Genomic DNA, 62,444 nt, shown 5'->3' with positions numbered 1-62,444 from the left:
TCCTCTGTCATCCAATCATTTCTGCAAGCTTCCACAGTCAGTTTTAAGTAGAATATTCTGAGTCATTTTGTATCAACAGCAAATTGTCACCTATTTACCTCCTTTTCCAGACCACATTTGTTACGCAGTTCACGCCTTGTAATTGTCCTCCACATGAAAACATACAATCCTGCCCTTCAGTTCTTCTTTTTTTTAAGATAAGTTACCAATGCATAAAAGGCCCTCTCTTTAATCCAATGCTTAGTCTATTTCATAAAAGCTTTTTACAATTTTTAGGAAGCTTTTTGGAAAATCTGCGTGCAATATGTAAATTGTGTCACCCACATCAACATACTTGTTAACTTCTCCAAGGAACTATGATTCTCCGGGTACTGTTTATCTTCATAAAAGTTACAGTGATAACTCTCCAACATATGTTTATCCAGTGCTCTGACTACTTCATTTTTTTCTTATGCTGTACTAGTAAGTCAGACTTACTTGTCTTTGCATTCAGCTACACACTGAAACACTAAAAAGGCTGCTGTAATAGTTACTCCCTGCTATTCCTTCTGCACTGAGGCAGATTTAAGTGGTATACCACAGCAGCAGTTTGGTAATTTCACATTTTAATTCCCTTAGCAGTATTGGGTGAAGACCATCTGGGCTTTGTGAAGTGTTACTGCTGAAGTTATTGATCTGTTTCAGAACCTGAGAATTGCTAAAGAGAACAAAGCTGTGTTACAAAGGTCAATTCAGTTCAACAAACCCTACAGAAAACTCACATTTTGCAGTATCATTTACCTAGAAAAACTCAACTACAGATGTGGCGCCTGTTTTGTTACATGACATAGCTTGTTTGCCATCTTTCTGGATGGGTTAAGTGAGGTAGATATCGTAAGGGAATCTGACCAAAGTCATAATACTAAAGCTGCTGTATCTTCCACAATCTTGCTACAAATCATTTGCCTTTATTACGCCATTTACACTGCTTTTACACACATGCTCTGAAAACATAAGAACATAAGGTTAAGCATCTATAAATACCTTGCCGCTCTTGCAATATGCAATCTTTCCACTTTAAATGTAATTCCCCTACAAAAAAATATGAAACTGTCCTTAGTTTCACAGCCATAAACACACACTGTATGTATCCATACAATTAAACCTATCCTGTCTTTCGCTCCACCATTCCTTTCCCTACTCCCCTCCTCTTCTGAAAAATAACCTGGAACCCAAGCTGATTTTAGTAGGGCTTTGTCTACTGGATGCAACATTTTTAATAACCCAGAATAAGTAAATCATTCTCATTTAATGGAAACATACTCATCTTCCAAAGTTAGAACTGGTACAGAATCATGTTGTGAGCGTCTTGTGGAAGCTTTTAGTTCCTGACTATCATACCCACAAAAGAATAGCAATCGATTATTTTAGTTTCCTGACCTGAGATCTATACAAAGTGTTTAGAAGGTACTAGTGACATCCCTGCTGAGGGCTGCCTACCAAAGAGGAACACTGAAGAACAAAACAAAGGCTGGAGCGAGAGAGCCTGCTGAGGAACAGAGACCAAGGCACTGCCTAACAGTAGGGAATCAAGAAAAAAAATCAGGAAACCTTCCTCTGACTGCAGCAAGGGTTGAGGTGGAGAGGGTGGTCAGGTAGGGGAAGAGGCCTGAATACGTCAGTCCTGGAGATCAGAAATTTCTACAGCAAGTGCCCAAACCGGAAAACTCACCATTAAAGAGGAACTCTGCTGGGCAATCAGCCACTTCTTTTTCTTGCCTCTTCGTCTCTTCCGTCCATTTGAACGAGCCTGAACATTACAAGCTACAACAGGAAGGAAAAGAAGAGATTAAGGACAAGATGCAAAGTTTGAGGAACGAGCAGTAGATGACTCCTATAATAGGAGATAAAGGCAATGGAGAAGGAATTGTGAATGTTTACACAAGAACGGTTTCTTTGTGTTACCTTGCAATATATTGCATCTTGATTAGCACTACTGGAACGAAAGGGGCCAAGCGCAGTTGGAGAACATGAAAAGAAAGCACAGAAGAATGTGGGAGGAAACTGGGCTAGATGTCTAATGGTGTTCAACACTCACAAGACTTTGCATAGAAGATTTTAGAAACAGGCAGTTTATTCAGAAACCTAGATAAAACTTTGGCTATTTACTGCCAAAGAGGATTACTGAATAAGTCACTTCTAATAAAAAAATACTTTCGCTAAACAAAACAAATAAAAACAGCTACAACACTCCTCAGTTATCTTTTATACACCACGAACCTAAGAATGGAACAGCTGCCACATTTGGCTGACAATTTGGTTGACATTTTGACACATCATTCAAATTCAGAGCATTTTTCTTCTCTCTGAAGCAAACAGATTTTGTTTTAAATAGCCCATTTCATGCAGTGATACTTGCAGGCACAAATCCTTAGTTGTCATTCATGAAAAAATGTTGAACTGATTTTTAAGTTGAGTGACTTTTAAAAGCACAGAGACATTTTCACATTATAAGACAGCAGAATTTGAGTCAAAATGAAGAGTCAAATACAGCATAGATACCACCAAAAGAAGGAGACATTATGCTCTGTTTTGAAATTAAGAATAAATAGCAATAGCACACATCAGGATATTTAGCACTTTTCAGCACGCTTTTCTTCAAGAACCAGTTGAATTCCTGGATGCAGTCACTGACATGTAGGACTCCACGAGTGAAGTGGGCGCCAACCACACAACTTGTGCTCTGCAACATGAGCTACAATGCTGTAGCGAGAGCCCGCAGAAAACCTGAAAACATTCAAGCTCTGTCAGTGAAGGATCACTTCTGTCCAACTTAGTGTCACTGTACAGAAAACAAATGCTGCCACTAACATACATACTCTGCTCTGTTATGCTATTTCTTTCAGAAAAAATTCTAAAAGTGTTTCAGGTTATTCCATTTGATTTCTTAAGTTTGTGCCTATATCCATATTTAACTTCTCATTTTGACTCAATTCCTTTGTCCAATACCATGAAAATTTTACTGTGCTTTTGAAAGTCACTCAAAATTGACAAATCAAACATTTTCACATGAAATAAAGTTCATGACTAGCCTCACAAGGCTTAGCTCCCTTCCTTTTCTTATTTACTTTCATATAGAGACATTTTAAGAGATTATAAAACATTTTAAAGAGGCCTTGTTAACTTAAGGCCTGTTAACCTTTGTGGAAACAGACTTTCAGGACACAGCCACGCACCAAACCAGCGTGGGCAACGATGGTGGTAGTAGAACTGAGGTCTCCCAAGAGAAGAGCAACAAATCTGCTCATCTCTTTTGGCTTTTCAAAGATCATTAAGATATCTTTTTTGGAGGAAGAATGCGAAGGACTTGCTATTTGGGCTTCAGAGGTTTTCCAGTGGAGCTCTTCCCAGTAGCTTTCTCCTGGACAGGACTTCTGGCCCTAGTCATCTTCCTTCGCTATATGAGCTGTGATTCAACATTACTGCACTTAGTTGTTTTCTCGCTTTCCAGAATGCACAGCAGAAAGCAGTAACAGAGTCTTAACATCAAGCAGGAAAAACACTGCATTACTCTGACAGTGATTTTCCTACGCCTTGGCAGACTGCTTAACATTGTTAATACTTTGGAGTGGCCCATAACTTTTGCTATGTGTTTTAAATTGATTAGCTTCCCAGGCTGCTTTGGCTTCCGAGACAAGTTTTATTTTGACAACATGCTGAGAGTACAGCTGTCTCGGCAAGTTATCTGCAACTAATAAAACTCTACAGTTATTTCTTTTTCTAATATTTGACTAAATGAAAAGAAAGCTTTTGTTCAGCAGTAAGCATTCTATTTTGTTTAAAAAATTGTCAGGAAAGAAACCTCATGATTCCTCAGCTGCCTTGTTAAATGTAGCTGCCATACAATGTAGTCATGAAAAATGCCCTGCAGACAGATCAAAGTCCTTTCAGTGAAAATCAAAACCTTCACTGTTGTGAAACAGTTCATGTAGCGTGATTTTCTAAGCATGCACAACAATCCCTCCACACTGTGCCATAAAGCCACAGTCCTAGTACTGCTACGCAGTTCTCATTTCTGCAGCTTTACATTGTAGGAACAATCTAAATACAAGAGACATTAACGTAGAAGTTGAAGATCCCAACTTTTAAAGTTTCAGTATAAAATGCTGCAGGGAAGTGGAAGGAAAATGGTTTCCTTTAAGATTATTGGTATATTCAAGTGTTATACACATAAGTTATATAAGCAAACTCATAAACTTTCCTGGAATTACACTGCCAAATATATTCAGGTAGAAAAATTAATATGTGAAATATTCTCTAGAAAGCTATTTTGACTTTCAGAACAGAGTCATCTCAGGCAGCATAAGAAATGTTACTTGGTGATGCTTATCTAAGGCAGTGAAGCAAGTTTTAATTTGTACTACAGAATGGAATTGCATACAAATATAAAACACTGTCTTTGGAAGTGTTGTAAGTTATAAATGTCTGTTAAATTATGAAAAGATACTTCATGTTCCCAGTGCAATACAAAAAAAATAAAGAGTAGTCATGACATTTTTGTATTGGGTTTTGATGAAGTGAACAGCATCACAAACTAAACTCCTCAGAACAGTAAGCTCCTTATTGTTTTAAGTGATTTGTAAAACACCAGGATGATTTCCAGTACCCTTTAAATACAAATTCTATTGTTAATTTCAAAAATTCTCTGTGAAAATAGTTTCTTGCCAACACGGCCTAAAAACTTCCTAGTAAAATTAAAGTTGACTCCGCAGAAATATTGTTCATAACTATGAATATTATTTAACATTACTGCTAGTTACGCTATCTTATCTTTGGCGTGACCTATAATGTCACAGTTGAATCAGTTCTTAAACCTTCAGCCTACTTCAGAATTCCATGATCTAACCAGTTCTTTAACAAACAGCAGAAAATGTCTGCAGTTGCTTCAATACCTGTGTTAAAAATGTAAACCAGCAAAAATATTCCATATAAAATAGGTTGCTGCATCTGGCCGTGCTGCATTTCCTCCAAACAGTGCAAATTCTAATCTACTTAATGTAGCAACGTCTCTCCATACTGGCTATGAAGCCCTCCAGCTTGAAAACTGAAAAATGTAATCAGCTTGCTTACTCTCTACATTGAAATTGAAGTTTAGTGCTCTACTCCATCAAAATGGATTCCTCTCCCCCCCCTTCCCATTCCAAACCCATACAAGTCATGGAATTTCAAAGCATTCAACACAGCAAGTAGTTTGAAAGGGAAAACAGAGCCACATGAACAGCATTTAAAGTTGCTCATGTCCCGTTCTAGTTTTCCCACTCTTGACTACATCACAAGGAGGAAAGACTAATGTACAACCAAGCTCGTCCTGCATGGGAAATATTAGTCTACCTACAACCACACTGAAGATTTTATTTCCTTCCACATTAATCCTGCAAGCACTGCAAATAAGCACAAGAAATTTAGACAGCAGAATATCAGAACTCTTTGACTGTCGCTCTTAGCATCTTCTATGACAATATCCACCAGTGATGAAATTTTGCACGCCTGGGGAATCATTTCAGAAGTCTTATCATAGCTTTACATTAGAAAGATCAACAGAGTTTTGTAAAAATTGGGTAATTTAAAAGGTTTTAATAGGTAGCTTACAGAGAAAGTCAAGTCAGTCACCAGATCACACTGGGCACAGAATGTTCCCTGTACTAGAACACTTTTTTTGGAAAATTATTTCCTTAGCTCTGTATTTCTCAGGAATTTTATTAGGCTGAACCCTGTCTCCTACACTTGAGAAAGTTCATAGCAGTTGAAAGACTTTGGAAATTATCTCTATGAGCTCTTCTCTTAACGAACAGTACTGGTGCTGCTCTTGACACCCTAGCCCCCTCTTCCCAAGCAATCATGTATGTTACGTTGACTGACTAGGATGAAAGTAGATGAAGTCCAGCACGCAGTAGCTAGTGCAAGCAATGGAGTCCATTTCAGTGACAGAGAAAGACACTGCATTCTGCAGTACGCTTTATAAAATGGATTCCAAAGTCATTTAAACAGTGAAAGCAAAAATGTGACTAAGAACATTACGTGCTTTTTCACTGGCAAGACTCCCACAGACTTTATTAAGTACAGATAGGCTGTCCCTGGATGTTCTTATGACCATTCAAAATTAAGCCATTTGCAGAATCTGTGCTGAAAGAGAGGCCAGGATATTCTCTTCTTTTTACCAACGGTAGTAAAAAGAATCAGAGTCCTTATCTCTGCTCCTGTTTTGACCTTCTCCAAAAAAACACACAAGAAAACCAACTTTCCATCTTTTAAATGGACACAAGCTCTCAAAGTCACCTTTAAAAATGCAAAAATTAGAAGGTAAGAAAAAACGGAGGGGTGGGCAGGAGAGGAAAGCTTGTATCTATAACTGTAGCTTGTTCTATTCTAAACACTGTTGTCATAATTCTGTTTTCTCACTCTTTTCTGGCCTGCTTCCAAGGTCCAACTTTTCTGAAGCACAGGCCATCTCACCTACAAAGAATGCTGGACAGCAGAATGATGCTTTAACCTTGATTGGTATGATTTAGTACTGTTTGCACAGATGAACTAACAATCAGGGAGGGGGAAAAGAAAAGAAAAAAGATGTTAAAACATCTTAGCCAAGAGTGAAATAATCTGTGAAAGCTTAATGATTGGAATTAAAGGGGACAGATGATCCGGTACCTCTTTGCCTCAAGTGTTTTTGGGATTTTTAAAAAAGCTTTGTTCTTTCTGTTACGTAGCTGCTGTTCTGTGATTGTAAAAGCTATTTTTACAAGTTTCACAGCGAAATGCAAATAATGTCAAGAGCAGTAGCTGTGTTTCAAGCAACACATGATGGCTTTAATTGATAATTTAATAGTAATTCTAAAGTAATATAGTAAATATGAAAACAAAATGCAGTAGTGGAGAACGTATATGTGTATTTGGCAAGCAACAGTAGCCAGACAGAAATGATACAACTGAGCATTACTTTTTCAGGGCTATATATTCATAGTACATTAAGAAAAGCATTCACACTTTTCAAACTGAGCCACATTCAATTTACTTTTCTTCAGGTTTCCCCATAGAAATTATTCCACTGCAGAAACAGTACTGGTAGAAAGAGTTTGTGTGCACCACATCTTGGCTCACTATATTTATAAAAATATTAGAGACTATCATAGATACCACAGATGAGCGCCCTGAGCCTGAACAGTGAATCTGAACGATCTCCAGGCCACGGTGATGCAGGCAGACAAAGGCTCAGGGACTATTTCCTTCTAAGCACTGTGGTTTTGGCCTCTGTCACAATGGAAGGAGTCTCTCGTGCTCCTCAGACATATCTGCTCAGACAAGTTCCCTTACAATTTCACCTGGCTGTGGGAAGTGTGAGCACAGAGCTATCGGGAGCACATGCACAAAGCAAGGAAATACAGTTTCTGCAGAGAAATCCATCAGCACACAGAACAAAGAGGTTTAGACTCAAAGAACCATTTAAGGACTACAAATACCTCTCCCCCAACAGATACTTGGGCCTGATTCTGTTCAACTCCTTTAGCAAAGGTTGTCCTTCAGCTTCTATTTCTCATTCTTTCAGTTTCCAAACCAGACAGGCATCCTCCTTGGAAACAGAGTCATTGCTAGTTGCCTAGTCAGCTGAGAAACAGAAGTTGTCCCAGCAACACAACTGGAGAAATGCATTACCTTACCTTCTTCTTTCTCCCCTCAAAATAGATATCTAGTAGAAAATCTGTGCAAAGTGGAAAGCTATGCTGGCATGCATTCCACGGTTCAGTGGAGGAATACAAATGTCATTCCTCTCAGTCATTTCTTGATTGCATCAGGTTCCTCCTACAGAGGGGATTGCCCAGTTTACAGCCATTTATTGGTTATAAACAGAATCTTAAGTAGATCCAAGCGTAATTCCCAGTTCACAAGGATCACCTCTACATCTTTATGTCACTGCTTATTTCAAAGTTCCTGCATCCACTGCCACTGGTTTATGGTACAGAAAAACTTACTACAGCAGAAAATCATGGAAGGTCTCTCCCAAGGCAGTAAGGAGTTCCTTTAGCCAGGAATTTTCAACCTTGTGTAGACATATCTATAGCAAATGTAACATATGGAAGACTCATGCCACACAAAGGAAAATAAAATAAATTTATGGAGTTTTACTATTTCTTCTTCCAAAATAATTTTTTAAAAACATTAGATGTACCATAAGTGAAACACTATTAAAAAAAAAGTTTGTATTCTTCAACATATTAATACTCGATAATTTCTGTTGCATTAGGTTGAGACAAATATTTCACGTACACATTGGGCCAAATCCTGAAGTACTACTTGGTGTGGACAGTCATGAAGAATTTGCTGAGGGTTAGGGTTTTTTTCAGAATTTTTATTTAAACTAGTATACAGAATCTATTTCTCACCTACCAAGGTTTCACACCTGCCACCCTGCAAACTTTGCCTTCCTTATTAGCTACTACTCGGAATTGAACCTGAAATGACCTATTGACACAGACTCCAAAAACGGACTTCTGCTTCTCAAAGAGCTTGTGCAAGTGCCATTCCTGAATGAAGTAAACCAAAAACACTGGAACAGATATTCTGCTGAATATTTGTTCCTTAACATCTCTGTTCTGCTTCCTTTGGAAATCAGTATTCCAAATCCCCCAGTTTTACAGAAATCAAGGACAGCTCTTTTTGAAATACACCCTCAATATGTGGAAAATTAGCTTTGATTTTTTGAGGCTTCCATTTCTTGTGCTTGCTACTGATCTGCAATACTAATACAAAGTAGATAATCATGTTTCCCTCCCTTACAAAAAGAATAAGCATATTCAAAAACCTAATTAATCCTAATTAAACAGAAAGTCATGGAACACTTCTCTCCACAAAAATAATTTTGAAATGCCCTTGTGTTGATGGCTTGCAATTTGCTGAATTCATTTTTCAAATGAGAAAGACAGATGTATTTTTCCCTGATCAAAAGGGTCTGGATAAATTAAAACTAATTGGTTTTATGTGTTTCTGATAATTGAATGAGATGCACGTAAGCCCTATTATGATGGAGGAAAGAACAACCCTTAATTTTTATAAATGAGATGCAGCAAATGACAGCATCTTAAAGTCTATTAAAGGTTAGAATCAAACAGTAAACCAGAGCTCTGCTCTGTTAGAGGAAGAATCTTAAGAGTATGTACCAGAGACCTTTACACTGCCAGCACAAGTAGAGTCACGAACAATGTTTTCAATGTAATTCATTCCTTGCCAGAGCTAGTTGAAGTGAAACATGAACAGGAAAATCTCAATTCTCACTTTCCAATCTTGACACATTCTTGTATGTACAGCCAACTAAATTAGCAGTAGATGGCACTTCACGTGTTCTGTAGCTTGACTACTTGGATGAGTGCCCCTTCTATATAAAAGAAGTAACAAAGTTTGACATTATCAGGCAGCCAGCCAAATGGCAGCCAATTAAAGTATTTCAGGGACTCCCAGGTAAGTGCTTTGGAAATAAGCATTCAACTGAAGTTCACAGCTGTTGAGGTTGTCTGCATTTTGAGAACAAGGCATATTCATTTTACACTGTACATTTGCTCATTAATGGTCATGGAAACATGGCTGTTTCCTATTAAGCAATTACACACACACGTCAAACTGGCATAATAGCACAGCAGCCTGGATGGAGAGGGCCAGTCCGACGCTATGTTACCAGCAATTCTGTGGCCTTCCCTGAAATGCACGAAGATATCTAGACGAAAACAAGAAGAGAAGTCCTGTAACTATAGCACTTGGGAATATCACAAATTTCACATGATTCCTTTATCATTATGCTGGATAGTTCTCTTCTGGCAAGCTGGAGGAAGAACTGAAAAATATTTGGCAACTTGCTTCCAGGTAGATTTAACTCTAAAAGTCATACACTGGTGCCAGGCAATCTGGTAGGTACATAGGGAAAGGTAATTTCAAGAGAACAGTATCAGCTCCACTCTATGCACAATCAGTCTGCAGTATAAGAAAAAATAAATACTGACTGGTAGGAAAGAATTCTGTAATGAACTGGGGCTAATAAAGCTTACAATCTTAATACACAGGTAGTTTCCCCATCAGAGATGGGCAGAAGATCTCTGTGAAACACCACGGTTCCTCCAAGCACCTAGAAACATCCAATTATTGCCATATTCTAACCCACATTGCTTAGATCAGCAACACTCTGACACGTAAACTGCACACGTATGCTGCTCTTGGTAGAGGACATACAGCTTGACAACAGACAGAAGATACTTACTAGGTTCTCATTCTTCCAAAATTACTCCATTCTCTGGTACTAAATACGTTTGCAACAATTTTTGAAGCAAAAGAGTGGTGGAGTCAGATTTTTCCTTGGTCTCACACCAAGCTCTTAAGAAACAAAGCATGGGGAAAACAAGCTGAGAGTGTCGGAATACTAGCATTTAAAAACCATACACAAAAATCACGCCTCATGTATTTTCTTTAGTTGAAAGGACAGAAAGGAAATATTTGGTCGCAAGATAACAAAGGAGACCTCAAAATCTCTCCAGTAATCCAACCCGTGCCAGGTTCACCCATTCCTGCACTGCATAACCAGCAAAAACAGTAAGCTCACCCGCCCGCCAAGCAGTCTTCTACATCAATGTATATTATACTGAGAGTTGCTGGAAAGCAGAAAATGGCCACATTCCAAAAGGCAAAAAAAGAGACAGATCTGTCCAGTCTCCCAGACTACTGAAAAGTAGGTGTGTCCACATGAACCCTAGAATACTCCAATACATAATGAACGCAATATCCTCTCTCAGAATCCGAACTGATTGTCAAGTCAATTCATAGCATTTATGTTTTGTAAAATCAGGTTACCAAAAGTTAATGTACACAAAAAGACATGTAAACTCACCTTAGAAGCGTAAAAAAAATAAACTAGTCTTTCACTTATTTCCCCCTTCTTTTCTCTTTCTCTAAATGGACAGAAAAGACAATTTTTCTGTGCAAATCCCTTGACACTTTAGTTTAGCTCTATAGCTCTAGCCATCCCTGCAACATGCACAGAAGGGGGAAAAAAATGGGGGGACAAAAAAAAAAAACCAAAAACGAACTTCACCATTTGCACATTGTATTTGTATCATGGCAAAAATGCAAAGCAGTACATTAAACCACATCCATAACCATAAGCAGCAAGCTTTCAACACTAGATTTGTTCTTTACACAACAGAACAACGAGGAATAAGTGTCACAGAACCACATCAGTTCAGATGCTCTTTTTGGTCTTCTAGTTAGGATATCAGTTCCACCACTACGTCTTGAAGAGAGGAAAAAAAAAAAAAAAGAATTCCACACCAGACAGACATCTTCAGGAGTGTTAGAAGTAGGAATACAAAACTGAGATGCATTTAAATCATCACAAACCAAAAAGATTACTAATAGATTGAAGGAAGCTTATTTTTAGTCCAAGATATTTGTTAGATACTATCAGAAGCATTTTTATATTTCAAGAAAAAGGGATGGGAAGGGAAAACTGTTAAAATCAGATGGTGAAAACAGTCAGTGACTTTCTAGTTATCTCCGACAAACACAAAGGATTAACCTGACTGTCGAGGGCTCCAGGCACGCACTACAGTAGCGCCTGCTTCATCAGTTTTCTAGTTAAAAAGGGCTGGGAACAGCACGGAAACAGTGAGCCTATGTGTGCAAGGGAAATGAATGTAATAGGAATATTTGGAGAACTAACTCAAAGAGAAAGAAAGGTTTTACTCATGAAAGAAAAGCACTGGTCTTAACCTACTATGTAACACACCTGCTTTCTGATTTTACTCTTAGAATTTCTGGCAAAGAACTACTGTAATAAAACATCAATATATGGTAAACTCTATAAAGAAAACTGAAGTGGAAAATATGCCCTCACCTTAAAGACAAGAAATGAGGCAGGAAATCAAATCAATGGCCTGTTCAGCCCAACAGCTCTGTTTTTTATGAGTTACAGTTACTGAAGTACTTTTTCCTGTAAAATAAACTGTTGAAAAGATTACTGTGTATGTTGTCTAATATTAGCGCGTAAGTGATGGGGAGGACAGACAACAACATTAAAGCTCTGTGGCATGGGGAGAAGACAAAAAAGTATGTGTTCAATTGTCAGAACCTAAATAATATATTGGAATGTTTCCACTGACACCTTAATGAAGGTCACGTGCCACCTCTGAACACAGAGCCACAAGGTTTTCAAGATGAGCACTTCATGACATCTTTAAACATTTGAGGCTATAAACAAAATTAATTTCTTAAAACTATTTACATTTCCTAATTAACCAGTTTAGTGATGGCAATCATGACCTTTAACAAAAGGCATCTGACATGAAGTTTCACAACTTACTGATCACTGTTGCTGTGGTGAAAAACAACTGAAGTAGACACATAACCCTTTCATTAAACATAAAATGGCTAACAACATGGTCAAAAGTATGTACAGCGCTGCTCTCTAAATGAGGAGTTTGTAGAAGATGAAATTCAAAGCAGTTATGACAGAAATGTGGAACACAGACAGAAGATGTAAAGCAGGATATAAAGCTTCTCTTTCTATATAAAAGTTTCTGTGAACAACAATCACCTTTAATTTTGGAGTCCTGTCAGGTGATTTACCTGTAAATGGGTAAGAACAATTGTCAGACAAAAGCTTTTAATTAATCTCACTTTCAAAATCTCCCAACACGAGACAAAAATCTTTTAAGGTACTTTGAAAAGCATCTTAAACACCACAGTGGAGAAAACTAATGAACGAAGGAAAAAAGTGTAACACGTGAAAGTTGACAGCATGTAACAACCAAGTGACCTTTTACTGAAGTTGTACTAACTGCATTTAACCTTACATGAACCGGGAAGGGAAGGAGGAAGAAGAAGAAACCTTTTTATACAACACAGATACAGGATGTTCAAACATAGAGTTGAGGCCTTGTCATGATCAGATCTCATTAAAATGGTTTGGTGAAATCAAAAACACCCAAGATCATTTAACTGTATTTCCCCTTTGTTCTCTTAAAAGGTCGGTAAGATAGCAACCTACAGTACAGCTGAATCCGGTACACCGAACACAGATCACTCTGAACTGGCATACTGGAACAACGAAAGTAGTACAGTGTAGAAAGAGAACTGACTACCCATCCATGCTGAGAAGAGGGAGGCAAGTTTACTGCTAGCATATGCTACCTGCTGAAATTCAGAAGAAAGGAGAAGTAAAATATACTAAGTAAATCCGTTATTTTCTATTCTGCAAGGCAAAAGTCCTTTAGTGGTCAAAAGTATGTTAAGGAATAAAGTATACTCGACCTATTACACTTTCTACTATGCGCTCACCATATAATACTTGGCCATATTGATACCCCAATTTAAGAACACTGCATGAATAGCCTCTTGTACATTACCTCTCAGCTTGGCAATGTAAAACTGCACTTGGAGACATAAAATTCATCCTAGGGGCAAGGAAATTTATGTTGAATAAAAATTAAAGAATATAAAATCCTAAAAAATAATACACAAGACCAGTTTTATTTTATTCTGTTACCTCTTCATACTAATAAAAAAGACAAACCCAAGGGAATTTTAAGAATTTTTATTGACAGTTTTACAAAATAATCCTTAATAAATAATATATGAGCAGCACTCAAGACACCTCTTCATCTGCTTCTTGGTTTTATATGATACGCAAAGACAGAAACTGCATTAAGTTCTTTGCATGTTCACTGTAATGCAAGAACTTGTTGCTTATCCTCCAGAATTTCTTCCTCATCATCCACCTGGCTTTCAGCCCAGTCCCTTAAAAGAAACATACCACAGTGATTTTCAACAGCTCAAATTCCTCAAGCTACTCTGCTTTAAGCCTTCATGACGTATGTTCACATATGTAGAAAAGGCATGAAAATAGCTTTTACTATATATTTTGCAAGTATGCATACATTACAAGCTACTATATTCATTTTTTCACCTCAGTTTTTGTCACATACATTTTCACCTCTTAAACAAGTAGGAGGTAAATAACGTCACTAGTGTGCCTAAATAGAGAAATCGCACTTCCTAGAACAGTTATGCTAGGAAAGTGGGTCTCACTTACACCACCTGCAACTATTTGCAAATATTGTTTAGTTTTCTAGCGACCCGCAATTTCAATATTAAGAAGATTTAAAAAAAACCCCACCACACAAATCTCTGAATCAGCTGTATTCACAGAGCATGTCGTTAACCTCACAGTGTCTCACTTGCCCTTACTCGTTACAAGATCATACTACGAAACCAACGACAAACAGAACTTTGGGGAACTTCCCCGTTTCCAGTCATCTCCTTAGTCTCCAAGGCAATATAACAGACATCTCAGAGACCACAGTGAGTTAAATGTTCACCTGCTCACAACTGCTCTTTTTAAAGGTATCTTTCAACCAAAGAACTTAGGTGATTTGTAATAGATATACTTTATAAATCTCAGTGCTGTACGTTAACAAAAGCTAATGCATAAAAAAGAAACATGAGTGCAAAATTTACAATTTGGAGCCCCAACAACAAAATACATCACTTAGTTCTTAAACTGACCTGCCTTAGAGCACTGTCTTAGATACAAATAGGTCATGCTGACATTTGTAACCAGTAAAGTACAATTAGAAAGTCAAGACTGTTTTTATTTCAGTTCTGGCAGGATGTTTGGCGTATTGAGCATTTACAATATCATAAAAATATATTCAGCACATTTAACTTACCTGAGAATATCAGTTCCACTGTGGTCTTTCAGCTCCAGGTTTTTATGGAAATCTGTAGTACTTCCACATATCTTCTCTGAGTGTCTGCTGGAGGAGGTTACATCTTCAGAAGTTAAGCTGTAACTTGTTGCAGGATCTGAAATATTTTAGGTCATTTCAGGAACAAATATAAACAAAAAAATGCAGAATGCACACTATCAATTTTAAAGAATTTCATGGTATCAACAAAAACTTGCCACTAAAGGTCTCAAAACAACTCTAGCTTATGAAGGAGGTCACTATAAGCCCTTAAAAAACCACAATTTTGTATTATATGGTTCCTGTGTCATTAGAAGTAATGGAGCGTGTTTGCTTCTACAATGTTTATGCCAGTACAGTTTGAATCTTTATATATAGGGCCCCCTAATACCTATGCAATCTCAAAATACAGTGGCATATGCAGAACTTGTAGCTGACTAACGGTAGTACATATTCCACGTGGAGTAACAGGATTTATCCCACATCCACCAATCAGAAGATGATAACTGGGGTCACAGACTATGCTGCTTATATAGCACACATTCAAATATGTTACTGCTTTCCCAGCTAGCCTTAAGTCTCTGCTATGAACTTATTTATAAGTGAAAACTATTCCAAGAAAGTGGAATTAGAAGGGAGAGAAAGAATTGGACGGTTTAACAATAACTTCCCTCCCTATTCTTCGCTGAGCATATTCATCATGCATGTTCATTCTTCAAACATTAACAGGAGAAACTCTACCAAAAACACATGGGTTCTGATGAGTACGTATCAAAAAAGGAAGGACAGATGTCCTAAAATGTAGTATTTGGAAGCCTCAGAAGAGCTGTGTGAACAAATACAGCAAAACCTAAGGTAAAAACATTTTAAAAGACAGAACACTCTGGAATCCAGACATGTTTGTTTACCAAAGATGCATCATGGCCAGGACCTGCCAATACAAAACCGCCGTAGCAACTCAGAAGGGAGGGACCATGTTACAGCCTAAAAGATGCAGCCCATCACAGCTGATCATGGCATAAAGTGTCTTAGGTACTCAACCCATCTCCTCACCGAGCTGGAACAGAAGCATCCCAAACACTTTTTTCCTTTATTCAAAGAACAATACCAGAACTCATTCTGTTCAACCATAACCAACTGACCTTGCCGACCTGTCCATCCCCCACCCTTGAAAAAAAAGGAGACGGGTTTAAAAAGACAGAGGAATGGGGGTTGAGTCAAACCCAAAATGAGAGGTAATACCATCTCTATTGTGCCTTACTAGTGGCAGTTCTCATCAGGATATTTTTATAAAATTTCCTGTCCATCTCTTCCCCTTCTTGCGACCCTTGCATTAAATCATATCTACCTTCTAACACCACCTGGGGTGTTCATTATTAATATCCAAGGAAAGGATATCTATTTCAAAGAAATTTATGACCTGAAGTAATGCCTAGCACATCCCTCAGATTTCTACAACAAAATGCAAGGGATGAAAAACTTAAGTGAAACAGTTTGCTTCTACTAAATCAAGGGCAGGCTAAAATATGATCAAATGCAAACAAACCAGTGTTTAACCACAAAAGATCCTTGCATCATCAAATGATTTAGTACATTTTTGCAACAAAATCAGTTACATGTGAAAAGGCAAATGAAACAGCTGCTTGTTTTCATTGTTACTTGTAAGCATAAATAAAAGAAAAAAAAAAAATCAGTATTGCCACTTACCTGTACAACTTTGTAATTCTTTTTCCAGCATAAGCAGGGCTTCTTGGTCAGCAATATATTCCCAGAGATACCCTTCTTGTTTAGCTACATCAAGGCACTTGTGCTTTGATACCTCAGTATCAACTCCAAAAATATGCACAGGTGAACTCTTTGGTCTTGGCTGTGTGTTTGTTGGACGACTTCCAGCCAGTTTACAGTGTAGCATACTTGCCAACCTAGGTCTTCTAGAATCATTCCCTGAAATAACAGAAAAGGTCATTAACTTCTAATAATTCAAGATTTCACACATAAAGAAAATTTTATCTCAGGTTATTGATGGCATTAATTGTAGTTAAAACTATGAATTGATCTGAACAAATTATTCATTTTGTTTAAGACTGTGAATTAATGAACAGGTTACAGTTATACTGGGAAGTAGCACCTCATATTTCAGGAGTATCTTTCAGAAAAAAAAAATTCCTTTAAATACACACAATGGCACAAATCTGGGGGGAGGGGAGAGACTGAGAATGTGTGTATAAAGCTTAAACTTTGGTTCTGTCTTTCTTTAGTTTAAGGCAACATGAATAAAATATGAAACACTTTCAAATATTTTTCCAGGATTCAAAATTGACAGTTTCAATTTCCACACATAGCATTTTTAAAATTAAAATGCCAAACTGTTTGCTTAAGATGAGAGAAATAACATAAACTGCATTCCTTGAGATGGAGACAGTTGAAATTGACAAAAGTAACTAAAAAGTGCAGATGCAGTTACGCATTACTTGTTTCCTTGTTTCTTATAGTTCCCATAGTAAGACTTTTATTTCAGTAGCATGAAGAAATCTTTTATTAGATCAAAACCGTATTGTACTAGACACTGCAAAACACACAGTAATACATAACCTTGTTCTAGAAAGTTTATTATCTAAACATTCAAGCTAAGAGGAGAGTAATAGGGTAGAGGCAGGAGCAGAAACCAAGCACAATGAAAAGAATTACTACAGCGACAACTGCAAAGTTTTTAACTCAAAAGGCCATTCTTATGAAAACAATGCTATGCATATAATCCATTTTATCCAAAATACAAATATGAAGATATAAAAATTATCTAAATACAACAATGATCATATGCAGCACTTATACTTTTTACATAAAAAAAAATTTACCTGTTAAAGTAGGACCTCAAAGCTGCTGCTGTCCTTACCTGTGTATAACCTCGATGCTGCCATCAGGGGAGAAATTCTCTTTTGAGTCTCCAAACCACTTGAAGGTCTACTCAAGTGACTTGCTAGGACACCTTGAACTAGAGAGTCATCAGTGTATTCGCCTAAGCTCCTTTCAGTAACCCACTTTCCATCTGCTGAAATTAAGAAGTATTAGAGGAAATTATTTGCAGGTTTTGTGTTAATATGCATTTACTATTACTGTATTTGCTGCATTTAATGTGTGATTTAAAGAAATGATGCAACAAGTTTTCTACACATAATGTAAAAAAAAAATCATATATAACACACTAACAAGCTTAAATTCAAGTGATACACTTGATCAAATTAATATCCATGTTCATCAATCATTTCACATGTTGTTTCATATACATTAATAAAAGCAATAGGATTACAACTTTTTTTTTTTTTTGGTGATCACAGAATCATAGAACAGTTTAGGTTGGACGGGACCTTTAAAGGCCATCTCATCCTATCCCCCCTGCAATGAGCAGGGACATCTCCAACTCAGCCAGATTGCTCATAGCTCTGTCCAACGTGACCTTGAATGTTTCCAGGGATGGGGCATCAACCACCCCTCTGGGCAACCTGTGCCAGGGTTTCACCACCCTCACTGTAAAAAATTTCTTCCTTATGTCCAGTCCAAATACACCCTCTGATGTATATTATGCACAAAGAAAAGCAGAAATTCCTACTGGAACCAAATTCTCAGCAGACGTAAAGAAGCATATAAGTCTATAGCACTACACTGATGTAACTGACCTCAGGGTACTGAGTTTAATTTATCCTTCCACAGCACCAGTTGCCTGTGTTGGCATGACTGTTACCCAGAACTGACTTCTAAAAGTACACTAGGTCCAAGTCACAGTAAGAGAAGGCTGTCTTACAGCAACAGCATATTGTATATTGTAACGTATATTGTTTGAGGATTTTATTCGTACGCCATTACCTGGAAACGGGATACTACTGTCCACAGAGCTAGAGTCAGCACACATTGAAGAACATGCTTCAAGCATTACTTGTTTAGGGTTTGCACCTACAACAAAGAAACCTTCAAGTCCCCAATACCGTGTAGAAACAGATTTCTGTCTTTTGGCTACATCCTGTAACTTCAATAAAACACAAAGATATTAGAAACAGGAAAAGAAACATGAAACTTCATAAGTTGTCCTTGCAAGTCTATACTAATAAAATGCTCATTTCACAAAACTTGGAACGATTCTGATAGCCTGTTCTAATAGATATTCATAAGGACGATTGTTTTGTATTATATATGCTTTAAAGTCCTAGAAACTTCCATTGCTAACGTTGTGAGAGTTTGATTTTATTCTTCCACTGATTGAATATGGACACGAAAAGCAGTTTTTCTGTTTTCACTTATATTTGTGCACCTCAGCTAAAGTAATACTGTTTCACAATGACTCCAAATCCAATGTCCCAACTTTGTCCATGCTTTTTTGCTTTCATTTTCAGCAAAAGAACATTTGAATAATTGAGGTTAGATAAGAGTATCTACAATTTTTTGCATTCAACCAAGAAGTGACCTTGATACTAACATGGGAAGAGCTGCCCTCGCTCCCACCAAGACACCTTTATTTTTTTGTCCGAGACCAGTCTGTTCTTTCTTCTGCTTTTTTAAACATCAACACAAGACTAATACAAAGTGGAAAGCACAGAGGCCTTCATCCCCTACATATGAACTATGGTAGGCAGTGCCAACCCTCTGATTAAAATTGTACTCTTGATTGCTTTGGGGTGGGGTTTCTGGAAGAGAATGGGGGAAAGTGGTAGAGTATTTCATGGTAACCATACAACTATCACTATCTCTCAGCTGATTCAGGAACATGCTATGTTGCCTCATGCTAAACTGGGAAAGTAGATAAGCATCACAGTTTATCTATTTAGCAAAGATATGATATTTTACCACTGAAGACTTTGCAATTACAGGCAAAACCAAACTCTGACTATTGCAGACACTGTCCAGTTCTGGTGAATCCCTATTTGTTTTCTGCAGTTGTGTCTCAAGGAGCCATCTGTCACTCATTAGTTCAGTAGGGTTAGAGATCTTCTCAGGTAGTTTACAGGAGCTAGGTGGTCTTGTCATGGTCTTTAGTTTAATAGTCTCCTTTTGCATCACATTTCTTTCAAGATGACCGCAGACAACCACCTTTTCTACAAGAGTACAACAAAATCATGAAAATAGGAAAAAATTTTTATGGAAATGAATATGAATTATAACTTTCAAGTCTACATTTTCTTCATGAACTTAAAACATGAAACCTCCACTGAAGTTAGCCCTAAGCCATAAAATCACAAATAAGAACAGTTAACTTACAGAAGCTTCCTGCCAGATATTCAGAAATGCCAACATACACAGACTAGACTTACCAGGTAGTAGTGCCAATTCTGTATCTAATGCATATGTTCCTGCACATCATTGTCTACGAAAACAGTAGATCTTGATGATAATCTGAACACATTTCCAACTACTACTTCATGCTGATGTAATTTTTTACATTTACAGTGCTAGAATCTAACCAGAGCCAATTATAATAACTGCAATAGTAGCAATTTCATAAAGTTTCTTGAAAAGTAGCATAATGATTTTTAATATATGCTATCAGGCTCTGAATGATTCTGTAAGATGTTTTCTTTGTTTATACAAGACATAGCCATTTTAATTTTTATCCTGTGTGCAAAAAAGCACATAAATCATATCTCATTATCAGCTCGTTTGCCCTTTCACATTTGAAGACTTAAATAAGCAGTTGCTTTAACTAAGCACAAAGAGAACAGGTCCTGAAATGCTAGAGCAATTGTTCAGTACTTGCAAGAATAAGAAATGAAGTACTCAGATTCCAACTTCTTTCCTAATACTAAAAAAGTGACAATATATTTTACATAGTTTTAGAACACAGAGGAAGATCATCGGGACCCCTCAAAAAGTGCCACAAAATAAAGCTGTCAAACTTCCACGGTGATTTCACTGACACACAACAGGCATTGGAATACTTATACCCAGATGATGATCTTTCATGCAGAACAGGTAATCATTTATACGGTTTCTCAACCTATCATTCTAAAAGCATTTTTCTAAACAAATAAAGGCACATGCCATACATTACATCTAATACAGTACAGATAAACTGAGAGATTTGTAAGATCACTTCATTCGCTTTATAAAGGGTCTGTTTTCGGTATACATCTCATATTGGGGCAGTCTCTCCCTCAAACATGAGATCACAGCTGTGGGATTACTGTCACAGTGGATGGCTATCATTTCAAAATAGCTCGCACAGCCCATCAAATTGTGGTCAAGGGACCTGCATGGTTCAGGGAATGGTTCATAATCTAACAGCCTTTAATTCTTTAATTTTTATTTTTTGGACAACCATCATAGTTGACCACCACTTGCTACATGAGAATGATAAAACTGTATACGCTTACGTATATTGTACAAACAACTTTAAAAATTTACCTCGAGAAATTTCTTTAGAAGAAACAGGATTTCTGTCAAGAGGAAAAGGTTAAAAATATTGAGTGTCAGCTGTGGAATTTAAATAACAAGACAACTTTCTCATTATGCCTATAGTTTCTCTAGGCACAATGTCTGGTACTGTGTCGTTCTGATCTGCAACTGCTGAATCACTTGGAGACAGAGGAAGGAGGAAAGACCAGAAGAATACAATATAACAAAACAGATCACATCTAATCATAAATAAATTCTGGGAGATCAGAAGAACTGCATATGTATCACTAACTTTTAGGACTCTTAGTAATTTTGCCTGGAATTGCAAGACTAGTTGAGTGAGAGCATCTTAAAAGTACACAACACTGACCAATTACAGACTTGTCTGTATGCTAGTCCCTGCTCCTACCAAGTTAAGAGCATACAAAAGAGAAATTCTATAATGTCTGTAATTCAGGATATACACATACCAAAAAATACATCTTACATGATTTAACATTGGAGTGATTCAGCAAACAAAATAAAGAAATTGCAAAGTGATGTCCCTCTCGTTACAGGCAATTAATATAGCTTGGTGGCTCACTGACAAATTCGAAGACACAACCTTACTATTCACTAACTTTAATGGTAAACATGTCATATGCCTGTTAACTGCCAAACTGTTCTTAGAATGTCTAACAAAATTAATCATCAAATCATTAGGTCATTCAAACGAAAACTTTCAAGCACAAAACCAGCAATCACAGACAGGATCTTGGACAAAACGTAAAGGAAGGAAAAGCAGTAACTAAGTGTCATGACACTGGCACAGTCTATGTCTTGCACCAAGAATGAGAAGATCCATATCTTAGCCACCCCTTAAAACAATTTACAAGTTACAATCAAGAATTCTCCCCATTCATACAAAGTACAACTGTCTGCAAATAAAAGTGCCTGTTATTTAGGAACGTAACTAAATCAGAAGATACGATTATTCGCTTCTCCAAATACTCTCTGCATTTCTGATACCTTCCAAACTGCTCCAGTGATACAGCTTTTCCTTGCTTATTCATTCCCATAGCCCCAGCTTCCATTACCAATGAGCTAGATGATTCTTCCAAGTCCTTGCCATAAGACTAATTAAAGACAAAACAAAAACAAACACATTCAACAATAGATTAGAACTTCAAAAAACATTAACTCAAGTGATTAAGAGCCTGCTGATTTTATTTTTGTATAGTTTCTGTATAGTAAGGGTCACTGGACACAATATAAAAAAATTAGAGGGAAACTTTGGAAAGCTAAATTTCCCACACTTGTATGGAAAAGAGAAAAAATGCACCATTATTTAATTCAAAGTTATTTAGCTGTTGCTACTTTAAATATTTAACTGATCAACAATTAAACAAACCACTCAGGATCACTGTGAAGACTCATGAAGTCCTTTACTACATACTCACATCATCAAGGAACTCGATTTTCAAAGAGGACTCTGCACTCTCAGAAACAGTCTTGGGTAAGGCCTCTTGGAAAATGGATCTCCAATATCTCTTCACCTCTTCAACTGTGAAACATAGTTAATTTGATACATTTCAATTTTTCCTGTTCAAGATTCACTTATAAAAATGCAAATTTTTATTTTATTATGGAATACCATGAATTTCTCCTTCCATTATTGTTACTTTCTTTACATAGAAACTGTTTAAGTATGTAACTGTTCAGCAATAATAGCAAAAAAAAAATTCCCCAAAAAGTATTTAATAATTAGATTCGATAAACAGAAATCTATTTTACCTGTTAAGTCATCGACATCATCATCATCATCATCTCCACCTCTCCCTTCTCCATTCACAGCCTGAGGTACACTCAGTGTCTGCACAGGCCTTAAATCTTTAACGCAACTATGAGAAATTTGATCAACAGGAGTTCTAAATAAGGAAAACAAACCAATCTTAAAGAGTCATCAATTTTTTTTTATATACAATATCACAGTCATTAAAAAAACTCAAAATACTACACTTTTTACTACAGTGATATTAACTACTGCTGAAAAGCAGCAACCCTTCCTAATTTCATTGAAATGACTTCACACCTCAGGGACTAACAAAACAATTCTGTAATATTTATAAAAGTATCCGGAAGAGCGTACTTCTTTTTCTCTATAAAAGTCTTGTAGTAAATACCCCAAAACTAAGCAGCTGAGTATCATTACCAATCTTCAAATACACTGACAGCAAAAGGAATCCCTCCAAACACTCCCTCTGCAGTAATTTTAAACAATTAAGTTATCAAGTCTGTTTATAATGGTTATTTTACTAAAATAGAGCACCCTGCATACAGTCACCTTACCTCTTGACAATATATCTAATATTATAAAGGTTTCAACAGAATTTTTGTTAATGCTATTAAGTAGCTCTGACTTCTTTCATTAGTACCAGCAACTTCAACAATACCTTCTGTATTTCTTAAGCAAGAGTTTCTCCATGTAGTTCAGGCCATCCTTCTGGAATTCAATTTGGATAGGTTTCTTCATAACAGTAAGACTGGTCTGTACTTCACAAATTCCTACAGATTCTATTAGAATTATTTAAAATAAACTTATACAGCTATCCAGATTTATAAACTTCCTATTAATTACATTATTTCTGAATGAATCTCACATTAGTAGTCTATGCCTAGCTAAGTTTTCACATAATTCCAATATTTAAATGGCCAGCAGTATTATATTCACACAACACAGTCAGCAATGGGAGTAGCCAGTAAAACCTCATTTACTATAGCTCTTTACATAAAGGAAGATAACCACGTTGGTGGGGTGGAGGTGAGGGTTAATCCATGACTCCACAAATGAAAATCCCACCATTTCACAGAAAGGAAGAAAAAACTAAAATAAAAAAGGAAATCAGTATAATATTTTTTGTACAAAAATACACAAAGAATGAACACCATCCATGGACTAGAGGAAAGAGACTAGTTTGCACAAATCCAATCAGACAAGAAGGTATTTTTCATATTTTTCCATGCATACTTCAACTGATCGCATCCTTTCACTGGGACAAAGAAATATTAAGAGCCTGTCGAAGGCAAGCAGAAATTGCGCTTTGACACCACATAGGAAATCCTGAGCCATGCACGTTCCTTGTCTCAGTTAAAAGCTGTGACTTTATGCTTTGGCATTACAGTTCATATTAAAGTCTCAGGTGACAAACAATGCCATAGAAAAGTACAGCGATGCAACCTAAACAATCTGGCCAAGATCACAGTTCATTACAAGAATTAGGATAAAACAACAATCTGCAGGTTATTGAAAAAGACTCCAGAGGGTTTTGTTAATTTATAAAGGAATGCAGAAAGAAAAACTTAAGAAGAAACATTTACTATTCTAATAGAACATCTATCTACCTTCATTAATCACAAATCTGCTAACTCACCAAAATGACTCCTGATGTTTCTAAAACGCAATTAAAACAGAAAAATTCATACCTGGTAGGACCTCACTGGCACACAGTTCTTCTCTGTGATCACAATTACCTCTTCTCCATTGAATCAAAGCTTCCTGAAAAGACTTTGCTGATTCCTCCTCATTAAATACACCATTTAGTAACAATCCCTTGTCCTGATTTTCAAGGCCCGTAGAGATTGATTCTGAGGACGGTTCCTAAATCAGTTCCACAACATGATTAAAACAGCTCTTCTGGTGATAATCCTCTCTTCACTTACACACAATAGCAACGTTTTTAGTATCAGCTATGGAAATACAGCACCCTGTTTTCTGGGCTTAGTCTAACTCTCCTGGAAATCAAGATCGCTCAATTTTTATGTGGTCTTGCTCACAACTAAATTGCAGTGTTCTAGCTAGAGGAAAAATAGAAAAGATTTTGTATAAGCACGCAAAAAAAACCATTTAACTTCAACGCTTTTAGTAGGCAGAAAGCAGTAGCCATGGATAGCCCACATCTTCTGCACAGGATAGGTGTCATATCAACAGACACAAACAGGGGTCAACAGGCCGTGCAAGTCTGGTAGCCTGACCCCTCACTTGGCACACTGTGGAAAAACCTAAGACTACTCTGTCTAATACGTCATAAACAATTTTTTTTTTTTTTTTTTCAAAATGTACATTACCTCAGCACTGCCTACTGACGCTAGCAGAGATGAAAACGTGTCTGATGTGACCTGATGCTTCCTGTTTACTTTCTTCTGCTCATTATTAATTTTTGATTCATTCACATTTACTTCCCTGATGAAGTGATCAACAACTTCCACTTTTCCAGCACGTATATCAGCTTCTGCCTGTTAATGAAACATTATGAAACCATTAATTTATTATAAACATACCCAAACACTCCACCGAACAGCATATTAAAAGTAGGTAGGTGACCACACACTGAAAACAAAGCGATGGTGACATAAGCACATAATACTTTCAATAATCAATACTGTGCAAATGTGCGAGCAAAAATTCAGCAAGTTGAATATTCCATTAGGCACGTCACAGGACAGACTAAGCAAGACATTTTATGTAGCACCTGATGTCATTTAAACTAATTTATAAGCTACATACTTTATTAATGAAGTTCTGCTTACTGAAGCTTTTCAGTAGAAAGAACCACATCTTTAGAGGTCAACCAGAGAAGCATGTCCATTTAAGGAACTAACTGGAATACCAGTTCACACATGAAAAATAGCCCAGGAAAGTCCAAACTATGAAGAACTAGATCAGCTGGACTGAAAATAGCTATGGAAGGAGAGTAACAGTTTTACTCACACTGGGACTTTACTGATTTGCAACCTTCACTAGAACAAAGAAAATTACTGCAAAAAATGTAATATGCAGGTTTTGATTGCCAACTCTTGAATGCTTAACAAGCAAAAACAAACAATATTTTATGTTCATCCTTTCCCTACGCACAGAGACCAGAAGGAAAGATTGTCTATAAAATCCTCCAGAAAGGAACACATTCTTAGCACGAAAACACAAGAAATGTAATGGTACAGGCAGAAAGTGTAAGCAGAGTCAAAGATGTCAAGCAGCCATTGCAAAAGCAGAACGTACTCACATCTCCTCCTTTCCACCTACTCTACACTACAATCGCCCAGCAACTTCGCAGTTGCTGGTTACACATTAAACGGTACTTGTGACATGCCAGTGAGCACGCGTGGAGACTGCCTGCTTCAAACAGCGGGGACTTCCTCTCTTTTGTAGTCCTCCTCTGATTCTTACACCACAATGTAGGATGAATAAGGTTCAAAGTTTACAGTAGGAACATGTGTGCTTTGTCTTTTTCCTCGATCCTAATAGTCCATAATCATCCATAATTGATAGCTATTCTTTCTTCCCCAACGTCACCAGCATGTTGCTAACACAGACGGAGACCACAGAAACATACACTTCAAGAGACAGAGGGAAATTTCTCTCTGTAATTGCCCTTCTCCTTGGCTCAGTCTGTTTCCCATGGCACATGCATTCAAAAGTACACATCTAAAGATTGTGTTGATTTCTTTTTCACCACATTAAGAAAACAATCCTACCACTACAGTAGAATTCAGTATTAGTCACATTCCTTTGAAGGAGATGATTTTATTGATGTAGCTTCATACACCTATGAATGCAAGCACAGCTGCATTATGTATGGTTCTTTTTGGTACTCTGGCACATCATATATAATAGCAGATCAATATTTGAAACGCTCATCCTGCTGTGTTATTTCTATAAACAGCATGAACATCTTCATTGAGATTTTGCTCAATTGCCTCAAAATACATAAGCAAGAACTGCAAAACTGATGCTAGAGAATACTTGCAAAGCTTATTGGTTTTGGCCTCACACTAGACTTCCCAGCAGCTGAACTCAGATGCTAATTTTCTCCTACTTCGATGCCTAACCAACACAGGCATATCTCTGCACCCTTTTGTTAGCTCCCTTTATTAACAGAGGAAGTTTCTAATCAGTTTCAGAGTAGGACTGGAGAGAACAGGGAAGAAGAGAAGTAAAAAGGGAGGGAGAATCAAGACAACTTAAGGTAGAATTCTCCAGATGCAGATGGAATGATCACAGCACTCCATGATTCTGTTTAAACCCTTGTATTCTTCCAGTGAACTGCTCTGTGGCTTTTAATCCCCACAACACACTTTCAACATCTCAATTCAGTTTGTTTACCACCAAAAATGAGAAGTGGCTTATCCCTTTAAAAACAAACAAACAAAATCTAAAAGAGAACACTTTACAAATGCCAAGACTTATCATTCTTGTCTCACTATTGCTACCACCTAGTTTTCAGTTCTAGGTTTAAAAGAGCTACAGTCTACTGAAAAATGAAAACCCTAAACACTTCTGCATTTAGATGTGTGTGGTGAAATATTTTTATGTCCATGCAAAACAGCTCACGGAAAATCTCTTATATCCACTGCATAGCTCAGGATAACACATCATCCCAAAAAGATGATTTATTGCTAGCTTTTCGTTACTCACAGGATGGTGTATCCTCCTGTAACTGCTTTAAATTCTCACCTGAAGTTTTTCCATCAAATGATATAATCTTTCTACTAACATACTATAAGGAATGATCATTTCGACAAAGATGTGTTTATCAGACCAATAGCTTTGACAATTTACTGCAGCACTAAAAGGATCATATTTCTGGGAAGAAAGAATGAGATAATCAAATAAATTTTAGCAGGGTAACAGAATGACATACCCAGTGACATCATGGAAAAGTGGCCGGTGCCTGGGCTCACCGGCGCAGCCGTGCCAGCACGGCACCCAGACGCAGCGGGGCCGGTGCCTCAGACGCGGAGGGAGAGGCCGGCGGGGTCCCAGCGCCGCCTGGCGGCCCGCCCCGCGCCAGCAGCCGCCGGCCCGGCTGCGGAGAGGCGGGGCGGGGCGATGCCGGCGGAGGCGGCCCGGGGAGAGCCCGCGGGCGCCTCTCCCGAGCAGAGCAGAGCCCCGGGGGACAGCGGGCGCTGCCCGAAGACCCCACCGGCCGCTCCGCACGGAGCCGTTAGCGCCGTCCCACCAGCAGCGCCGGTGAGCCCAGGCACCGGCCGGCACGGGGAGGCGGGTTTACGGGGCTCGGCGGGAGGGAGAAGGCAGCCTGGGCGCTGCGGGGACGGGCGGGATACTCCTTCTCAGGGGAGCGCTACTGAAATGAAGGGGAACATTAAATTAAGCTAAATTGGGGGAAGAAAAAAAAAAATAAAAAAAATCAAAGAATCGAAGGAAGCAAAATCCCGGTGGCTTTGATGCCAGGCATTCTTAACAGAAATTTAAAATCCACAGGTATTTTTTCCTAGGGAAAACCAGTAAAACCACTGCTTTAATCTGCCATAAAAGCAATAAAAATATGGCATTTATTACTGGGGGCAGGGGAAATCTTTCTAAGAGAGGTGTCACTTTTTAGAATAGAAATGTTACTTTCTTATTCAACAATGGAATTAAACTCTATTGCCACAAGTTACTTCGGAAATCATAGCAGGGGGCTAGATCCTACTTTGGAGGCAAGGTTTCCTATTTACGCTTACTAAAAGGCAAAAATGTCTCTATTAACTATCACCTCGCACTCATTAATTATCACCTCATGCTCGATAATAATAATTTCCACTCGAACACAGCCAGCAAGTAGCAGCTCAGAAAGCAGGCAAAATTAAGAACGTGCCCTGGTGCTTATCAAAGTATTTAAAATTACCAAATATTCACAGACCACTCAATTTTACCCTACTTGCCTGCAACCATACATCTCACTTAACTAACACTACCATATGATAAAAATAACAGATCAGTCTTCTTCAGTCATAGTCACATACTGGGCAAATTAATAAAGATACAGCTTAAAGAAACTCCCTGTTAAAGAACTGGTAAAAAATAATAACGGAATTATTTTATCTGTTTCCTTGCCTTCCAGGGAGATCAGCGTATAAAACCTCCCTTTACCTTATGCATACTAAGTAGTTATCACAGAGAGAAACCCTTGAATTAAAGTAGATATCACCAACGTATTTTGGGAAACAGATGAGAAAAAATATCACTCTAATTTCAATTCCAGAAAGATAAGATATTTAAGTCAAATGAAAGTGATCTCAAATATGTAAGTCATTTTTTCATCTTTTTAAGTTGCTGCACATCTCAGTCAATATGGCACCTCAAGCTGACCATCTTAGAGAAGTCTTATTTTTTGCAGCAGAACCAACTCCAGAAATAAGGTATGAAAAAAATCTTCAATTCACCAGAAAGGCTAAGGCTAAAAGTTCAAATGAGCTCCCTGACTTCATCATTTCAAAGCAGCAACACTGTCATCAGAATCATCGCCTGTTCCGGAAGGGGCGGAGGCTGCTAGCACAACTTCCACAGACGACCGTAATACAACTGCATGGTACAGAAAAGTTAACATACAGAAAGCTAACGTAATATTTACTACACCTGCACCTGTGTTTTAGGCATGCACATACATATTTCCATATATTCCACTTCATGAAGGAGCCTGGAAGCGAATTCCAGGTCCGACAGCTTGTCTGTGCAGACCACACACAGTCTGCAGCCTGGACAAACCCAAATTCAATTTACAACAAATTATACTACATAATATATGTACGTGTAGATACTGCTACAAAGCTACTATATATACACATGATATTCTGTTGCTGCAGAGCACTGTTTAAACCATTTACTTACCAGCAGCTTACTCTTGGTTTCACATAGTCTGCTTGCTATCCCCTTCACTTCAGATTTTTCATGAGCTACAGCCTTTGCCACTTCACGCTTAAATGATTCTTTCAATGGCTCTGGGGGAAAAAACAAACAAACTCAAACCCAGTACTCCAGTCTCTGACTTCTTTATTGCTTAATTGCACCAACCTCCAAGAACCAGCTACTCTACCAGAAGTTTCTGAGTTTTTACTTAGTTAACAAAGATGTCTTTACCTTGAAGCTGTTCTTTGAGTATTTGCAACTTCACTTTTCCTGAAGAAACCTATATGGAAGAATATTTACATATATATATATAAGGTGGTAATGAAAATAAATAAAAGCTAACTTTTATAGAATGAAATGTTACTGTTTCTAGGAAAAGAGCTGAGCATGTATTTAAAGTGAAAACTCCATGTATTGTTCATGCCAGCCTTTAAGTTCGTGACCAGCTTCCCTCCCCACTCATGAAGTGACATGGTCCTTGTTTGCCCAGCCAGGCATGCAGCAAGTGTCTTCCACAAGCACAGACCTGCAGAACTTTCATAACCATAGTGACTTCAGCTCAAATGTCAACAAATGAAGTCTATTGCACATATAACCTGCACATGTATCTACCTACAGTTTGCTGGGAGCAGGGGGAGCGTTAGTTTGTTTCCCTTCTGCTTCTCCTCATTACCCTTCCACGATCTAGCACCCCAGTAACTGAACATTTTCAACATTTTAGCTCCTCGGTTCTTCCCTGAAAGTAGAGTGCACACCGCACCCTCACCTGCCCCCCCCCCCCCCCATGGATCTGCAGCTATTTTAATGTTGCCCTCTTGAAAATTCTGCCCCATATATCTTCTCCTTCACCATTGCAGCTGAAATCTGAAGTCTTTAAAGCTTTAACAGCTTCAAGTTACTTGTCTCAGAGAAGGGGAAAGAGAAGGAGGTGTGTTAAAGAAAACCTTTTCATTCTGATCCTCTCTTCTACTCACAGGCAAGTAAGCAATTTTAATGAAATTCAGCGTGCTGGCTGAGAAGACCTTCACACCAAACTGCCGCTGCTTCAGAAGACTTCAAATAGCAACTGCGATGGCTTAGTCTGAAGTTGCCGTTGTCTGTTTTTCTCTTCAGACTTACGTAAGCTTTATGTCAGTCAGTTTCAAATGGTCTCTCTTAATTAACAGCTCTCATTCCAACATAGCATACATAGCATGGCTTCCAGGAAAAAAAAATCATAAGAGAAATTCTCTTTTTATGTCCCACTCAGTCCAATTTGCATGCCTCTCCAGACACATCAATGTCTGCTAAAGGAATGAGGAAGTATCTCTAAGTTGAATTAGTCTGGATTTGGGGATCCCCTGCAGATTTTTTATACTAATTCATGGAACAAGTAAAGAACATAAGCTCTGTTATCACAATTTGTATTTTAACAGCACTCATGAACAGTATTTGATGATGGATATAACTAATGCTTGCTTTCATGATGTGTAAAGCCTCAAGGACAAGAGCCTAAGCTATTAAAATGATGGATTTATTTCACCAGAGAATGAAATATGAAGACTAGGTTACTACAGCTGGAAATGGTAACACTCCCTACAAGGTCCAGTCTTCAGCTACTTACAAATTTCACCAACTTTTACCATTACCATATGTCCACCTTATCGTTAATAGTTTTGAGAGTTCGAGCAAAATTACCCTAGTCATTTCCAAAAGGAAATAAGGGGAAAATACCCCATTGTGTACATATTAAAAAGAAAACAAATTTTTCAATGACTTAACATGAAAGCTCTACATCTCTCCTTTTAGGTCTGAACAAGAATGCCATAGAACAACAGTCAATTGATAAACCTAATCCACATTTTAAAACACTCGGAAGCATTCGGTCTCTGTCCAAGAGAATGGACCGAGTCCGGTCCTTGTCCAAGAGAATGCTTCAAAGATCTATCTAACCCACACTTGACCAACCAGCATCAGTCCTCAGGGGATGAATGTAGGACTTTTCCAGCTACTGTGGACCAAGTGGCAGGTTGGGTTCCCAAGTCTCCTCCTGTACTTACTGAAAGGAAGGAAAACTAGAAGCATCATAAAAAGGATTATAGGACATGCAGAAGTTGGGGGGGGGGGCTCCTGATGACTTTCATCACTACCAAATTAGACTCTTACAATATTAAAACTGTACAAACAATGATAATTTACTATCTGTTGCAATTAATAAAACAGATCACCAAACAGAACCTGATGTTCCTCCACCTCAAAGGGAAACATAAGCTTGGCAGGCAAAAATAAACAATCAGAAATTTTACTCAGAAGGTGCTTAACCTTTTATTTTTACAGTATTTAAAATTCCCATGTTCCCCAGGATAAACTTTCTAAATCTTGTTGTTTTTTTAAATAGCTATACCTGAAAATATACTGACAGGTTACTACCTTATTATTGTTGCCTTTGCTTTGTGACAAAACTCGGGCTTGGATGGTCATTGGTCCTGCCTGTCCAGATTTCCAATGATAAGCACTTGATTTCCTATGAACCAAAAGCAAGAAAGAACTTACAAGTTATGTCTTCTGTAAACAAGAGGAAGATAAATGTTTTCCTTTATATTTTTAAATAAGACGTCATCACAAAAATGAAATATTTGTCTATAGGATAATCAATTTCCCAGAACACAAACACCGTTCCATTAAAACCTGCTTCACATCTATTTTAACAGTAGTAAAAACATCAAATGCATAAGAAAGTACTTATTTTTAGACCATCAAATTGGTCTAAGTTTTTAAATGTAAGAAAATCCCATCAATTCTCTAAGGTTGGTTTTGGAAGAATAAAAACATCACAGAAGACACTTTAGATAAATCGTCATTGTCCCAATTTAGTCTAGGGCACTCATCCAGCACAGCTAAAATCTAGCGTCTTTTAACAAGCCAGGAACTTATAGCTACAATTAAGATTTCAGTGAATATCAGTTTAGATATTGACTACTACGATGGACATGAAAGACAGTGGGGAAGAATTTAAAACTAAGGGAGATAAGACAGTGATTTTCAGCTTTAGCACACTGCATAATCACAGAATGGTAGGGGTTGGAAGGGACCTCTGTGGGTCATCTAGCCCAACCCCTCTGCCAAAGCAGGATCACCTACAGCAGGCTGCACAGGACCTTGTCCAGGCGGGTCTTGAATATCTCCAGAGAAGGAGACTCCACAGCCTCCCTGGGCAGCCTGTTCCAGTGCTCCGTCACCCTCAGAGGGAAGAAGTTCTTCCTCATGTTCAGACGGAACTTCCTCTGCTTCAGTTTGTGCCCATTGCCCCTTGTCCTGTCGCTGGGCACCACTAAAAAGAGTCTGGCCCCATCCTCCTGACACCCACCCTGCAGATATTTATAGGCATTTAGAAGGTCCCCTCTCAGCCTTCTCTTCTTCAGGCTGAACAAGCCCAGCTCCCTCAGCCTTCCCTTGTAGGAGAGATGCTCCAGTCCCCTCACCATCCTTGTAGCCCTCCGCTGGACTCTCTCCAGTAGCTCCTCATCTTTCTTGAATTGGGGAGCCCAGAACTGGACACAGTACTGCAGATGGGGCCTCACTAGGGCAGAGTAGAAGGGGAGGAGAACCTCCCTCGACCTGCTGCCCGCACTCCTCTTGATGCACCCCAGGATCCCATTGGCCTTCTTGGCAACCAGGGCACACTGCTGGCTCATGGCCAACCTGTCGTCCACCATGACACCCAGGTCCCTCTCTGCACTATAATAATACACTATTGCATAATGTTTAGCAAGTATTATAAGTAATGTTTAGCAAGTATTCAAATGACTGACCTACTTTGTTTTACAGAAAACCAAACACAGTGCAATATAAACTAAAGCACACAAAACAAGGGGTAAGGAAAATGTGTAGGAGGGGATGATCTTCCCACCACTGGTGCAAATGTCAATGGTTCCTGTCATTTGAACTCACTGTAACAACGCTATCAGGGTTTTCAGGTACCAGGCCATGAGAACAGTGCCAGAACAACTGCATAAGAACAATATGGGGGGAAAAAGTGCCATGCACTGTTTGGAAAACACTGCCTCAACAGCTCAAGCAAAAGTTTACAGAGCTGCAAACAGCAGGCCCTTAGCGTTACCAAGGCTAAGGCACTAAGGTATCCAAGGCACTTGTATCTCCAGTGACAAAATATCAGGCAGAAGTACAAAGAAATGGGAGCAGATGTTGCCAAGATTTGCTAACATTCAGAGTGAGCCAGTAACAGAGCTGAGACTGAAACTTCCACCCTAGCACTTGCTTCATTACATTATGCTTACTTTCCAAGCTATGTTTTCCATCATACAGAAAATGTCTGAGAAGCTACAGAGATGCATGCAAAACAGGATCAAAGCAATATTAAGAACAACATCCTCTTTAGAAATGTCAGAAATAAGACTGAAATAGTGCAAGAGAAACTACTTTCTGTCTCCTGCTTTAAAACTAAGGTGACAAATCCAGTCAGACAGGGGAAAAAGGGAGAAGAGGGAACAAATGAGGAAAAAGGATCTCTGCCGCTGAAAAAATATCCATGCCAGAAGGATTTGTTAGTTTACTTATTTAACAAAAAAAAAAAAAAAAAAAAAAAAAAAATCAACATTTCAACATGGGAGATTGAAAATAAGAAAGTCATAGGGTAGCAAGTTTATCATTGGGAAGAAAGATTGGAGAGAGGAGACTGAACACTACTGTGAACTCCAAACTTTGCAAGAGATCCCATCTGCAACAGGGGGAGGTGTGGAGGGGGCATCTCACAGGATTCCTTTTTTTGAAACAGAAGTTTAACCTACTTTCTCTCTTCTTTTTCTCTGCTCATTTTTGACCGCAGTTGCTGTAACTTCTTCTCCATCTCTTTGTTTTCTTTTTCTAACTGCACTTTCTCCAACTGCAACTCTCTGACAGTTCTGGAGAAGTTAAAGTAGTAAAATATTCATTAGAAATTATAGGAAAGACAGTAAGGTACCTGAAGAAGTCTAAAGCAGCTAGAAAAAAAAGTTGAAAAATTTGTCATTAAAGGCACGTCACTCTTCTATCTCCCAACACAACCGAAAACAGTCCTGGAAAATTTAGGGCAGGTCAGGTGCAAACTCCTTAGACCCAAGAATATCTCCTTATATATACTGTATACTGACAGTGATGTGGCTACTCTAATATAAGCTTTAGAGTGGCCAACATAAAACTGATACAGTTGTGTCTGTATTCTGAAAGGTCCATTGCTTAATTATATTAAAATAAACTATCCCACTGAATCCCTCAGTATTGTTTGTTTACGAAGTATGTATGTTAGATATACAGCATTACAAGACATATAACTTACTGAGAAAATAGATTAGAGCCTAAGAAATGAAAGGCTTAAGGATAAAAGTGTAGGGAAAACAACAGAGAAGAAACACATCATGATTCTTCTTGCTCTTACAAAATAAGCTCTTCTACTTAATGTTGCATTAAAACTTATCAAAAGTGATTAAAAAACATCTCTATCACAATCAGATAAAATGCACTTACTTTGCTTTTAATCTCACTGACGTTCCAGTTTTTGAGCCTGGGAGTACTACAAAATCATTAACGTTCATGATTCCCAGTATAATCTCTTCTAAAAAAAGTCAGAATATAAATTATCTACAGTTAGCAACTTGTTGAAATGGGAATTTGATTGAAATTAAAACAGTAAAAGCTTGGTACAAATCCAAAAATACTAGTACAGAAGGAAAGAAATGGAGAGCAGAACTTGTGTATGAAGTGCCAATAAAATCCTAGAGCAACTCTAAATTACATTTAGGAAAGAAAAACTTTTACTAGCTTTATGATACCGGGAAAAAGATTTACTTGTCTGTTTCATTTGGGCAATTCCCTGAAGTTCAATGAAAGTGATTTAAAATTAAACAAAAGACAGCTCTCTTGGACCAGACCCGCAGAAAGCACAGAGAAGGAGAAAATTATCAATGACTATGAAGTCAAACCATCTCAACTGATCTGGAAAGGCAAGTGTCTTCCATTATACACGAATTCATACAAAAATATGATAACTCCCAGAGCAGAATTATTCCCTACTTTCAAAACTTCAAGAGAGCAGTAAAGACAATTTTTTTGCCCATGTTGTAAAATACTCTTCCAACAAGCAAGTGGATACAGCACAGAGTCCAAACTAAAGCTTAACATCCACACCCTCCATGCACTAGAACGCCTGCAGTATAACTAGTACAGACGAAGCAGGCTGCAGGAAGAAACATGCCAACACTCGATTTCAAGCACGGTGCCAAAGCTGAACATTTACTTGTGCTGCTGGGATGCATATGGGAAAGGAAAAAAAAACCCCACAACTTTATAGTCCAGAGACTTACAGCTGACAGGATGTTTGGAAACTGTTCTTCAGCTGCTGGCTGTCAGATTCCAGCTGAAAGCAGGACCTCACTGAAATGATATGGAGAAGCTTAGTGTTTGAAATATATCAAATGTGTAACAGCTCAAGAGCAAAAGCTCAGCTACCTGTTCACACACAAACCTGAAAATGACCATTAATACAGTTAAAATATGTCCAAAGAACACCTGCGTCCATGAGGCAAAACGCATGTCAATGGCACATCACAAACAATTGAAGCATCTGGTGCCACAGAACCTGAAAGCCATGATGTTTCAGTGCTGACAGAAATGTCAGGCATGCGCACCAAACACGTTTCTTACTGTGCCGGAGAAACCAAGCACTCCGTCCTTTCTTATCATTTCAAAACAATTATTATTTTATCACATTCTAAGGTAAAACAAGATTCTGTTAAGAAGAAGGTTCTATTGGCGAATGTGCGCTAGCAAGACTAGTGCAGACAGGCCCGGATAACACACTGGTGTTGATGTAACCCAAAGACTACCCAATAGTAAAAATGGAGGTAAATGACTGAAGCCAGCTTACCAAGCTCAAGGAGGGAAAGGAGTGAACTCATATAAATGACTTTTTTTATTAAATTGAACCTATTCCACTGGAAGCAAATGTTTAAAGGGGTAACTTAAAAGTTGTGATAGTATCAGAAAGAAAACCATCTACAAAGTTTCAGGAATACAGTAATACTGAGTGGAAAAAAAGGCATCAAGTTCTAGATAACAGGTGGTATAGATAGACAGCAGGTGATCAAAAACCTGAATTGTTCTGAGAAACTACATGAATTCATTTAAAAGCTATTAGAGCATAATCCTATTTTTTATAAGAACAGTTGTTAAACACTGAGACTGTAACATTCAAAGTTAAACATACCCCATTTGGGGAAATATGCACCCTTAGCATTTAAGACATGCCTAAGCACCCATGAGATGGGCTGCCAGTAAAGTCCACCCAAGGCACGGACTCACACAGCAAACTCCAACTCCTCAGAAACAAACTCCGCACTTGGAAACAGACTTGTAATTTTAATACAGGCAAGAGTTCCCCTTTTTCTGTGTGCTTTTTGTTTACCTACAAATCCTTTTCTCTTTCTAACATGCAAGACAATTTTCCAGTCAGACAAAGAGTAAAGCAACTCATCAACATAAATAAATCAAGACTTATCCACATCCTTTCTGCCTGCTCCTCTACACACACTAGTACTCAAATTTCATCATTCTAGCAGATTCCTCTGTGCTGCTAATGGATATATAGCACAACCGAACAAAACAAAAAAATGGTGTTTCTGCTCAATGAAATTTAAGTCAATTTAATTTTAAAGTCTGCATGGCTAAAAGAACACAAATCTCATATACCCTGTTATCTCAGCTTAGCTCAAATTTCTTCCTAATCAATTTAAAGATTGCTTCTTAACTCAAAGACAGCTGAAGATGGGTGCAGTTTATTTCAAACTATGAGAGTTTAACTAGAGCAGACTAAATTCCAACAGCTTCCTCACATCAATAAACCCATAAAATCCAAAGGGGTACTATCGTATGTGTAATAGCTCACATCCAATTACATAACCATGAACACAGATTTCATGCTAGACTGATCCCTATCCCCTTACCGATAATTCAAACCAAACTCTTTCCTTTGAAGAATTCTTAGCATAATAAAGAATTTGTCTAACACTGCTCTCCACCCATTTGCTCTTAATTATATCAGCTGAGACTGCTGGTCCTTCCATACAATGCCCTTTAACATTTCACTAACTGGTAAAATAACAAAAAACAAACAAACAAACAAAAAATCACACAAACTTTTGATTGCCTTGTAAATCTGCTCCTAACAGCTAGTCTAAACCCAGCTGCCAGGTATGATAATGTAATCTCAGTCTCTTGGGATAAACTTACATTCTCCATGCCCCAGCATCTGTGACACCACCCATTTCAAAGTTCACTTTCTATTTTTAGACAAATTATCCATTTCTATGTTTAATGCCGTGTAACACGCACAAAGTAAGATCACGAAAACCAGATGAAGACAGCTAAATGATACTTTCCTTAAATCATCTTCCTATACTTCACAATTCTGTCACCCATTGGAAAGATGTATTGACTCCATGACTCTGACAAGTCAACACCTATTTCTACCACCTGTGCATCTTCACTGTTTAACCAACAACTATTTCAATAACATTTTAAGTAAATTCAAAACAAAAGACAATGGCAGAATAGTCTCAGTCTCTCCATGTGGACTACTCCAAAAAGAAAAAAAAAAAGTCACGTTACCAAGTATGTTTTCTGAGGTGAATGCCGTATCATCCCCATTATCTGGCTGCAGGAATTGCCCTGTGAACTCCCGCAGAAGCATTGCCCAGAAGCAAGCAGAGCAAAGGAAGAAGCGGGTGGGGGGGATAAGAACAGGTGAATAAACGGAGCAAAGTCAGGACTGGCCTTCAGTATTGCTGTCAGACTCCAGACTCTGCTAAGCAAGGCTTACGGATTTCAGTCAGCCCAGACGACAGCCCTAGGAAAACATACAGCAACGCGCAAAGCCGGACGAAAAATAGTATTAAAAACCCCTGCTCTCAAAGCAGTGGGCTTTCTTTTTTGTTTCGTTACCTATGGCTCTGTTTTCCAAGAAGTCTGAGGAGAGGTGGGAAGGACAGGGAAGAAAGAACCTGCCGAGAGCTGTAACCAAATACCCGAAAGACAGAACGGGGAGGGGGGCGGAATCAAGGGAAAAGCGCAGAGGACGAACACAGACCCGAACTGCGCGGGCAGGTGGCTGGGCAGAGCGCGGGTCCCTTGGCGCCTGTCCCCAGACCTTCTCTCAGCGTCGGGCGGCAGCGGGACGCGCTCGCTCGGGCGAGAACCCTCGGCCCTGAGGGGAAACCGCACGGCGGGGCCACGGCCGCGCCACCCCCGCCCCGACACAAGCTCGGGCCTCCGCCACACCGGAGGCCCCCCCCAGCCGCCGCCAAGAGCTCACTGCCCGGCTCACCCCCGCCAGGGGCCGCTCCGCTCCCGCCTCCCCTCAGCGCTGCCGCCACGCTCCGTTCCCATGGCAGCGGCCGCGCGGGCGAGTCCATTTGGCGCCGTGGGGGGGGGGGGGGGGGGTGAGAGATAGGGAGAGACCACTCCGTGCGGCGATGGGGGGGGGGGGGTGGAATAGGGGAGAGGTCTGCTGGACCCCGGATCCCCTGCGAGTGCCCGTGGGGCCGTGTTCGCATTCAGCTCAGTCCAGACTCCGGGCCAGCACGGCCGCCTGTCAGCTGAGTCCCTCGGCTGTCTAAGGGCCGCCCTGCAGGCTCCGGCCCGGCAGGCCTTGCAGAGGCTGGCCCCAGAGCTCCGGGCTGCTGCCATCGCTGCGAGGAGCAGGGCCAGGCTCCCTCGGGCCGGCCGGGCCTCGCAGCTTCTCCCTCGGTGGCTGTAAAGCTGGCCCTCAGAGCCCCTCGGCCCCGAGTCGGCCCGGGGCCGCTGCCATCGACAGCCGACGGGCCCACCAGGAATGTGCGAGGCCCTCTAGAAATCCTGAGGCTCAGTAACACCTTCGCAGCACTTCGATGCGCTGGCTTTGGGGTGTTCAGGGTGTGCTTTCTAAAGGCTTTTGTCCCCACAGTAAGTGCAAAGGGGTTTCTACCGTGAAAACAACAACATGGCTGGTATTTTCACACTACTGGATGGGTAACGCTCAGACCCCAGCAGAAGTGACAAGGGGTGCCCTGAAGAGCATGGCGACGGAGGAGTTACTTCAAATTATGCTTGATACAGTTTTTCCCTTGGTCTAGCACAGCCCCGCCATAGCACTGAGCCAGCAGTGTGTCCTGGTTGCCAAGAAGGCCAATGGGATCCTGGGGTGCATCAAGAGGAGTGTGGCCAGCAGGTCGAGGCAGGTTCTCCTCCCCCTCTACACTGCCCTAGTGAGGCCCCATCTGCAGTGCTGCATCCAGTTCTGGGCTCCCCAGTTCAAGAAAGATGAGGAGCTACTGGAGAGAGTCCAGCAGAGGGCTACGAGGATGATGAGGGGACTGGAGCATCTCTCCTACAAGGGAAGGCTGAGGGAGCTGGGCTTGTTCAGCCTGAAGAAGAGAAGGCTGAGAGGGGCCCTAATAAGTGCCTATAAATATCTGCAGGGTGGGTGTCAGGAGGATGGGGCCAGACTCTTTTTAGTGGTGCCCAGCGACAGGACAAGGGGCAACGGGCACAAACTGAAGCAGAGGAAGTTCCGTCTGAACATGAGGAAGAACTTCTTCCCTCTGAGGGTGACGGAGCACTGGAACAGGCTGCCCAGGGAGGTTGTGGAGTCTCCTTCTCTGGAGATATTCAAGACCCGCCTGGACAAGGTCCTGTGCAGCCTGCTCTGGGTGACCCTGCTTCGGCAGGGGGTTGGACTGGGTGACCCACAGAGGTCCCTTCCAACCCCGACCATGCTGTGATTCTGTTGGAACCGGCCTGGGTCTGCCCAGCAATAGATAAACCCAGCGGGTACATGGTTGTGCTGCAGGAGGAAGCCGTGTCCTCTCCCTTCATCCCGCGGCTCCTGCTGCAAGGCTTCCCATCTCAGGCCAGACTTTATTCCCAAAGCCGCTGCAAGACGTGCCCCTGCTTATCTTTGTAGCTGGGCTTTTCTATGTTTTTATTCTAACTTATTTGGAACTTCACTCTGAAGGAACCAATACACTCTTCCTGCTGATTAGGTGCCATGCTTTGAGCAGCTAAACTGAAATCAACCGAGCTGAGCACAAGGAGGCTTTGAATAGCTTTTCGCACAAGTTATCCCATTATCCACTGCTAACACTAACCTTTAGTTGATGCACAGGACACAGAGAGCTATAGCCCTTCCTGGTGACATTTAATTTTTCAGAAAAGCTCTATCTATGCACAGCCCATAGGTATGTACAGTTGTAGATCTGTGCATCACCTCTTGGCTCTTACAGACCAGGCATTTATGTATCTGCCAATAAGCAATAACTCCCATGCCGTTCCCTCAAAGGATACCTAGAGTGCATGGCAAGATAATAATTTTTTTAATCAATCATACTTTTTCACTACATTTGCTTCAAGTCTAGCCCTTCCAAATTTGGTGGCTAGGCTGTTACTTATAATTGATGCTCCTTTAGGGGAAAAAACAGTCTTTACAGAAAAGCTGGCATTTCAGGAAAAAGCACTCTGTTTATGATCCAAGCAAAGCTTTAATAAGTGCAAACTATTATCTGTTTGAAATTTATGCACTCTAAGCTGTATTTCATTTGGAAAATTTGCATTTCTGTATGTATTCAAGCTAGGAGGCATAGAATAACGTACACAGTTTTTCTCAACTACATAATCTGTCTGGCAGTAATTTTCCTTCATCATCCTGGTTACAGTACAGTTGTCAAGATTTTACCCTGACAAGCAATTTGTGTTGAGACCCTGTGGAAGCACATATAGAATTTTTGATCTTGATACAGAACCGTACTTTGCATAATGTGTATCAGTCTAAAAATACATCCTAATACTCTCTGCTTTGAAACAAATTTGGAGCTGTTGTCTGTTTGACCAAAAATGTTTTGATGAAAAAGTAGAAATAAATTGTTATCTGTTTTAACAAAATAATTCCAAAGACCATGCAAACTGGAGCCAGCTTAGACTCATTTACCTGGCAATAAACAAGCACTTCAGAATAAAAAGTGACATCAGCATCAGGGAAAAAAAGAATTATTTTTAGAAGATGTTTACACAAACCTCACCTTTTATAAACAACCAGTAGCTGAGTACAGAGGAGGCTGTATCGTTCTAAACCCCAGTGTCTGCATCCTTCTGTCCTGTCTTTGCTGTGACGGAGCGGAGCAGTGTCCACAGTGTAACTGTGCCATTAGTGACAGCTGATGTGTATTCTGGATGTTACTTTAAGCATTGTTTTGTAGCATTTAAACATGTTCTTTCCTGTAGGAAAGCTATGTTGTTAGTAGCCACATACAGTTCTTCATATCACATATTCTATAATAATGACTTACTGAAAGGCATTGTACATGTGATACCTGTTGTATCCTTAAAGAATGTAAAAGTAATACATTATTCTCGATCAATTGTGTCCCAGTCATTGTTACAATACTCAAGACTACTTTTAATTACAAATTTTCTGCTAGGAAAAATGCAAGACTTTCATTTTAGTTTATATGTAAGGTAATTTTCTGCAGAAAAATTGGCATTCAGCTTCCAAAAGTTAAATGATTCATACTGACTTTGTGAGCTTTGGATCAAGCACTTTAGCTGGAAGAATACCAAGAGCCTGTTTTGTATGAGGTTTGGACTATTAGATTTACATACATGGGAGATGAAGTAATGCAGAATTTGATGCTGGCGTTCTATACGTCACCATATTTATAATTAGATTGTTTAAGTTTCAGCTATTTTATGTGTCTTTTCTGCTGTTCAGTCCTATGTTTTGTTCCACTTAGCTAAATCTGATTTTCATAATCAAACATAACTTCGTATTTTTGCAATCAACTTTCACAAATGTAGATCACACAAAAAAAGGAGTGCATGCCTAATTTCTGCCAGAGTCACTTGTCTTGAAAGTAAATGTAAAGTTTATGAGGACAAACAACTGAAATTCAACTAAAATCCATCTGGTGGAGTTGTGCTATAAGTTATAAACCTTCTGTGTTTCTTAAGGCTATTCCTGTTGCTATTACCTTTGTTCTCAAACTGTTCTTGACAACAAAGGAAACCAGATTTATTAACTCTGTGGGTTTTGCCTATTCACTCCATATTAAAATATATTTAAATTGTTTTTGAATCTCTGTATTTAAAGCTACAGTTAGAAAGAAGCTACAGTTAGAAAGAACACCTGAGCACAGAGGCAAGAACCTTACACCAAGAATGACTTTTAGGGTTTTGTACCAAGTCGCATTCCTACTCTGATTTACAACCCTTTAAATTTGTTTCAAGCTTCAGTTTTAAACAAAATAAAAAGCTGTTTATTCCTGTTGTGGAATAATTGGAAGCAGCTTTTACTGCATCAGGACTGAGGAACTCCAAAACTCTTTAAGATGTTTTTAAACGGATTTCCTCTTTAGGTAAGGTGCGCAGGACTTAGCCTGCTCATTGCAGAGGTGAAAGATGCAGAGCTGAAAGATGCACGGGAAAGTAAGACCATCTGCTGAGTTCAGCACTGAGCAGTTTACAAATAGATGAAGACTGGGCATTTGGGCATTTCTAGTCCCCGTATCGTGTTCCCCAGCCACATTTGCACGCTGTAAGGCTCAGCCCTCAAAACAGATCAAGGTTACAGCGTTCATGGCCCTCAGGCTTGATGTGACCAATTTTTCTTCCATCCAGCCTCCTGCCATTCACAGAGGAGAGGGGTCACTGAGCGCAGCTGCGTGCTGGCTGTAGGGGAGAGCTGCCAAAGTAGTATAGGAGGCTCCTCTTCAGCACACTCACTCTCGCCACCCTTCCTGCGTCTGCGTGCCTACAGCAGAGACTGGTGAAAGGTTGGGGAGACACTGCCTCCTGTGAAGGTGAGGGCCCAGACCCAAAACTTCAACCCTTTTCAGGTTGGAGAGCTGTGAGTTATGTTAATACTGAAAATGAAGAAGGAACAGAAAATATAATTCTGTTGTTTTTTAAGCTCCATTTGTTCACTTCCCACAAACGTTCATGCAGTTCAAATTCCACTTTCATGAACAGTTACCAAAAGCCAGTTTTAAAATCTTATAAACCAGTATTTGCAGGAAATGAACTTTAGATTTGCTCTGGAACAGCTTGTTTTTGTAACCAGGCAAGAAATGGAAATAACATCAGTTTTGCTTACCTGACCATGCACTACTAATACACTTCCAATAAAAGCAGAGTGGTTTTAGTTTTCAAGAGAAGACTGCATTGGTTATTAGGTGAGAATTACTTGCTCCATTTTGTCATACAGCAAGAACATTGTTTTCCCTCTTCCTCCACCATTTGTAGCTGCAGATACATATATGGAATGAAAGCTACCAATCAGTCAGCTGTGAAGCACGTTACACTTTTAGTCACACCAGATCCCATTTAAGATGGTCTGGAGTATTAAAGCTATTAAATGCAGGCCAACCCTTGAACAGCATAATCCCCTTTGCTTGATAGGAGAGGGCTGGTTAAGTCTGCTGGGAAGACAAACCCAAGCAGGGTGCACACTCAGGGAAGACAGTAGTGGAAACACACCCATTATCCAAGGAGCTTATCTGACCTTTGTGGTCGCTGAGCTGAAGCTCATGCTCTCCATTGTAAAATACTCCAGCTTTTCAGCCTGTCATTGAGTAAAAACCCAGAGATCAAAGTCTCTATTACATGTCTGCTTTACTGTCAGAACTGTCCTTCAAGCTTCCCAGAACTCCAGGGCTACGTTGTCATGTTCAATAATTTTTTAGCATTCTTCATAAATAGGGATTTCCTTGCTCAGCCAGAGCTCCTTGTTTGATTAAATATCTTGGGCTCAACCTTGGGCTCAGCTAATCAACATGCAGAAATGATCTCAAAACTGCACAGAGGAATGCACATCAAAGCATCTGAGTTTACCTGACAAAAAGAGATACTGTTCACCTTGAGGAGTGGCACAGAGACTAGGTAATTAATTTGTGCTTACAAATGCCTTGAAGAAACAACATTGGTGCCTTTATTGGCCTCGCTTCACCCAAAATTCAATCAAAAGTATCAAAAAGTGGAGCCAAGCTTCAGGTTTTTTGTGAGACCAGGTGAGTTTCAGGCTTCATTACCAAGTTTTTTGGGCAGCTCTGTAATCTGCAGCCTACACATCTGAAGGTAAAGCAGGCTGATACCTACAAAGAAAAGCACTTTGCAGTAATAAATGGAAGGAATTATCTTCAGTGCTTCCAGTGAATACAGCTGCTGGATAGTGTTTTATGTGTTCACTTTGTAAGGATAAAAAAAATGAACTTGTCTTAAGCCATTCAGGTTTAAGACAGGCTTTATCTCCCTGGTTGGAGGGAAAGATTAGCACTTATTAGAGCCTAATCTTAATCATATCCATTTATAAATGGGGCTTCAAATTGTCTAAAATATTTAAAAGTGATGAAATGGAAAGACTTAAGACAGCTGAAATCTTAAGAGAAAAAAAAAAAGCAAGGCTGAAGATTTATCTACAAAGATTAAAGTAGCTTTCATGGCAAAGCCCTAAGAAAATAAAAGAAAATAAAACATCAGAAGAAGGAAAACAGCAGCCTCTGCTACTGTCTGTACAAGGCAAATTAAGTTATAGATGTACTAAAATGGCTTAAGAAATTAAAAAGTCTTAACTGTTTAGTTGCTGTTTCATAGGCAAAGGCAAACCGTTTTCCTTTGTCTAAGCATTTGTTTGTCTGGACGGGTAGAGAGTCTTTGCTTTTCATACAAAAGAGTGTTAAAGCATTCAGGTGTGTTCAGGTTTTGAAAATAGAAGTGGCATTTTTTCCCAAACTGCAGGAAAGGGAAAACATAACTTCTTGTTCATATGCAGATACAGTGGAAGAAGCAGGGGAGTTACTCGCCGATCACAGGGTGAGGCCAGGTGGCAAGCGTTGCCTTGAAGACATGCCTGAAATTTCCACCTCTGCGCAGGATCATCCTTCCCTTTTGTTCCAAGGCTTCACCATCATAAGTGAAAATGGTCTCTTATACCCAAAATTCTGAGGAGCTTGGATATGACAGGCCTTTTTTGGAAGGCTTTTCAGTAGAGAATCAGTGTGAGGAGCAGGATGGCAAGCTAAGTGCAGTGATATCCATTGTCAGGAGGGGTTTGCTATCATGTTTAGTGCCAACAATGGCTTTTTTCCAAGTGTACATATCATGAGATGTAGCCATTAAGCCTGAAGATTACCATGTCAGTACTGTATTCAAACAGATGGACAGCAACTTTTTTCTGGGTAGGCAGGGAGTTTGCAGTTGGGTTTTTACAGAAGGACGGGCTGAATTTGGTTTTCTCCTGCCCAGTTACTGATCTATGATAACAGGTTTTTAAATGCTTAAGGTTATACAGGTGTGAGCCTAAACTCACCTTGCATCCATTCCTCTCTTCCTCAGACTCACAGCACTACTTTTCTTACCTGAGATCCCAAGTCTCTCCATGCTGCTTTTCGTAACAGCTCTTTGTAAGACTGTTGCTGCCTTTCCGTGACTTGCCGTTAATACAGGTCTCACATAGGTCTTAGTCATTTAGGGCAGCATTTACCTAAAGTAAACTGAGCAATTCTGATGTTTTAAGCGGTTAATAACTTTTTCCTTCAAATTTCACAACTGCAGCATCTCGGTTTCTCTCCGTTCTGGAATGAGAAAAAACAGGAATCTGGAGACAGTGTGTCTAAGATTGTTTTTGTTTCCAGTAACATGCATGATCTTCCTATAAAGACTTAAAAATCCTCAAATCAACTTTATATGCTGACATTGATTTGACATGGTTAGTGAGTGCACCACAGTTTGGCAATTCATTTCTATAAGAGCTTTGTAGAGCATCTTCAAGGCCTTGCCAAGGTATTTCTATGTAATCATCATTTTCTTCAAAAATTGGATACAAGAAACAGTAAATGGGCAGTTTATACGTGAATAATGATTAGCTTGAACAACAATACCAAATAATTTCCCATAGCCCTAGTAGAAGTACTTCAACTATTTCACATATGTAAAAAATGTGAAAGAGTAAGACACAAAAAGGAATGCAGATCACAGTCAAGTTTGACAGCCAGAATGCCAACACATCATCTTTTAAAGAACTTTCACTGGAATTGCTTACAAATATGAGGAAATACTGCTTATCTGGCAAGTCTGTAGGGGAGAGTGAGAGAAGCTTCTCTAGAGAAGAAGGTTTGTAATATAGTCGTTAAAATAATTCAATCTAGCAAAACTTTGCAGTTTTGCTTTTGCTAGGCTTTGCAGGACTGCAAACTTGCCAACTTTCACTAGAGTTTTACTGTTCTTTTGTTCCAGCTCCTATATGTTTTGTAGACTGTGCAAAATGTGATAAGGATGGTTTGGTCTGCTTGTATTAAAATTCTTTCCTTGCTAAACCACTGCAATGGCATATTGAAATAAGAAAAATCAGATGCTCTGATCCTGTTTTGCTGGGCTTGTAGGGGTATCAGCTCTTAGAAGGGTATATCATATTGCTCTCATTTCTAACTTGCTGAATAACTTTTAACAAGCTGTACAGAAAGCTCTGTGATCAACAGAGATTTGTTACTGGAGTCACTGACATTGAAATCGGTGCTAGGAAGGTCAGAAAAGGTGACAGAGCACAACTGGTTTGTGCATTGTCAAAGCCTTTGTTATGTTAAAAAAAAGAACTGATTCCTGTGTTTAAGTTGCTGGGAAACTTTCCATTATAAAAGATCTTTGCAACTTTTCTAATTCTGTAATTATTGAATTGTTTGCAGCAGGCCTTCAGAATTCAGAGTCTAGAGAAATAACTTTTATTAGTTCTGTACAAGTTTGCAAGAAGTAAACTTTGAGAAGATTTCTCTCCTCCATCAAGTTAATAACAGATATGCCTAGCTCCCTTTAGGCACGTAGCTCCTGGAGCGATATCTGTATCTCTGGGTAAGCCATCGAAATGCAGCACACAATGAATGGAAGCGGAAGGCATCTCAGAAAGCTGATAGAAAACAATGAGTGTGCAAATTTTTTCATTCTCTGTGAAAATTTCTTTCTTGTTCTCATTTTAAGAACTACAAGTGTAAATTATAGAATCATAGAATGGTTTGGGTTGGAAGAGTCCTTATAGATCATCTCATTCCAACCCCCCTGCCTTAAGCAGGGAAACCTTCCACTAGACCAAGCCCCATCCAACCTGGCCTCAATGTTTCCAGGGATGGGGCATCAACCACCTCTCTGGGCAACTTGTGCCAGGGTTTCACCACCCTCATCGTAAAATTTGTCTTCCTTATATCCGGTCTAGACCTCCCCTCTTTTAGTTTAAAACCATTATCCTTTGTCCTGTAGTTACAGGCCCTACTAAAAACCCTGTCCCCATCTTTCTTATGAGCCCCCTGTAGGTACTGAAAGGTTGCTGTAAGGTCTCCCTGGAGCCTACTGTTCTCTGGGCTGACCAGCCCCAGCTCTCTCAGCCTGTCCTCACAGCAGAGGGGTTCCAGCCCTCGGATCATTGCTGGGGCCTCCTCTGGCTCCACTCCAACAGGTCCAGGTCTGTCCTGTGCTGAGGGCTCCAGAGTTGGACACAGGACTCCCGGGGGGGTCTCACCAGAGTGGAGCAGAGAGGCAGAATCCCCTCCCTCTCCTCCTGGACAGGGTGCTGGGAATGCAGCCCAGGATACGATATGTCCACCTCTAAAATCCTCTGCTCCATATGCCTCAGAAAAAGGGGAGAACTTTGTCCCTTGATCATCTCAACCGAAGAGGTCTCAAATGAAGATTTTTGACCTTGTAGCATATCCTTCTTTCCATAATTAGCAATTTGGATAGAAACATTGTTCTCTCTCCTATTAGCAAGTGGGTTTTCCTGAGTATCCTTCAGGCTCTGCTTCTGTGCTTTGTTCTGAACTATCATTGTTGGCCTTTTTTTAAGTGACTATCTTTACTTTTTTTCTAATTGTGCCTGCTTTGATAATGAATAAGAGATTAAGCCTAGGAACCTCAAAAAGACGTGGTTTTTTGATCTCAGTTGTGTTAGGTGATGGTGAACAGCGAGCTAATCAGACCGGGACACTTCTGAGCAGAATTGCACTGTGATGCTTAGGGAGCTTTAGTATGGATATCAACGATCTATTTTCCATGTTTTTACGTTATTGTTTTGGACTTAGGTATCTCAGTTCTGCCTGAATACTGCTGGAGATGTCAAAAGCCTTTACTAAATAAGTTTCTTACTGTGCTTTTCCCAGAAAACTATTTTCAAAACACCATAATTGAAGGTAATCATTATAAATGCTGGTGCCCTACAAATGAGCCCTCTCTCCAAGTAAAATCCTAGTAGAGCCACAAAAAAGTGCTTGCTATCTCATAACTACAGAACGGGGTGACTGCTACAATATAGGGGCTGGCTGCTAGCTACCTCTCTGTTAAAATTACAACCTTGGCCATGGCTCCACCGGAATTTTAGGTGCAGCAATTAGTATATGTTAGGTATTTGGCTATAAACAAAGATGTCTTTATAGTGTAAATTTTGAAGTCTAGTTATTGGATCATTACTGAGAAAAGAGAAGATGGAATATCTATCAGGTAATTGCTGACAGTACTGCAAATAAAGAAGAAAAAGATTCAAGTTTTGTCTAAAAAAATCAACAAGTAAACAAGCAGGCACAAAACAGGTGTTGTACTGAGAAAAAAGGAAGAAAAAAGGAAAAAAATAAACCCTTCATTGTAGAAGAGCTTTGTTGGAGTCCTTTTTTGTCCCCAAAAGCAATAGAAATTAATCATCTCTGCTGGCACACCAGAGTTACAGACTAAAACATTAGTCCTGCAAGTAAATACAAGTGAAGATCTCGCTGCTAGAAAATTAATTTAAAAAATCATTCCAGCGGAGGAATAGGATCAGACATTTTCTTCCAGTTCCTGCAAGCTGACGAAAGAAGTGGACATCAAGTCTCAGTGTGCATGAATTAATCAATATGGATTTCAAATACATCTCCATGATAGCTGTATTAAGATGAATAGACAATTATTGCATGGGCAAAGAATAAGCTGTTAGAGAAACAGAATTTTTATTCTGAAATTCAAGTTTTCTCATCTTTTTAACACTTAATGAATAAAAACAGTGCTTAACTATTGATAATGAGACTGTAAGTTCAGAAAATTCTGTCTTACTATCTTTATGTAATTATACCATATCTCTTCCACTTTGTGGTCTTTTTCAGCATTCCCAAAAAATCATGAAGTCGACATATTCAAAGGAAAGGAAAATTTACTTAATACTAATCATTACAGTGAACTTTGCTTTTTCATCAGTTACTAAATGTCCTTGGCATTAGAAAATACCACAGTGAAATGTAATGTCACAGAACATTAACAATTCCATTTTCCTTGCCGGTTAAGCTGACCTTACTTGCACTTATTATTTATTTGAATAAGAAAAATCTAAACACATAATGAGTATTTTAGTCAGACGCCTATTGCACATCTCCCAAGTTGATGTAAAGTTGACTGCATTTGTGCTACACGTTAGGGCTTATTCAGCATTTGTTCAGTAGAGAACTACTACTTAAGGTACAGTTACTGATATTACATTCTTTGTATAGTTGCTTGCTTTCAGAGACCTACGTAGTTCTCTAAATGCCTATCATCATCCGAGACTCCCCATTATTCATTTCTGAGGACACTCCAGTAAAAATACTGATTATGTAATCATGAAAACCAGCAATTTCTCTTCTTTTATGGCATCCATTTACATCTCCTGCAAATGATCTGCCATTGATTCAAACTCCTAATTTAAGAAGTATCTTGGTTTTCACATCATAAAACAGTAGATTTTTTTTTCATTAAAGCCATATTGAAAAATGATAGTGTGAAAGAGTGTGGGGAATTTCCTGTCTCTCCCTCAGCACCCATTTGCTGATTGCCAGCATATGGTGCTGTAATGAAGTCCAAAAAATGCTGCCTTATACTAGTGAAATAAAGAATTGAAATGTGATTTCTATTGCCCAGTTCAGCAGTGCTTTTGCACTGCTGTAGCAGTTGTGAGGGACTTGAAATCTCTCTAGATGAGAACAAGGAAAGCTGGGATGAGGAATTAGGATTCTTTCTGAAAAATATTCTAATATAAGTACTTGTTTCTTTTAATGCTTAATTTTTTTCAGAGACAGTGAAAATCTTAGCAGAAGGACTGCTGTGAGAAGGAGTAGCTGTGTATCAGTTAAATCTGATATAATAAAGAAAATAACCTAATAGACTTCTGCAGTACTCTAATATGGGAGTCTATGATTTGTTCTTTTATAAGAATAAGTCACTTCTCCACTGAAGGAAGAAATAACTTTTATTTTTCCCTTTTTTAAATCAGCTACCCAAGATGCATCTTTGGGTCACAAAGACCAGACTGTGTTTCTCCCTCATGAGTTGGAAGTAAGGTCAAGAGTCAGAATCTGCCACCACAGGCCACTGTCCCGTCGCTATCGGTGTGTAGTTCGTTGTGCAGCAAATAGTGACACACCGTAGTAAAATACGTTGTTAAATCACAGGTTAAAGACAGCTGAACAATTACAAGGAAGAAGATGTGCCTTAGTCTTTATATGGACACTGTTTAATAGTGTGACCTCGCACAAATAAGCATTGATAGTAATTGGCTTGAAATAGCAGGTGGTTTTAACTTCTTCCACTCCGGACATGGCATTTAATTTTAAAACTTATGCACAGGGCATATTGTAACTATATTCTGTTTTAACTGTAGTTATTACTTCCCCTGCAGGCATTTGGCAAATGGAAAACTTAAAACGGTCCATTTAAGTGACGATGGATATGCTCAAGGACAGTGGTTTACAACTGAATATGTGCCGGTTAAGAATTAAAATGCTATACTGGCAAACTCCATCGTAAAAATCAAGTCAAGTTATCTCCAATTCCCTATTAGCATCCTTGACAGATGTAGTAAATCACTTTTTCTGTGTTAAAACAAATTCACAAGCAGTTTAAAGACCAGAAGTCTAGAGCAAAGTTAACTTAAAGGCAAATTTAACATTCCCAAGGTGCAATACAAAAGCAGTGCCAACTGTCCAGGCCCAGCAGTCCAGGTGTTACTGGTGCTGTGCAGTGAGGGACTATTCACATTCTTTGCTCCCAGACTGCAATATTTAGAAGTCAAGCAAGCAGGATTAGAATCGTAGAATCATAGAATGTCTCTAGAATAGATAGAATCATAGAATGTTTTGCGATATGCCAGAGCGGGGGTTCTTGTCTTCATCAAGATCTGTGGCAACGAGTGCAGGAGGAACTGGAACTTCTGCTTGCCAAAACCAATGGAGAAATTCACATCAAATTATGAATTTAAATATAATTTATCTACATTAAATTATGAGAAGCAAGATAAGAGCTTGATACCGTGAACATCCCCATAATTTCTTTATGTTAAGCCTTCAATTTTTACATCGCAAAAAACAACAAAAGATAACGGAAAGAGGTACAATACCAAAAATATATTACTTAACTGAAGACTTATTTCTGCCTCTTCCTCCTGAAATTCAGTAAGCCAGTCTCAAATCAGCAGAACTGTAATACCTTTTTTCTACCACATCTACAGCTGTACCTTATGCAGAATTGTTAAGACTAAGCTGGATTCCTTCTCTTTTGTGGCTGCTGCAAAATCTGATAGTCGCATTATTGTCAGAAAACTGGCTAGAATAAAAGCAAAAAGTTATGTCTCATAATTGATGAGTAAGGCAATAATGAATACTTGATATATGAGGAGAAACCCATTTATATTAAAATACCTGTTCTCATTCTTATGGAAAAATGCCACATTGCTACCTCAGTGATGGAGAACTCTTTCTTACTAAAGCTGCTTATGAGCAGCCTCTGTGCTGACACTGTTTCACCCTCCTGGGCAGTGGAACTCACCAGAACAAGCCTAACCAGACCAAAGTCTGCACTCAGAATGTTTTTTTTGTTATTATTGTTATTTTTCACCCAGATGAAGAGCTGTAACAAAATTTGCAAACTTTTCCTATGAAAATATCAAAACAGTATCAGCCATTATATTTTAAATAACGTTAAAATCTGAAAGCAGGTACCACATGGAGTCTGTCTGCAGAAGTCTGTCACTCCTATCAGAAGAAAAAATGTCTTTTCTTGTGTGAGCAGAAGTGTTGATAGATGTGAAAATAATTTGTGTTCATAGCAAGAATTTCTGATATGTGGCAGTTTGTATCCTTTTGCAGAAGCAGATTATTATTTTTGTGTTAGTAGCACACCATCCTTCAGAGTTTAAAACCCTTTGTAATCAGTGAAACTTACCCTACTAAGAGTCAGATGTCAGGGTTGCGTCTTTAGAAGTCATTTGCAAGACAGGGACTATTTGCTTGGTGAGTTCCCAATATCACAGCTCCTTAAGCTTTAGAAAATATCATTCTGTGTAACAGTATTAAGAAATGCTTCTGGCAGCTGAGAATCTAAAGATCAGTGATGTTTTCAGAGCAGCTTAGCAGCTTTCCTGTCCTTTACAGATTAGCCGTTCATGTGAACAGGCTATGGTGGTGCTGACTTCCAATTTCACTGAGCAAAGTCTGGAATCTGTCACGGATCACAAATTCATTCTAAAACAAACACTTAGGACACAGAGGAAAGTGGGGAATAACTGGCAAAAAACAGTTCTGCAAAAGCTGTAGAGAATTTACCATCTGTTTTGTTTTCTATCCAGGTACTTCTGGGCTCTGAACAAGCTTTTGTGTCTTGGAAATTCACCAGCTTTATAGCCGTCTGAAAAAATTCCTCGTTGCTATGGCAATACCATTCTTTCACGATGAATCCCTCATGAAGGTAGAGGACATTGGCAAGATTAAATGTAAATCTTTCTTTTTTTTCTTTTGGTGGTGTGACAGACGAAAGTGGCTGGAACTGGGACAATTCCTCACCCCCAAAACAAACGTTACTGGTATCATCTTCATTTGAACTACATAACGCAGCTGTGTAATAGCGTTGTTAGCCATCCACAAAATGCATCCATAATCCCCCGAAACTCGTGGTGCGGTGCCACCGATGCTGCTTTGTGAATGAGTTGCAATGTTCTGAATGTTGCCTTTATGCCTGGAGGTCTGTTTTCAATGAAACAGAAAGTTGAGAGAGATCGATAATGATCTCCCGTTCCAAACAGCCTGTTAGTGCGAGCTTTCTAAAGGTGATAGGTAAGGAAATTAGATGTCTGTGAAAACTGGCAAGGTTCTTGTCAGGTTCACACAAAGGAGGATGCCTTGTCATTTTATGGCAGACCACAGCAGGTGGAAGCCACCTGCAGACACAGGCAAAGTGACAAAGGCTGAAGAGTCTGTGAAAAGAATGTGATAGCCAAGCTCTCTATTTTTTTTTCCCCTCTTTTTTTTTTTTCCACGCACTCTCTGCCTGCATACAAACACACCTAAAAAATACCCCAGATCGGACCCTCAAGACGATCAGCACAACAGCAAGACAGACGTGGCAACGCTTCGTATCCTGCCCCCTGCTCCGAGCCCTCCTATAAATACAATCTGACGGCTGCTGAAGCCGCTATCGACCCTGCTTGTGTATAATGGCAAGGAAGATGCAGCCACCCCTTCAGCATTAAGACCTCATCTATCCTTCTGCAACTCAGACATGTGCAGTGATTTATGACCAAATTCATTCCGCCCCTAAAATGCACTTAACATCACAAGCAGGCTCAGGGACTACTCAAAAAAATTAAAACACAGCTCAGCATAAGCACGGCAAATCTGTCTGTTAACCTTATGAGTTTCTTCAAAGGGTAATACCGAATACCATTCATTTCAAAACCAAAACATGAAAAAAAAGCAATTTAAAGATAGCGTACCAATGAGATCTTTTGGTTACCTAATAAATTGATGCCAGGAGCTGAAAACATGAAGTGTTTGACTGATTGCTTTTCAGTGTGAGTAGCATGTTAGAGATACAGGTGATTTTTCAAGTCTCTTATGCGATTTGGCTGTCATTATTAAGACTACTCGTATTTGGATATCTTCAACTTATTGATCACGTATTCGATTCTGATTTTTATTTTTGAAGCCTGAATCAACTGCAGTTCCAAATCGTCTCTACTGATGTCACTAGCATTACAGCTAAACTGCTTTATGCCAGTCAATCAGTTGTTCAGTTTATTACAGCCTATTTTTTCCTCTCTTAAATTCCACACTCATTCCATTCTTCTGATGTTGTCATTTTTACAGCCTTTGCAGGATATGAAATTCATTTAGTGCTGCGGCTGCCTGCTGTCAGTGCTCTGCCCGTGCCATGCTGTATCAACAGGCAGCCTGAAAAGAGACCCCTCTGCCAGCGACTGACTACAGGACACTTGGCAGCAGTCAGAGAGACGGTGTTTAATGCAGCCTGACTGTTAAAGGATTTCTGAAAGTGGGGAAACAAATTGTAATAGCTAGTAATCAGCTGCCGGAATGAATCGACTTGCATCGTAGACCACAGGTTTGTGAATACATGATAAAAGCCAGGTTATCCCTTGGTTAGTTAATATTTTTGTGAGTCTAGAAACGGCGATGGTACGAAACGGTGGTTCAAAGCAGCGTTAAATATGCTGCAGACTTTTTATTCGAAGTGCAAATCAGTGACTGTACCTGTTAAGATTACATTAGAATGATAAAAAGTAATTAAAATACTTACAGCCTTTCTAAGTTTTGAGATGCAAATATTTCTGCTTTTAAAAACATTAATTAATCTTTTCCATACAGGTTGCACACTTTTAAAAAGGTATTATCAAAAACTGTAGAATTGCCTTTTGAAGTATTTTTTTACATCTTTCAGTGCCTGTCTTACTTTTGCGAAACAAGACAGTTGAAAATACTCATTAGGGAAGGTTGAGAAGAGAATGGAGCTACAGCCAAATTCTGTGAAAGGACCAGAATGTGACACCAGAAATCTCTTGTGATGGTAGCGAAGGTTTCATTCCCCCAGTAGTTCTAGCACGGAGCTCGTGGGTAAAGTTTGCACACGCAGTAGCCTTGGGTGTCAGATTGGAACTGCACTTGTGGCCATAATCCCTTTGCTGGGACCAAGTCCTTTGTTTGAGATGTTCTGGATAGCTGCAGCTTCCCTCTCCATGCTGCAGCTGAGTGAACGCAGCCCTGCGGCCGAGGACTGAGGTCTCCAGGCATCAGCTACCCCATCCCTCTGTCAGCGCGGCTGCTGCTGAAGGCTGCCTGTGGATCGCCAGACACTATGCACCGGCAGATTCTCACCTGAGGATTTGATTTTGCCTGTAGTGAAGCCAAGGGCAAAAATTCTGACTTCCAAGATGTAGGATCAAGCCTTAGACAATGTGTATTTAATTCCAGGTGCTTTCTGGTTTGTATCTTTAACGGTGTATTCAACAGAAAGGTCTACATAATCAGCGAGTCTCCAAAGGTCAAAGGTGGTCGTTCTGATAGTTATCTTTAACATACTTTAACATTTCTTTTAGAGTTATTTGCTACATTGATTTGTGGTTGTTACCACGTGAAAAAAAGATAAAAATAATAATTTACCCCAATTTACGCCAGTAGCAGGGAATCCATACCTTTGTTACACAGTATGGACAACAGGAGAGCAGGAGATACTCACCATCGCTTTTTGCTTGGCATCTCAAAGCTTGTTTTAAGTGTTTGGCTTGTCCCTCTGACCTCCCGTTTCGAGACCCAGAACAGCACCAAAATGTGCGAAGAGCCTGATGGAGATCCACTGCCAGCTGCACAGCGCGCAGCATCGCAGGGACGGAGCTACTCTCCAAGCCAGGGACATCGCAGTAACAGTGAAAGCCGAGCTTTGCTGTTAAGCACTTGTCGTTATGGCATGGTTTATTGCACTTTTTCCCCTCCGAATGATTGAAACCAGGAAAGTGACTTGTCTTTAAAATATTACACTTGTCTGAGAAAATTAGATAAAAGAGTACTGACTTTTCTGAAGTTTTGTTGCTCAGTGCCTTTAGCTTATATGTAAGGAACTTCGCTACATCTTTTGGGAGCGTTATCTCCAACCTGAACAGGACTTTGTGTATATCAGCCCCTAAAGTAAACTTCTGTCACTGAATTGGTGTCAGATCTAATCATGCAAAAATACATATAATTCATACTTATGGCTTTCTTATAAGTATCACTTGCCTTAGGTAACACATTTGTTTAATGCCCCACTCATGGACACCATGAATATTGTTTCAGAACTTAGAAGAGAGGCTTTCTTCCCTCCTGAGAAAGAAGCTCGATGATTGACTTGTTTGCCCAATTTGAGCAGCAAATGCTGTACACACAAATGTTGTATCACTTTTACAATACCAAGCCTGTACATTATTTTAATTATTGTGAAATACCCTGTTGCAAGTAAAGAGTGGTTCTCGTGGCAAATATGAACCTGGATTTTCAATTGTATGGTGCCTCCATCCAGAATAGTGAAGTCAAGATTACTAAAGGTACTGATATAAATCTGACCGTAAGTGACATTTAAAGAATAAGAATTTTTTTCACTGATGCTTGGAAGCCCGAGTCAAACTTTCCTTTAGAAATGCGAGTTTCAGATACTGACTTAGAAGTACACTTCAAAAGGATCACCCACACCCACGCACCCTTTTCCTCCATTCAAAGAACTGCCAAGGCATATTTATTTTCTTTTATGGGAATCCTATTTATCACTGGACAAGCACTATACAAAGAAATAGGATATCTCTCATGTGTTAACTTAAACTTCAATCACATTAGGGAGCTGAAGGCAGGAATTCTAAGAGCATCTCACTTCAGCTCTGTTGAGAATCCTGCACCAAACCCATAATTCTGTTTAGCACCTGCGCTGTCCTAAAGGCATCATCTGAAAAGGAATAAAACCAATGGGAGTCTTCCCTTTTACTTTAATGGGCTTTGGATCAGTGCCCAAACGTGTGAAGTTCCAGAGATAAATATGTATTTAATTCAGCCAAGTTTTCCAAAACAGCTTCTGTTGAGATCAATAGCAAACTTACCCGTCTTCTGGGAAAAGAGATGAGGCCCACACTCACCGCTCTGCTGTGCTGCTGAAAGCTTAAGCAAAAGTAACCTGGATTTAGGCAGCGGTAATTCCAAACACCGTTTAAAATATTTACCTTTCTTCTGTTAATAGCTGTCAGTAGCTACTGTTGCAACACCATCTCACGTGAATAACCATCACTAATACATTAACTGTTCCCAGAAGCCATTTAAAGGATTAACGTGTACGACTATCTGGAAAACAATATTGCACCTTCCCACCGCTCGATTTTAAAGTAGGTTTGCCTTGAAAAACAAAGACTAAAACAAGGACACAGCTAAGCTTCTCGTGAAAAACAATTTGATTAATGCACCAAGGCCCACAGCAGGCGTGCAGCGGCTTTGCACCGAGAGGCTGCCGTCCTGATCCAAGCAGCGTTGGCTGGGCTGCCGGCTCTGCCTTTCATAAGAAATTAATGGAGGGAAGAACATTTCCATTTAATGGGATAATGAGACCTTCAGGAAGACTCACTTCTGTGCCAATTTACCTGACATTTTTGTTTACCTTGCAACCACATTTGAAACAGAGTTCAGAGCTCCGCATTGGAAACCAATGTATTACGCAGGGTTCGGGATCAGCTAGTCCTGCATGGCTCCACGAGGAGCTGCTCTGTCCCATGTCCCTTTCCTTTCTTCCCACAGGAAAGGAAATCAGAAGCAACTTCTGTAATCCCCCTTAGCCAGCCCAGGGGCTGCAGTTCAGCCCAACCTTTGCCTGGGGCACACTGTGCAAAAGCAAAAAAATTCCTCAATCTGTCACTAGGCATACGTGAACAAAACGGCTTTAGCCTAGAAGCAATCTAGTCTAAACCAGAGAAATATTGTGACATTAAAAGCGCTGGAAATATACGACAGAACATCTAGAAAGCTTTTAATCTGTAAGAGTCTGAGATAAGGCTATTGTCACTTATGGGAGTCGTCACAAGCGCGTTTCGACTCAGCAATGTATTATCCCGTCTGTGTGTGCTGTATCTATACCAAAAACATTATTTGCGGCTGCTTTACAAACGTTCATTGTCACTCTGCGTGTTTTAAATTCGAGCTTGCTCAAGCTTTAAAGGAAGAGAATGCCATAAATAATGTTTTAGAAACTTCTGAGATTGACTAAAAAAGCTTTTCTGTAGATAAAGGTGACACTAGTTTAAAGTCCAATATATTGCCATCTCCTAGGACTAGAAAGGAGGTTTGTGGGAGGGCAGGAATATGCTTTGTTCAAGAGTACAGAGATTTAATTTCAAGCCCTGAGGACAGAAATAATCAAGCGTAAGTCACTGGTACAGCAAAGCTGTCGCCCATTCACACCTCAGACCTGCATAGCTCTGCTCTGGGGCAGATGTGCAACAATTGCTTTCCATTTCTGGGAGGCAAGAAAGGGCATCGCTACAGCAGATCAATTTTTAAAAATTGGCCTCTGCTTGAAACTCCTCAGGTCTGAAATTAAGTTTAACTGATATGAAGAAGAAAAGCGTGAGCTTCAGGCGGTCAAAAGGGAAAGCACCCTCTGCTCCCACTGTGCTGGCAGATACATCTTTCTGTCACCCTCTATAATAAGCATCTCTCTGCCTTTTCACACCCACTGACCGTGCCCCGGTCAGCCAAAGCCCAGCTGCGTCTGCCCCACAGTTAAAACCCTCCTGTTGATCTTTGCCACACCGTTTACAAACTTACCTACAGACTCAGGTGTAAGAACCCACGATGCCATTTGATTATTTTAAACCCTCGCATGTTTCATCCCACGATGCCATTTGATTATTTTAATTATCTGTCTCACTCAGAATTACAGTTTCTCAGAGCAAGGAGAATTTTTCACCACTCAGAAAGCATCAAGTATCTAGTATGCGTGTAATCGAGGTCCTAAAGTCATTAAGGCAATAATATGGGAGAACTGTAAAAAATTGTCAAAGAAATCACAGACTTAAGATATGAGATACAGTTCTGCCAAAAAAAGCCACAACAGAAATGTAAAGTTTTGTTCTGTAAGTCTTTGGCTTAATTACTTAACTCACCTGAGCTTGCTTTACTTCATGAAGTTGTCCGCTGGTTCTGATATCGATGTCACTAGGTGTAAAATGGCTCTGCATTAATGAACTTACAGTTGATATTACCCATTATTGTGTTACTGTGCAACTATGTTCTTGTAGGAGGAGATTTTATTTACTCGAAGTTTATATGATACTGGAAAAAACAAGTTTTGACCTTGTGAACACATATGCACTTGAGAATTATTTTTTAAAAGCATAGGCAAACCTGAAGAGTCCTGCTGAATTCAGTGTGACGAACATCTCAAATCTTTGCAGGATTTGGTCTGGAAAATTACACATGCAAATTATTCCACAACAGGATATTTTGCAGATCGACTTAAACTTGAGGATGAGCCAAAATACTGACATTATTTCAGTAAGATATGTAAATTGGTTTGAACAAAGTCCATTTTCTAGCGAGAAAATATTTTCCAGGAGAAATGCAAAGGTAAACACTGAACCCTGTACTGCAGAGCTCAGTATTTCCTGAGCAGAAGCTGCATCTGAGGTTGGAAACCAGCTCATCATTTTCTTCCTCTAATCTGACCTTGCTCCTTAACGAGTAGCAAAGCTCCTGGCAGAGAAAGAATTAGGGCTTCAGTTTTTACAGAAAGTACCTCTTAAAACATTTCCATCAGTTTAGGCAAGCACTTCAATAGTCAATTACTTTCCTCAAATTCATCTAGAACAGGTATTAAGCTAGAAAATCAAGGAAATTTGGGTGTCTATAGAGATTTCTTGCCCTTCAGATTCACAAAGGAGATTAGAGTGAAACAGTGTCAGGATATTGCGGGTTTTTTTCCAGATCCTAAGAAACATGAAGTATTTTTTCAGTTTTTAGTCACAGAATCACAGAATCACAGCATGGTAGGGGTTGGAAGGGACCTCTGTGGGTCATCTAGTCCAACCCTCCTGCCGAAGCAGGGTCACCTACAGCAGGCTGCACAGGACCTTGTCCAGGCGGGACCTTGTCCAAGGGAAAAAGAGCCACGATTGTCATGACTTCATGTTTTGACAGCACCAAATCCAATCAAGCATCCAGCTCCGCTGCTAATTGTCATTTGCATATGGCTTCACAGCCACAAAGGGATGCCTGGTAGAAGTGTGAGATCAAGTTTGGGGTCAGTACTTGTTTAATCTGAATTAATGGATGTCACACTGTGGGGACACCACATGCTTTGGAATAAAATCCCTGCCAACGTCAGATTCTTCTCTGGCTTCACACTCGCATTTGTCTTTTTTAGGCTTAGAACAGGAAGCTCTTACAGAAACCCTTACCTTTGGAAGAGGGTAAACAACTGACAAATACCTTAACTGGACCCAAACTCTTTGGTTTAAATCAGATCTGGATTTAATCGCCCTCAGTTTTAAAACACTCCAAGAACATCTGAATGCCCAGAAAATTCAGCTGGACTTCAGTCACAGAAATTATTCCAGACAGACAAAAAAAACCGCATAAAAATTACCTTATTTATTTCAGTGACTTGGATGAAAAACACAGGACAAGCTAGGGAGGTGGGATCCTGGTTAAGACCGAAGAGCAGTGTAATGATGAGATCCCAACTAACGTCTGAAAATGTTGCCCCTAAGAAAAAAAAGGAGTGCATTGTAAAAACTAACAGCACTTAGCAAAGGCAGTTTCCCTCTGTATACAGCATTCTTTATACACACCTTCCTTTGTAAGAGGAGGTTTATTTTTTATTCCAGCTTTGCTTGCTTCTTATTTCTTTTTATCTTGCCTTCACTGCACACTCGCTCACAGAGCTGCCTTGCTTTTTGTTCGTGATCATGAATTTCTTTCGGTAACAGGCTCTTCTCATCAAATACAGCTTTCAAGGCTACAAAACAGGAGAGAATTCCACATCAAAATCAGTTATACATTTGGTGAGGTACACTGTGAAAATCAGACAGCTGGAAGAAAGGAGAAAAAAAAAAAAAGAGGCAGACCTCAAGCACTGTACTTCACAGAGGACAACACTGAATTTTCTGCTTCCAGTTCTGCTAACAAGTTCAGCTTTTTGGTAATTTTTCTCCCAGTTAAGGAACTGAGGCTTGTTCAGTCCTGAGGACCGTGCTGTATCCACCTCTGCCTCGCAGCCTGTGAGTTCATTTGCCAGGGCTAACAAATCTGATGGAAGAGTGAAGATCTCAGAGAACTTAATTCCTGCAAAACAGGAAAACAGGTGGACTGAGTGGAGGTGAAAAAGCCTTTCCCTTGGGGGACTAAGGCACGGTAACTTCGATGCCAGTGAAAGAGCAAGGGAGGACAACTCTGCTTTGGGGATGTCCTCAGCCAGGGCCAGCACCTTGTTGGGCACTGAAGCCAAACCCTGTCAATCTCAAGGGAGAAATCCCTGGGAAATCCCTTCACTGATGCTTTTGTAACTGCTTATTGTATTTTATTTCTTCTCCACTTAAATCTTTGTATCAAAAATTGGCTGGAGATCCTGAAACAACCAAAGAGAGAGGCCTCTTTCCCTGTACGTGCTGCCCGTACCAAAACCCTTCCAGTGTTGAGCAGAACTTTGCTTTTTACCTTTTCACAGAGGCAGTGAATCCCCTGCTCGGCTCGGGGAGACTAGACTGGCGTTTCTTTGGGTTTTTTTTTCTTTTTCCAAGTCTCCATTCTTTTAATTTA

At 39.5% G+C, this 62,444-nt stretch overlaps 1 protein-coding gene and 1 long non-coding RNA gene across 6 annotated transcripts; one reads left to right on the top strand and one right to left on the bottom strand.

Annotated features, from left to right (window-relative positions):
* Positions 1–13,657: 13,657 nt before the first annotated feature.
* Positions 13,658–44,005, bottom strand: ZBBX (zinc finger B-box domain containing). Of its 5 annotated transcripts, none has more exons than XM_075417385.1 (20): positions 39,158–39,224; positions 36,141–36,210; positions 35,305–35,392; positions 34,590–34,703; positions 32,212–32,305; positions 30,034–30,082; positions 29,785–29,894; positions 25,242–25,409; positions 24,600–24,774; positions 23,570–23,690; positions 22,911–23,044; positions 22,577–22,680; positions 22,146–22,252; positions 21,147–21,178; positions 19,593–19,840; positions 18,618–18,777; positions 17,650–17,805; positions 16,464–16,700; positions 14,739–14,874; positions 13,658–13,806 (listed from the first exon to the last, which is right to left on the bottom strand). In XM_075417385.1, exons 3-20 carry the CDS (start codon positions 35,370–35,372, stop codon positions 13,731–13,733), a joined length of 2,289 nt encoding a protein of 762 aa, XP_075273500.1. In that variant the 5' UTR covers positions 35,373–35,392; positions 36,141–36,210; positions 39,158–39,224; the 3' UTR covers positions 13,658–13,730. The 5 variants fall into 5 exon arrangements, with proteins under 5 accessions (XP_075273500.1, XP_075273499.1, XP_075273501.1 ...); XM_075417384.1 differs by having other exon boundaries at positions 38,921–39,169; XM_075417386.1 differs by having other exon boundaries at positions 17,650–17,802; positions 38,921–39,169.
* Positions 28,060–31,310, top strand: LOC142361026 (uncharacterized). Its single transcript, XR_012763566.1, has 3 exons — positions 28,060–28,143; positions 29,227–29,315; positions 30,779–31,310. It is a non-coding gene; the product is annotated as an uncharacterized LOC142361026 (long non-coding RNA).
* Positions 44,006–62,444: the final 18,439 nt, after the last annotated feature.

The sequence above is a fragment of the Opisthocomus hoazin genome, chromosome 4 (assembly GCF_030867145.1).
Source record: "Opisthocomus hoazin isolate bOpiHoa1 chromosome 4, bOpiHoa1.hap1, whole genome shotgun sequence".
NCBI lineage: Eukaryota > Metazoa > Chordata > Aves > Opisthocomiformes > Opisthocomidae > Opisthocomus > Opisthocomus hoazin.
Note: the sequence above shows the minus strand (reverse complement) of the source record. Positions and strands in the feature narration are given on the sequence as shown.

Bases quoted from the DNA above. Each gene is read 5' to 3' on its own strand.
- ZBBX (XM_075417385.1), bottom strand. From the start codon at position 35,372: ATGAACGTTAATGATTTTGTAGTACTCCCAGGCTCAAAAACTGGAACG. The intron at 29,895-30,033 runs GTAAAGACATCT...TTTTTCCCCCAG, and splicing joins ACTCAAAGAACAGCTTCAAG to AGCCATTGAAAGAATCATTT. The intron at 23,045-23,569 runs GTATTGTTGAAG...TTCCTTATTTAG, and splicing joins TTGCTTAAGAAATACAGAAG to AACTCCTGTTGATCAAATTT.